The sequence below is a fragment of the Porites lutea genome, chromosome 3 (assembly GCF_958299795.1).
Source record: "Porites lutea chromosome 3, jaPorLute2.1, whole genome shotgun sequence".
In the NCBI taxonomy this organism is placed as follows: domain Eukaryota; kingdom Metazoa; phylum Cnidaria; class Anthozoa; order Scleractinia; family Poritidae; genus Porites; species Porites lutea.
In genome coordinates, this window is record NC_133203.1 from 28107346 (window position 1) to 28179434 (window position 72089).

General features: G+C 38.0%; 3 protein-coding genes across 3 annotated transcripts; all 3 read left to right on the forward strand.

The window, feature by feature from the left end:
* The first annotated feature begins 20910 nt into the window (after positions 1-20910).
* On the forward strand, positions 20911-21786 carry LOC140932086 (adenosine receptor A3-like). The gene has a single exon (XM_073381742.1). It carries the CDS (start codon positions 20911-20913, stop codon positions 21784-21786), a length of 876 nt encoding a protein of 291 aa, XP_073237843.1.
* Positions 21787-38922: 17136 nt separating this feature from the next.
* LOC140932087 (adenosine receptor A2a-like) lies at positions 38923-39798 on the forward strand. The gene has a single exon (XM_073381744.1). It carries the CDS (start codon positions 38923-38925, stop codon positions 39796-39798), a length of 876 nt encoding a protein of 291 aa, XP_073237845.1.
* Positions 39799-43380: 3582 nt separating this feature from the next.
* LOC140932088 (lysophosphatidic acid receptor 1-B-like) lies at positions 43381-44217 on the forward strand. The gene has a single exon (XM_073381745.1). The coding sequence runs from the start codon at positions 43381-43383 to the stop codon at positions 44215-44217; it is 837 nt and encodes a 278-aa protein (XP_073237846.1).
* Positions 44218-72089: the final 27872 nt, after the last annotated feature.

Genomic DNA, 72089 nt, shown 5'->3' on the forward strand with positions numbered 1-72089 from the left:
ATGCACTGAAAACTATCAAGTAAGGCCAGAATCGCTTCAGACTTTTCAACCCTCTTCCGCATCAAGCAATGTGAAAAACGAAAACGATGCCATCCGAAATCAGATTTCCGACTTTGACAAGCGACGTATTTCTCAACCAAAACCCCAATAAACAAACTAGCTGTGAATAGCAGAAGACTCTTGAAGCTTCTTCATAGCAGCAGAATTTCATTTTGTACATCCAGTGGAAAAAGACGGTTAAAAACATCACAAGCTGACACAAAACTGTCAGCTTCAGCTCTCAAAGTAAACAAGTTTCAGGATGCTGCATAAATTTTCCGCATGAACTCACCTGTCAAATTTTGACCAATCAGAGCATAAAAATTGGACGTAGAGCGTGACCAGCGCGTGACCTTGGAGAGAAAAGTCAAAGGCAACTGGCATGTCTTCCCTGCCTGTAAAAACTGGCTGAATTCTAGCTTCAGAGGTCAGTTTGAAATCAAAATTTTAATTGTGCGGCACATATAAAACACAACATATTTCATATGAATTAAAAAAAATTAAACTTGAGCCTGCGATCATTTGAAAACTAGTGACTTGTCAGCGGATAACTTCAACCTCGATGGGTCGACACCTGAGCCTGCGATATGGTCAGGTGATACTGATCAGCGGATACCCTGTTTTGACAGCTGTCAATTGATCACAACATTGATGTACAATGTGTGTGCAATATCAGTCTTCCTGTGCTCCCAAACTAGCTAGAAAGTAAGAGACTGAACATTGGTCACCCTGTGCTGCGGACGGACGGGCGGTGTACGGTCACGTGATTACCAAATTTTCTGGTATGGGTAGATTTACTTACCCATGGTGCTCCGTAGGCGCGCTTTGCGCGCCAGAGCTCCGCTATTATCAGACTATATCGAATCTTATGCATGATGTCCATAACAATATGGTACCTTCTGGCATTTTAAATCTATTTCAAACAAGTAACTGCCACTACTATAATACAAGAGCATCGGCTTCAGGAAATTTTTATGTTAACAGTTCCGATCTAGAATTATATAAACTGTCCTTCTCTTGCTTTGGGGCTACGCTGTGGAATGAGATACCCTGTAACATCCGACAATTTCCTAAGAATAAGTTCAAAAAAACACTCCGCAAATTACTTTTTGATATTCTGAATTCAGAAGATGACTATATTGAAACGCCCACCTTAATTAAAAAGGTAAATTTAGCCAAAAACGTCGAAAAATAAATTCTTGCTTATTAGTTTCTACTTTTACAATTTATTTGGTTAATTCTTTTTCCTTTAGTCTGTTACCTAGTCCTCATCCATATTACGATTTTTATTTCATTTATTTGTAACTAACTGTAAACTTTCCTTAGTTAATAGCCTTAGTCTTTATTTCTTATATTTTGCATGCAAATGTCCCGACTGGAATAGTCTTGATAGCTGCGGACAATACTTTTGTAATTTTATTTGTTTATTATTAAAGTTTTGTTTTTGTTGTTACGGCAAAACTATACCTTAAAACCTAAACGGTACCTAAGTTAAAACTATAACTACCTCAGATATAATGTCTATAACATAAAAAAATACATTCTTAAAAAGATTAACAGATGCAAACTTCAACAACTGAAGGTTCAGTAAAAGCTCACAAATTGTGATTACGAAGAATAAGAAAGATTGATATTCATAAATAATAATAAAGATAAAAATAATGTAATTACATATACAAGTTGACTTAAGTTTCCATTAGACCTTTGCCTTATAAGGACAATGCTAGGAAAAGGGTTATGCCCTGTAAGAAGCTGTATGTCCCGAATGACTGTCTGTGATGGCGAGAGCTTCAGCCAATCAGAAATCAGGATTTAAGATAAAATATTCCAAGATTTTTACTCGTCAGTTATTTTGGTATTTAACGACAGAAAACCATCAATCGTGGATGTATTAGTGCCACCAATCTGTGTCACAGCACAGGCTTTCGCATAACGAAGAATCTTCTTGCTCGATTCTTGCAATCAGGGTGCGGTTAAACAGTGCACGGAGCTAAAACGTCACTAAGTTAACGAAGACTTCAATCTACAGCAGCAGCAGTATACTAATGTCAGACCAAACAGCAACCATCGCTTCCCTTTGTGTTTCCACTCTCCAATCTCTCATCGTATTGGCTGCTAATTTTCTCACCATAGCTGTGTTTTGGATTCACCGAAACAAACTAAGACGAACTTACTTACTTCTTATCAATTTGGCCGTAGCCGATCTTCTCGTTGGATTCGCGTACATGACACCATATGTGACGGCGTTAGTACTTCCTAGTTACATTAAAAAATCTAAACTTAATGTCACGACTTATGACTATCTTGTAATCCAATTTCAAGTTACATTTTTAAGTACATCGATGTTCTTTCTGGTTCTTATTTCTCTCGAACGTGCATTTGCTTTGATTTGGCCGCTTCTTCACCGAACAACAAGCACGAAGACGTTCATCTACGGTGTCGTCGCCGCTTGGTTAGCAGGTGTTTCTTTGGGTTCATTAACCTGGCTGGTTAGCTACGGAATATTTGAGATTTCTCACTATACCCTCACATTTTAAATCGTAATCGTCTTATCACTAGCAACGATGTGCACATCATACCTAGCAATCCGAAAAAAACTTAATCGCAATGACCCTACGATGGAAACAACACATCAGCGACAAATATTTGAGCAAAACACAAGAAAACTTTCCAAAACTTTATTCCTTATGACAGGAGCATCTGCTGCCTTTTGGGTTCCAAGCCTTGTTTTATTTTCTTGTCTTTATTTCTCTCCAGGAATGTTTCCTGAATTTGTGAAATATGTTTTAACTATAATTCATATGTGTAATTCCGTCGCAAATCCACTGATTTACAGTATAAGAATGCCTATGTTCAGACAAAGTCTTAGACGATTTAGACTTGTAAAAATTCGAAAGCAGCGGAAAAAATACGTAGTAAATTGAGGATATTATTATGGGGCCGAAGATAACACCACAAACAAAGATTTGAACGTCTAATGTCTTTTTTAATTTTTCCTTTTTTGACAAAGAAGGACAGACGGTACTTTTCAATGTTTTCCTTTATTTAGATAAACAAGATATGTGTAATTAACATAAAAGTAATTAACTTTTTGATAGTTGAGTTCAAAGTTTTAATATACTTTTAACAGAGTCATCTGTGCGTAATCCTTGTAAACACATTGTATGCTTTCATCATTCTTAATTAAAGCCAAGACCTAATCTATTACCTTTCTTTCGGTTCAATTCATAGCACGGTTAACTTAATAATCCATCTTCTATTTATCATAGATATTACTAGCTGTTGGCCTTAGTAGTCCGTATACTTTGTATTTCTTTAATGAGAGGATCGCTATTGGCTTTGGCAAAACGCGGCTCAGCTACACCCAGTTAACAACTCAGCAGATTCTAGTTGTCTAGAGGGTCTGCAAAACGCTAACTTTTCTCTGCATTAAAACACCTCAAACTTCATTTTAATGTGTTTTGTCTGATACGATTAGTAAGGCGATTTTAAGTGTCGTTTTCAGTGTCTTATCGCTCTTCATATTTACTGCAAGTGCTTTCACTGTTTTTTCTTTGGGTTGGGGGGCGGGATCTATCGCCACAATGGTTTGGTTTGTTGGAATCCCTCTGGTTGCACTGAAATTACTACCGATTTACGAGATCATAGACTTGAAATATGACATTGTCGCCTACTCTGTCCTCATTGCTCTGTCTTTACTCTTGATTGCTTTTCGTATATCAAAACTCATAAAGACCCTTTTCATTGTAATAGGTGCATCTGTGACACTTTGGACCTTGAGCAGGCATTGTGCAAGGGCTAGCCTGCAATTCAGGCGTATTTTGGGTGGGCGAAACCTTGTTCGTGTTCGTAATATTGTTGTAGCCGCCATGTTTTATTTTATGACAGTGGAAGATTGGGGAGAGTAGAAATAGTAACCCTTAAGGTAGGTGCGAGGGCGAAAGAAGGAAAGGGGGGAAGGGGGAGGGGGAGGGGAGAAAAAAAATACGCCTGCCCGATATCATTATTCTTTTGGGAAACTCCGTACGCTGGCAAACGGAGCCCCTGATTGGTGCGGCATAAGGAAGTAGATTGATGCCTGTCATTTAACTGTAAGTCTATATTGTTTATTCCGTTTCCGTGAGTCTTTTGGAATTGGAGTGGCTGGGAATGTCGCGTATATTACGCAATGAGAAAGTCAAAGCGATTTCTACACTGGTCATCAGGACAAGATTTGCTCGCAGTACTAAAACCTACACCACTTTTACCTCATGCCAAAGTGCTGCTTGTTCCAATACGTTTTTTTTTTTTTTTTCTGGCGAGTAGATTATACTCTAGAGGCTTCTATGTTTTGACTGAGCAAATGTGATTTTAGCCGCTTGTTTCACACTGAGAGGTCATGACAAGCTTATTGATTTTCTGTGGTTTTTGAATTTCTGGTCTTCATGATTTGCCGTCTGATGCAAGAGCGTTTTCTTTGACCTCTTTTGAAGCGTAAAGCTCTTTTTGTCGCTAAATAAGGCTGTTAGGGTCTTTATTTTTGTCTCAAGTGTGTTGATCTGAATAACTGAGCGATTTTCTTTCTAGTCCGAGAATGTGATGTTCTCCCGCAATGTTGTATAACGCCGCGCCCAGCTCGTTAGTTTTTGAAATTGTTTAAAGAATGTTAAACTCGCACGGATAACGATTTACAGAGACGAATTTAGAAGAATCAATTGCAGCTTAAAAAGAAGCTTCATCAGCTATGGAGAATTGCATTGTGACTCAGTCAAGATAAAAACAATGATAAACTCCAGCTTGTTTTTCTTAAGACAATGCGAGTCTTTGGACTGGAGCGACTGATGGGTTTTTTTGTTATTGTCGGCTACTCACTTCCGGAAGAGCGGTCACGCGTGTCTAATTAGGTACCGTTTAATTAGGGGGTGTTTCTCATTTTCACAGTGTTTTAGGGCAGGCGTTTTCTCTTCTCTCTCCCCGCCCCCTCCCCGCTCCCTTTGACTCGCCCCATCTCTTCCCGTCTTCGGGAAGTTTCAACATGGGGCTTTCGCGAGCAAATTGCGCGCTCAAAGAAAACGTCTGCACTGCAGGCTATGCAAGGGCTTGTTCCCTGATCTTGCTGAATTACATTTTTTGTATGTTTTATTTAACCAGGTCTCTTATTAACGGCTCGTGAAATTACGTATAACAATTTCGAAATATCACTCGTGGTATTTATGCCAAAAATCAATACAAATCATGCTATTACCTATACTTTTTAAAGTGAGTATATTTCCCTCAAGTAGCGGTCTCCCACAAGTGTTAATCATGGCGTCAGGAATCTTATAGCGAACCTACGTGTTTTCCTTTTTTTTTCTCGCGATGCCGGGAGGCGAAGGCAGGGAAGCGGCCGGTGCATTGCAGAATTGGTCGACAGATACTGTGAGAGGTGCTTTGTTTGCTTTACCACCTCCTCAACCGTTTGATGTTCGTAATTCGAACGCAGCAGAAAAATGGAAGGAGTTTGAGCAAGCCTGGAAGAATTACTCGATTGCCATGAAGTTGCACCAGAAACCCGAAGCCGTACAATATTGGTAGCAACATTGCTTACGTAATCGGAGCTGAAGCGCGAAAAGTTTTTGCTACGTTTACGGATTAGGCGAGCGACACCGACCAGATTCAGCCAGTGTTACAAAAGTTTGCAGCGTACTGCCAGCCACTTAAAAAAGTGCCTTTTGAAAGATACAAGTTTTATTGTAGAATGCAAGAATCGGGAGAGTCTTACTATCATTGTCGGACAGCTCTTCGGCAGTTCGCAGAAAGGTGCGAATTTGAATCGATTACCCCGAATAATTTGAATTGTCCTTAGAGAAAACGGACGAGATTTGTCGCTCTCATGAGACCATGGTACAGCAGATGAAGGTTGTCGGTGATGTCGGTTTAAGCGTTGCAGATGCGCGAACTATGAATACTGTGTCTAGAGAGGCTAAAAGAGGGAGACGTAGGCGCGGTCGTGGCTCGAGAAATACTGGCGCGTGGGAAAATAATATAGTTGTGCATTTTGCGGACGTGAGCATGGTTTAGTGAAGCGTGAGAATTGTCCGGCTTATGGACAGAGCTGCAATAAGTGTGGCATGAAAAAACATTTCGCGAACGTGTGTTGTAGACACGCGCCTAAGCCCACGTCTCCCGCCAGATGATTCTCAACTGGTAACGCTGAAGTTGGAATAAGGATATTATCATTGGTTTCAGCCCGACACAGGAGCTCAATGCAATGTTGTCCCTTTGCATCTGTACAAGAAGGTGACCAAAGATTTTGATCTGCGCAATGTGACCGCTGTCAATACGGCGATTATTCCTATGGTGGTACTTCAATTCCTATCCTCGGGAAAGGTCCTTCGCGTGTATGGCGTGGAGATTTCAAATGCCTGCTTGTCTGCAATTTCGTAGAAAGCAAGAGAGTTAGGCCTATTCTGGTCATTAAAGCGTGCCTTGGAATGAACATTATTACGTATCTACACAACGACCAGTTGAACCGACCAGGTCTCCGCTTACCAGCTGTTTAAGAGGTTTCCTCGTGTCTTTACTGATGGTGTAGGTGCTCTTGCAGGCGAATATCACATGGTGCTGGATAAGTCGGCTAGGCCAGTTCAACATCCTCCTCGCCGAGTTCTGGCATGTTGTTCAGGATAGAGAGTGTTCGTTCTGTACTAAGTTTTACTCAGTCAAATGGTAAAGCCGAAAACGCTGTGCGGACAGTGAAGCGTCTGTTTGAGAAATGCAAAGAAACCGGTATGTCAGAATTTGAAGCTCCACTTGACTGGCGAATACGCCCCCTGAGGGGATGGATACCAGCTCGGCACAGCACTTGATGGGACGTCGATGCCGTTCGTTACTTCCGATGTCAGAGTCCCCTTTACAACCAAGTTACTGCGTGGTGATCTGCGTGCGTTGGCCGAAAGGAAAAATAACACCAAAAGGGCTACTACGATCGGCACGCGAATCAGCTTCGGTGACACTCTGCGTGTGAGGCGTCCAGTTGAGAAGGTGTGGTCACCTGCTACGTGCGTGAGGTTTACAGGTCCTCGCAATTTCCTTGTAAAGACTGATGATGCCCTTTGCCGTCATAATCGTCGTGACCTGTTGAGCACTAGGGAAACTCCGGTTACTGATCAACCTAATTAGCCTGCTACTCCTCAGTCCAGTCGCAGTAATGCGGAACTCCCTAGAGCACATTTTCCTGCGACCGATGCATCTGTGTCAAATGCGCACGAGTCTGTTCCTGAGCGAGTGCCAACACCCATTAAATTAGGTCAACAGGAAACTCCATTTTCTTTGCCATCTTATGTGCCGCCAACTGATCTTCGAAGACCGCAGAGAGAAAGAAGGTCCCCGAAAAGATTTCAAGACTTTGTTCTAAACCAACGTGCGTTTACGGTTTTTCACAATTTTGTTCTAATTCTACGTAGTTTTTTTCTTTAACCTAGCTTGCGATTACGTTTGTCTTGATTTCGTTCTAACTTAGGACTCTGTAGAGAAGGTTTGAGAACTCTGCCCAGAACTCTGAGTTTTGTAGTAAAAGTTAGGGATAAATTGAGCTGTTGGTTAATAAATGCTAATTCGTGTTGTTATCTCTTTTTTGTAAGAGGGAAGGTGTGACGAGTGTCAAGTAAAAATTGCCGTTTGTCATTAGGACTAGCGTTACGTACTGCTTCAATGACATATTTAATTAAGTAGGCTATATGTAAGGTTTCTTGATTTATTAAAGTGAGCATATTTCCCTCACGCAGCGGTCTCCCACAGGTGTTTCAATAAGTACCCCAAAATACAAGAACCTTTTTTGCCAGACTTAAAATAAGTAGGTTCTTATTCGCGGGTGTTTACTTAACTTATATCGGTTGACATGACTCCTGGGTTCAAACCATTCAACGCAGTGCTACAAAAATATGCTAATAAAACACTGTACCCTGCATATTCTAACATAGAGATTTACTAGTATGATTTATTGTGGTTCTTTTGAGGTTTAATTGCACTAGAACTCGTTAAACATTCTCCTCGAAGAGACGCCTTTTTTATGTCTTACAAATTCTCCTTTGAAATATCACCACATTTTATTGGGTAAGATTCAATATAATTAATACAACTTTTAATTGAATTTCGTTCAAGTGAAGAATGAAGGTTGATCGATGGTCTATTTCCCTCGTTTCCAATGAAATGTATACCATCGAATCGATGGTATGTTGCTCGCATCTTCCAAATACGGTAAGCATCAGTTGGCCTTTAAGTCAATCAGAAAAGGGCGCATAGATTTTGGATGAATATTAAATTAAGCGGTTGTAGTTCAAAATCAGTCTTGTCAAGCAGGAGTCTGTTGAGGGTAACTTTATGAGATATCTTTCCCCAGGAAAACTTTTCTGAATATCTAAAGATCATGGTCTCAAATATAGTATTATGAGGCGATTGACTTCGTTCCATTTACTAGATACAGAAAAAAAACTGCAATGCTTACTATACTCAAAGAAATTTACTTACAAACCAGATGTTTGGTTGGACCTTTATCAGTTTCAAATAAGGGAACACTTGATATTGATTGAAAAAATAATGAGCACGTCCAATCGAAAGCCATTATCTACGCTGGATCTCATGCACTAGCTTCAAATGTTTTGAATCTACCAATCACTGTATACATGTTAATATAAAATAAGTGTAAGCCATCAAGGGAACTCTGAGTTCACCGATTTCAAATAATTCTCAAGGTTTGTTTTCAAAAGTGTTATGTAATTGAAACTTAAACTAAAATTGCTCTTCGTTTTTTATTTTTCTTTAGTGGGTTATAAGGTTAAACGTTTGTGGTGCGGTTTTTATTCAGCGGGTGTTTACTATACTTATAAAATGACTCCTGGGCTGATACCATTCACTGTGCTACCAAAATATGCTACCAAAAACAATGTACCCCGCTTGTTTGGACCATTATCTTAAAATAAGGGCAACTTGATAGAGAACATGAAATAGATTGAAAAAATTATGAGTACTCCAGTCGAAAGCCTTCAATTTCATTATCCACCCTGGATCCCACTCAACAGTTTTAAATGATTCAAACGTTTTGAATCCACGAATCACTGTATACATGTTATACGAATAAGTGTTAACCATCAAGGGAACCCTGAGCTCACCAATTTCAAATTATTCTCAAGGTTTGTTTTTAAATGTGATATGTAAATGATCTTTGACTAAAATTGCTGTTCCTTTTTTTATATATCAGTGTGTTAGCTAAACATTGCGGTACTTTAGTAAAAATAAATATTACAATTCTTCCTATTATTCGATTCAACACTAAGTGTCAGGCAAATAAACATGATTTAATCTTGTCTTTCGAAAGATGAATTAATGTAAGGTATTTACCTATCCTGGTGATGGGTATGTTTGTTTTTAAATAGATCGACAATACTAGAAGGCGGATTTTGGAAAAAAATCCGAAGATTAACGAAGAATCTTCTCCTTCGATTCTCCCAATCAGGGTGCGGTTAAACAGTGCACGGAGCTAAAACGTCACAAAGTTAACGAAGGCTTCAACCTACAGTAGGAGTATACTAATGTCAGACCAAACAGCAACCATTGCTTCCCTTTGTGTTTCCACTCTCCAATCTCTCATCGTATTGGCTGCTAATTTTCTCACCATAGCTGTGTTTTGGATTCACCGAAACAAACTAAGACGAACTTACTTACTTCTTATCAATTTGGCCGTAGCCGATCTTCTCGTTGGATTCGCATACGTGGCACCACATTTGACGGTGTTAGCACTTCCTAGTTACATTAGAAAATCTAAACCTAATGTCACGACTTATTACTATCTTGTAATCCAATTTCAAGTTACATTTTTAAGTACATCGATGTTCTTTCTGGTTCTTATTTCTCTCGAATGGCATTTGCTTTGATTTGGCCGCTTCTTCATCGAACAACAAGCACGAAGACGTTCATCTACGGTGTCGTCGCCGCTTGGTTAGCAGGTGTTTCTTTGGGTTCATTAACCTGGCTGGTTAGCTACGGAATATTTGAGATTTCTCACTATACCCTCACATTTTAAATCGTAATCGTCTTATCACTGGCAACGATGTGCACATCATACCTAGCAATCCGAAAAAAACTTAAACGCAGTGACCCCACAATCAGTACAACACACCAGCTCAAAATGGTGGAGCAAAACACAAGGAAACTTTCCAAAACTTTGTTCCTTATGACAGGAGCATCTGCTGCCTTTTGGGTTCCAAGCCTTGTTTTATTTTGTTGTCTTAATTTCGCTCCAGGAATGTTTCCTGGATTTGTGAAATATTTGTTAATCATGATTCATATGTGCAATTCCGTCGTAAATCCAGTGATTTACAGTCTGAGAATGCCAATGTTCAGACAAAGTCTTAGACGATTTAGACTTGTAAAAATTCGAAAGCAGCGGAAAAAATACATAGTTAATTGAGGATATTTTTATAGAGCCTAAGATAAAAGAAATATACATTGTAGTGACCAAGATTTGTAATCTGAGCTCGACACTTGAAAAATGAAATCTGGGCCCCGGGTTCAGGTCGAACTTTTCATGAACCGAACCTATCCTATCCGAACCTAATACATTGAACTAAGTACATGATAAATTCGGAGTATGAATAATAGGAACAACTATTTCAATTTCACACGGTTCAGCCGTTCTTTTCGCCTTGCCCGGCCAGGAATTTCGCCTTTGGAGCGACTTTTGGAAAGGATTTAATTCAGAAAGTAGAACTTTTCATGTACCAAACCTGATGCATAAATTATTAAATCGTATTTTGTCTACTGTAGTTTTGCCTAGTTCAGCTGTAATTAAGATCGGCGCGTGAATCAGTTCAGCTAATCTAAATAATTTGGGTCGGCCTTATTTCGAGTTAGCTTTTGGCTCATGAAAAGTTCGGCGTAAAATGATGGCGACAGGATTTTCTTCATTTCATTTGTAATATAAAAGCAGGAGATGATGCTTAAAGCATCTTTTAAGTTTTCTCGAATTTTTTAAGTCCCATTGTTTTCTTTTCTTTTTATGAACCGCTTGAGATTGTTTGTCTAAAATTTGACTGTCAACATTTTGATCGGCAGTGCCGCCGCAGCATTTAGACTTCATAATATGTGGGGGTGTGTTCGAGCAACTCGCTCGCTACACGACGAGGTACCAGGAATCTGATTTACATCTTGCTTTTATTCTTCTTAATCTTCTTACAACTTCTGCTTACTCTACTTCTCCTACATCTCTATTAACACGTTGTTCAAGTATAGTAGCGGTTTTAATAGCCAAAGCTGGACGTGTTTGGGTTAGCTGACCGGAAGAGTTTCTATTGTATTTCTTATCGCTAACACTGCAACGGGTTTGCTATTGTCAGGGAATAGATTAGCTTACGCACAGCCGCAGCTGATAATTACCAAAGAACGAAGGTCAGCTCTAACACCACAAACACGACCACCTGCAACATTCCTAATATGGCAATAAGTAGATTCGCGAGCTAAGAATAACTTCAAGTACAAGTAAAAACAAAAGATTAAAACAGGAAAACAGTACGTGGACAAAAACAATACTTAATGAAACAAAAACTAAACTCAAAAGTTAAGATAGATCCGTCTTAAAAATAACTTTCAAAATACTTCACAACATTCCTCCCCCCTTAGAAAAAGCATCGTCCTCGATGCAAAAGGACGTAATACATATAAATGAGAAATAAGTGCGTAAAATATCAAAATAAAACTACCACACTACACAATGTTAATTTAAACAATGTCAACAGTTCAATGTCAATAGTTCAGTGTTCAATACATTGTCCTTGAATCTTGAGACTTGAAAACTTGAGCTAAATAAATTGATGACCGTGTTCTTGTGAACGACTTGACTAGAGAACCACTTGAAAACGTTGAGAATTGACAGCATATATCATCCTGTAGTAGAATTCAACTTGAATGTAGCGGAGAACGCATACTTGGAAGACAAGGCTATCTTGTTTGTAAATTACCGATATTTCTTGTTATGAAACACAGCTCCAAATGAAGCGAACTCATCTGATGAAGACACAAAGTACTAACCAGTGATAAGTATCAACAAGCACAGTTCTGCTTAACCGTAACAAAGAAGGGGTCAAACTCGACCAAACAGAGTAGCGCATGCCATGCGGAGTGATCAAAGTGTGTTTAGACTTCTTGGAGACAAACAATCGAGTAATGCTCAGATCCATTTCAGTAGTTCAAAAGCGACGAAAATTCACCGACAAGCCATCGAAGAACAACAGAAGAATCGGTGATTGAATATATGACGAAATACCAATGCAAGCAACTTTACAAAATAACTATTACAAAGCACGTTATATATCAAATTATCTAATTTCCGACGTCTAAGGTTATAATAACTATTTTACACAAACAAGTTAATCAAACTAGCCAGAGAAACTAAACATAAATATAGAAGCTAATAGATCAAAAGATTTTAAAAAAAGATAGATGCAATAATTTCTGTAATTTCACTTGCGCATAACTTGATACTGACCATTGAACAACTACTCAACTTGCTTAATTAAGAACTTAATAACTGTGTTTATAATAACACTTCAGACACTAATGCAAAACTGACTGATAACAGATGGTGAACTTCTGACTTCAAAAACTTATCAAATTCATGATATTGTAAACAACTCACAAAAAGATTATAGACAGACTAGAAAAACGGAGAGAAGGCGTTCATAAATTCATGGACAAGAATATCTTGGGTATCAATTCGTGGATAAGAGAAAATCAAAGAAATATAAGCCAAGCGACAAGGCAAAGTACAAAAACTAAAATTATTTTTGTGATTGAAGATAATTATCAATGAGACGTCTATCCAAAATATGGTGTTCCGGTTCCCACGTTGATCGATCCTTAGGAAAGGAAAGCCACTTGACCAAGTACTCGACCTTTCCATTTCTCTTTCGACGTTTTAGAATTTTTTCTGCACTAAACACAGTTTCATTGTCGATAACAATTGCTTCCGGAGTTGATTCTTTTGCATTTTGAAGTTGATTCTTTGTCTTTTCGCGGTATAATTCCTTGTTTGACTCTTTCTGTTTTTGTGGCGTCTCAATACAAACTGGATTTAAGTCAGTGTCTTTAGGATTCGGTTCAGCAGAAATTGGTTCAAAACAATCTTTTGGAATATCAGATTCAATAATGTACGGCTCGGCAGGGTCATCAAAAGGCGGAGGGTCAATTGGTCTCAAATTAGGATCAACAAATGGCTTCATACGATTTGCGTGACACGAAAAAGCAACTTTTTTATTGGTGATCGTGCGCAACTTAAAATGAACCGGTGACAATTTCTCAACAATTCTGTGTGGACCCAACCAATTATGCATTAACTTTTTGGATAACCCTTTTCTAGTCCTCGGGGTATAAACCCAAACACGCTGTCCAACTTCAAAAAGAGGTTCTTTTGTCTTTTGATCGTAATAATCCTTCATTTTTTGTTGTGCACGTTGTAAATTTTCTCTCGCTAAATTCTGAGCCAATTCGACTTTTTCGACAACACGTTTTCGATAGTCAAGGACCGAAGTACTCAAATCATCAGCCGCAGGAGGCAAATACTTAACGTCAATTGGCAAGCGTGGCTCTCGCCCATAAAGAACGTAAAAAGGAGAATCCCCAATTGCATCTAAAACAGAAGTCCTATGCGCAAACAAAATAAGCGGTATGAACTCGTCCCAATCTTTCTGGTTTTTGGAAACGTACATTGACAAAGACTGACACAAGGTAGAATTAAACCTTTCTACAAGACCATCGGTCTGTGGGTGATAACTAGAAGTATTGACCTTTTGAATTTGAAATATCTTACAAACTTCTGCAACGACCTTAGATAAAAAGTTAGTTCCCCTGTCAGAGAGCAACACACGTGGTGCCGCATGTCTAGAAATAATTTCATCGATCAAAAGACGTGCAATAACAGTTGCTTCGACACTAGGTACTGGGAATGCTTCGACCCAACGAGTTAAATAATCACTAAAAACTACAATATACCTACTGCCTTTACTAGAAGGTGGAAAAGGACCTAAAACATCAACAGCCACTCTGTCAAATGCACCCTCGACTGGAATCGGAAGTAAAGGTGCCTTTTTCGAATTTCGTGGAGACTTTCTCATTGAACACTCAACGCAAGACTTAACCCAATGTTCTTCATCTTTAAACATACCTTTCCACCAGTATCTTTGCTTAAGCTTACTAAAAGTTTTGTTCAAGCCAAAATGAGCACCAGCAATATGATCATGTACATTAGGGAGAATTTCAAAACGTAATGCAGCTGGGACAACAAGCTGAGAAAAAGATTCACGAGAATTACGCCTTCGATTAAAATCAATGTGGTAAAGCAAACCATCTTGACCAATATAAAAATTATCGCTTGTGAGTAAAATCTTGCGTGCATCTTTATCGTTAGTAGGTAGGATATCATTCTCTAGAAAATCAATCATTACAGCTAATTCAGGATCTCTTCTTTGCATTTCTTGAGTGTGAGGCGTTTGAGGGCCTTCTTTACTGAGCGAACTCATTGCACAAGAATCATACGGACGTCTAGACAAACAATCAGCATTACCATGGATTCTACCAGGGCGATGAACTATATTAAAGTCATATTGTTGCAAAAGTAAGGCCCATCTCGCAAGACGACCAGAAGCATCTTTAACATTCATTAACCAACGAAGAGAACTATGATCAGTAACAACAGTAAACTTATGATTGTGTAAATAAGGCTGAAATTTCTTAATACCCTCAACTAATGCGAGAGCTTCTCTTTCTGTGGTACTATAATTTTGCTCTGCCTGATTCAAACCACGACCATTGTACGCAATGACGACTACTTTTCCATTTTGAATTTGTGCCAAGGTAAAACCAATAACAGTGGAGCTAGCATCAACAAATAGCAAAAATGGTTGCCGAAAATTAGGATATGCCAAAATGGGTGCAGAAACTAAGGCACGCTTAAGCTTGTCAAAAGCCTCAGCACAAGCTACAGTCCAAACAAAAGGAACGTTCTTCTTTGTCAAAGCATTCAAAGGGTTGGCAATATGTGAAAAACCTCTTACAAAACGTCTGTAATAATTAGCAAGGCCTAAGAAACTCCTCAATTCCTTCAGATTTGTGGGGGTGGGGTATTCCTTAACCACCCTTACTTTGTCTGGACTGGGACTAATGCCTTCTGGCGTAACTACTTGACCAGGATACTCTACTCTTTGTTTACTGCATTTCTTTGGTTTCAACTTAACATTGGCGTCACGCAACCTTCTAAAAACTTCTTCCAAACGGACTAAATGCTCATCTTTAGACTTAGAGAAAATGATTATATCATCGATGTAAATCAAAGCAAAACGGTATTCTAAGCCTCTCAAAATATGACCCATAAGTCTTTGAAAACTGGCTCCTGAATACACTAATCCAAACGGCATTGTGAGAAATTCGTAAAGGCCATTGTGTGTAGAAAGGGCTGTCTTCTGTTGCGAATCCTTCTGCATTTGTATTTGCCAAAAACCACTTTTTAGATCCCACACGGAAAACACGCTTGCACCAGCTAAAGAATCTAGCGCATCAGCAACTAAAGGCATTGGAAAGCTATCTACTTTAGTGACTTTATCAACTTTACGAAAATCAATACAAAATCTAAATGACCCATCCTTCTTTTTTACCAAAACAACTGGAGAGCTCGAAGGAGAGACAGACTCTTGAATTATTCCTTTTTCAAGCATTTCGTCCACTTGACGGTCAATCTCTTTCTTAACATCAGGAGATACTCTATACGGCCTTTGCTTAATAGGCGTAGCATCGCCAGTATCAATGACATGCTGTACAAGGGATGTTCTACCCAACTGATCCCCAGGAAAAGCAAAAACATTACGATATTTATTAAACAAATTCTTAAATTTTACTTTCTCATCATCATTCAAAATACTATTCGACAAATCAGGAAACTCTGAATAATCTTTTGGTTGTTGCAGATCATCTGAAGAATTATGCTGAGCATCCGAAGAGGTGGAATTTTTGCCAATCTCAAATGTTGCTAAATCATTATCAACACGCCCAAAATCTGCCAATTTAGTCCTACGAAAAATTTTAACTGGTTGTGCGGAGGGGTTTACCATCGTAACAGGAATAGTTGCATCATTAGAAACCTTTACGAGCTCTGACGCTCCAAAAACTGAGTAACGGTGAGGCAAATCAGACTTAGGCGTGACCAATCCATAAATTTCACTGGCACTGGTGTTTACACCTTTCGGCATTGAACTTAATCTACCAATAACAACAACTTCTGATTGAGCGGGAATAGTAAATGAATTATCAGCATGCACTGACAAAATATAATTATCAAAAACTTCAGCATCCAAATCATCACTAAAACTATCAGCAAAGGGGAGGGGATCCTCGGGGTGGAAAAATTCAATGATGTTCTCCATAAAATCAATTCTCGAACAATATTTTTGAAGAAAATCCCTGCCCAAAACAACGTCATGAGTTAAATCTTTGATAACATAGGCTTCAAAAGGAAAAACATCAGACTTAATAACAAAATTGAGCCATACTTTACCAAGAACGTTAAGAGGAGAACCACTTACAGTCGTTACACAACTGGTCGACGAGGAATCTAAACAACAATTTTTGTGACTAAGATACTTGTCCCAAACTTGAGAACTAATTGCAGTTACCGCTGCTCCTGTGTCAAGGAGTGCACGATAACTATTTCCCTTTATTGTTACACTTACATTAAAATTGTCACTCTCGAAAGGCTGAATAGAATCAATTTTACTGGATGTGGCAGGCAAAGAAGCCCTGTCAGTCACATCAGTCACATATGCCCTTGTCTCTGGGCTACTTGCGACAGACAAGCCACGACATTCACCACAAATATTATTTTTAGCCCCAACGATATTTACCTCCAAATTTTCTTCATTTTTAGACTCAGGCGCCAACTGTGCTTCTTTCTTAATTTCATCTATACTGACTTTTCGAGATAAATTTTCACTTGAAGACTTCCCATAAATGACTTCACGTTTAGGAGAAAACATAGGTACACTTGGCGAGTGAACATTTTCGTTTTCATTTGGCGATGACCCGGCGATTACACCATCAAATTTTGTTATGACCTGAGAAAGACACTTAATAACTCCAAACAAATATTTTCATTAGGGACATCTCGAGGTTGGCAATCTTGAGAACACTCATGTTGACATGTGACGGAAACTTGAGGTTTAAACATTTCAGACTTTGGCGTAACAATAGGCTCACAGGGATTAGACACAACATGGCTAAACTCTTGAACATTCTTTTTAGTAACATTCTCGGCCGAATTTCCAGAGTTACTGAAAGCACATTTATCAGAACTAGATCCGACTGAAGAATGGTTATTACTTGTAGAATTTTCAAGCGCCCCCATCACGGGTTCACTACCACACACGATAGGGGCGCCAGCCAGTTTAACTGAGCGCCCATTTTTCCCTGGTGAAAAGCATTCTTCATATTGTTTTTCCGATACAGGCCACTAAAGTTGGGTTTCGAACTTCCATAACTACCCAATTTAGGATTCTTTCTGAAAATGCTGCCCCCATAACGAAAACGATTAAGTTTGCCCGATCGAAATTTACGATTAATACGACGATTTCCATTATTTTGGAAGTCTGTGCTCCAGACATTAAATTCGTCCCTGACAGATTGTTTGATTTCCTCTTCTGAGGGGTTAGACTGTAATTCTTTAAAATTCTCCACTTCTTGACCATTATTCGATTTACGGCTAAGAGTTACCAACTCTTTTAGTTTTGCAATGTTTAATGCAGACTCTAAATCAGGCGGTTGATGTAAAATAACATGTTCACGTATTTCAGGCCTTAAACCACGGACAAAACAATAAAGCCATTCACTTTTAGGTAAATTTAGACGACAGCAGAATGAAAGAATATCGTAATAATAATCGGCAACAGTCTCCCCTAACAACTGACGACGTTCTTCTAATTTTTGCCTCAACTGCCATAGGGTTACTTTTGATTCAAAATGGGAAATTAATTTTTGTGACAAAACTTGAAACGACTCATTTTCATCAGCCTCTGTTAAAGTTTTAAACCACACGCTAGCGTGTTTTTTTAGAAAAAGGGGAAGACCAAGAGCTAATTTTTCTTCGTCCCAACCATTTAACAAACCGGCGCGTCTATAATTGACAAGAAACTCACGAACATCTTCTCTCTCGTCGCCATAAAATAGTGGAAACTCAACAACGGGCCTATTCATTACTTAAAAACGAGACTCTGGCATTATTATTTTGTTTTAAATATAACTCTTATTCTACATATAACTAAACTTAGAAAATAGTTCTCAGTTGCTTGCAATGGTAAAGTTCCTAGCACTTACAGATTTCCAGGGGCTGATCTTGTACTCTTCACTAGTTCTCACCAAACCATGCTCAGCAAAATAAGAAAGTTCTCCTCCAAATTAGACTCTGGACTCTTCACCAAAATAACGAGTTCGCCGCCAAAATATCAGCTTCTTCACCAAAATATCGAGTTCTCCACCAAAATAACGGGTTCTCCACCAAAATATGTGGGGGTGTGTTCGAGCAACTCGCTCGCTACACGACGAGGTACCAGGAATCTGATTTACATCTTGCTTTTATTCTTCTTAATCTTCTTACAACTTCTGCTTACTCTACAACTACACTACTTCTCCTACATCTCTATTAACACGTTGTTCAAGTATAGTAGCGGTTTTAATAGCCAAAGCTGGACGTGTTTGGGTTAGCTGACCGGAAGAGTTTCTATTGTATTTCTTATCGCTAACACTGCAACGGGTTTGCTATTGTCAGGGAATAGATTAGCTTACGCACAGCCGCAGCTGATAATTACCAAAGAACGAAGGTCAGCTCTAACACCACAAACACGACCACCTGCAACATTCCTAATATGGCAATAAGTAGATTCGCGAGCTAAGAATAACTTCAAGTACAAGTAAAAACAAAAGATCAAAACAGGAAAACAGTACGTGGACAAAAACAATACTTAATGAAACAAAAACTAAACTCAAAAGTTAAGATAGATCCGTCTTAAAAATAACTTTCAAAATACTTCACAACAATATTTTAATATTATTTTGGGGGTGAGAGATTGACTCATACCTTTTTGAAAATAATAGCAGTAGGATTCAAGCCGAATTAAAAGGCTAACATTGTTTGAACGAAATTAAAAGGAAAATATCTACTTATATTAATAGCGTTTAACAAAATAACCAAGAATGATGCGCAATAAAAGAAAATCGCTTTTTAATTTCTTGTCTCACCCTTACTCATCTGTCCCCGATCTTTTTACAATGTAGTTTTAAAGTAAGCGTTTTATCCAGAAAGCAGGAAAAAGTTTAAAAAAATTCCCCTTTTCTATTAAAAATTAAGGAAATATTATGTGAACAAACGATTGTTAAAACCTAAAATAAAAGTGCGGATATGTCATGGTAAAATATATTATCAACACGGGTTCAAAAATACTGAGAAGATATTAAGGAGAAATCCATAAGGAAATTATGTTATATTAATTTTCAGTGGACAAAAGCCTTGCACCAGAAAAAAGAAAAATAAGCCATACCAAATTCTTTTTTACACTTGTCAAGGGCTATAGACGTAATTAGTTATCTGTAAAAACACCAAAGAGAATTTCTAACAGGAGCTTGAGAAAATGAATTTCAAATTTCATAGTAATTGAGAAAACACAGAACAGGTAAATTTCGTCATTGCTAACACCTCATTTTGTAAAATGTGAGGCTTTTGAAGTTTGTTTTACGTTTTCTCGGGCTCCAATATAAAGAACCTCTTCTTCGGAGTTTTATTATACAACTTATAGCTACATTAATAGCCCTTGAAAAGTATGAAAAAAAAGCAATATGCTTGAGATTATTGTGGTACAAGGTTTTTGACAACGGAAAATTAAAACTACTCATTTGACAATTTCCTAATGGATTTCATCTTAAATACAATGAAGTTCAATTATCCCCTAGCAGCAAGTTAATTTCATATCAGTCATGAAAACTTTTGAATCGATTAATGAGCAGAAAACAATACCTTTTTTTAGGAAAATAAAAGTTCACTATTTTCCTGATCATTTTAACATGATTTATCATTTTATGGGCAGATTTTTTCTTTTATGTTCAAAGGTGGATTTCTCTTGGAAACTATAGGTACGTTGGTGAAAAAGAAGAAAAAAATAAGGGTGATGTAGTAACACAATTGTGTCAACACACATTTAATTTAAAAATTTTTTTTTTTTCAAATTTCATTTCAAAATTGGGCTTGGATAGTGTAGGAGCTGCTTGGAAGGTCTCTCCTAATTGCTCGCAGAAAAAATGACATTCTTTCAATTGTTTTAGTATTGTTTGGGGCTGGGGTTAGGCACCCTTGGTGACTTCTCTTGAGAGCAGCTGCTACGTGACCCTTTGGCTTCGCCGTTTAAATTTTTAGTAGTCTCTGTTTTTTATTTATAATTTATAATTACATGGTTTCACAACTTTTAATTTCAGTAGAAATTATGTTACTTAGCATATTGATTGTAAACCTTAAAAGCCATGCTAGATTTTTCAAACATTGCAAACGCATTTAGGCAAAGCAAAATGCGTTCAAATTATCCCTTGGGCTTTTGTCTTGCTTTGAGATATGTCTTTCAGTCTTTCATATACAACTGAGTGGTTGTTAAATAATACATTTCCTGTGCTTATTGAAACTCTTTTTGGGTGAAGGTGTGCTTATATAAGGAACTATTTCACCCCAGGTAGCAGGGCACTGCAAAGAAAGCGATCATCAAAAACTATAAAATCAGACAACACTACTGGGCTATATACAGAATATTCTCCAGAAGGTCTGGAAGTTTGTATGTCGAAATGTCTGGTGATACTGCTTCCATTGCAGTCTTAATCCTTCTCGCTTTTCTGTCTATCATCGTTTGTATTTCTAACGCTCTCACCGTGTTTATTTTCTGGGTCCATAAAAGTAAATTGAAACGAACAAGCTTTCTTGTTATTAACTTGGCTGTGGCGGATCTCCTTATTGGACTCACAGATACTCTAGAGGTCGGAGCATTTGCTCTTCCAAGACATATCGGGTCAAACGAAACTATTACGGAGATGAAAGGTAGCATTGTAGCCCCTCTTGTAGCCTCTTTCTCGTGTGCATCTGTGTTTTTTCTCGTGCTGATTTCCCTGGAACGAGCCTTTGCTTTGATTTGGCCGCTTCGACATCGTGTAACAAGCAGAAAGGTCTACACCTATAGCGTTGTTATAGCGTGGCTAGCAGGGATAACTATAGGTGTATTCAGTTTCCTTGCTGTAGTTAGAAAATACCAAGTGAAGTATTTTGCAGTTGCTGCTACAATCATTATTGGTTTCTCCTTGATTACGATTTGTGTGTCTTACCTGTCCATCAGAAAAAAAATTAGCAACAGAACTCCTGCTATCGACACAGAGCATAGCAGAATAAGCATCGAACAAAATACAAAACTCTCCAAGACTCTTTCTGTCATGATCGGTGCATCTTCTGCTTTGTGGGTTCCTAGCGTTACATGGTACAATATCAGTCTATGGTTTCCAAGCCTGTTTCCTCATTTTGTTGCTCACCTTTCCACAATGGTACATTTGACTAATTCTCTTGTTAATCCAGTCATTTATAGTTTAAAAATGCCAATATTCAGGAAAAGCTATGAACAATTGAGAGACAAGATAAAACTTGTCAAGCGAGCGAAAAGGTACACAGTAAATTAATTAGTAAGAGCCAGAGGATTAGATTTAAAATATATATATAAGATTTGTTTATAGTGGAAAGTGCACTTAGCTTATCCAGCTAGTTTACAGGCACTCCACTCAAATAATTCTGAAACAAATGATGCAAATAGAACATAACAGGAATAGAGACCTTTAGATTCGAGGACGAGGACGGCTACGAGTACAAGATTTGACTTAAAGTTTTTTCTTGTATTCTCAAAATATAGACTTCCCGGAAAGCTTCCTTTTACCATTTTTCACTAGAAAAGTTAGCATTGTTATCTTTAGTGAAGGAGGTTACGCGCTCTCCCGATCGCAAAATGATAAAACTTTTAAAATTTGATATCTTGTTTTCGCCCCCACGACATTTGCGCGAAAACTCGTAGTAGAATGACGACGGCTACCACGTTTTCCCGCCGAAATGACACTGGCTCACGCGCGTACACTACTTAGCATTGAGAAAATCTCGTACTCGTAGTCGTACTCGTCTTAGAATGTAAAGCTCTCTATTAAAAACCCAAACTGGCGGGAGGCTGCACCAATTGGCTATTTACAAGTGTGACCGAGGATTTGAACTCGGAACGACCGAGATATCTTTGTTAGTTACGACTCAAACTTGGGAGCCATGAAAAGTCCAATCGCGTAACCCTAAGCCAGTCAGAATTGATAAGCATAGATTATTTAAAGAAAAAACCAGAGCGGTGCGTTTATAATATTTCTCTGTATTTCATTTTTTTTTTTACCATTACCTTAGGCCAGGTTAAGCAAAAGAGAAAATTATTTTCCTTTTCTTATAAATGACTGAAGAAATATTTTATGTAAACCGTCCATTGATAAAACCTGGGATTTGTTGATGTAGGATGGTAGAATGTTAGCCCATATTTATAAAAACAGAAAAGAAAAACAGTTCCAATTTTCCCTAATTATTATTTTGTGTTTTATTATGATTAGTCAGTAATTTATTGTTCTTGTTCTTTGTAGTGTTTTTTTTTTTCCTCTTCTACTTTTTTTTTTTTCGTGTTAAATAGTACTACACATCTCTTCTTTGACTTCTTTTAAAGACAAGAATTTTGCGGTGGTCCACGCACATTTAATGGAATCTTTAGAAACTGGATTCACATGTTAAGACGGAATCATCAGAAAATTAAGTAATTTCAACTTTGAGTGGACAAAAACCTTGTACCAGAATAATTTAAACAATATCGCATTCTTTTTTACTTCTTTCAAGGGATATACATATAATTCTTATCTATAATGACACCGACTATTTCTATAATGGGAGCCCGAGAAAATAAATGTCAAATTTCACAATAATTGTAAAAAAGAAAGGTAAAATTCTGAAAATTTCATGCGTAAGATGTCATTTTGGGAAATCTGACATTCGTTAAATTTTCTCGGGCTCCCATAGGAAATTTTCTTTGGTGTTATTACAGATAACTAATTACATTCTGTAGCCCTTGAAAAAGTGTAAACAATAATGCGATATCGTTTTAATTATTCTGGTACAAGGTTTTTGTCCACTGAAAATTAAAATTACTCAATTTTCTGATGGATTCCGTCTTAATAATTTATTATTTCAACCTTATTTTAGCTTCAGCTGTCCAGTATTGAAATGATGATTTACTTACATTTGATCTTTTCGTACTGTAAAAATTGTACATATCTGATGTTAATTAGCTGTTCTATTTTTTGTTTATTTTCTTCTATAGATAATAGATTACCTTAATTTAAACTCAACCCCAAAGGCTTGTTAGCTTTTATCATTCAAAATAAAGGCCTTCAGTTCTTCATCATCATCTTCTTCTTCTACCTTTTGTCTAGTAGTGAGATGTGTGAATCAGTCTCTCAAATTAAATTGACTTGGTGTTCAATAATTCATTATCATTCTTGAGGCTCTTTTGGTACAGTGCCGGTTGATATGACTAAGAACCTTTTCACGCCAAGGTAGTTCAGGTAACGTTCTCGGTAGGCTCTCGTACGGATTATTCCTCTTCGAAAAAAAAAACCGTTTTACTTTATCTCGGTCGTTATGACAAACGATACGGCAGCCATTGCAGTTTTGTGCCTTCTTGTTCTTCTGTCCGTTGTTGTTTTCATTTCTAACACTTTCACTGTGCTTGTTTTCTGGATTCATCGAAAGAAACTAACGCGAACAAAGCTTTCTCGTTATCAACCTGGCTGTGGCGGACCTCTTTGCTGGACTCACAGAAATAATAGAGGTCGCCGGTGGATGGACTTTGGCAGGACATATCGACACAAACAAAACAATCCAAGAAGTCAATGAAAGCGTTCCACCTTCTTTTCAAATCTTATCCTCGTCCGCATCTGTATTTTTTCTCGTTCTGATTTCTCTGGAGCGAGCCTTTGCCTTGATCTGGCCGCTTCGTCATCGTGTAACAAGCACTAAGGTTTACATTTACAGTGTGGTTATCGCATGGTTAGCTGGGATAGCTATGGGTGTAAGCAGTTTTATTGCTTTCCTTGGAATCTATAATTTAACGTATTTTGCGGTTGGTGCGGCGGTCATCATCGGTTTCTCCTTGATTACGATTTGTGTGTCTTACCTGTCCATCAGGAAACGAATTAACAGCAGAACTCCTGCTATCGACACAGAGCATAGCAGAATAAGTGTTGAACAAAATACAAAACTCTCCAAGACTCTTTTCATCGTGATAGGAGCATCTGTTGCTTTATGGGTTCCTAGCCTGACATGGTACAATATCAGTGTTTGCTATCCACGTCTGTTTCCTCATTTTGTGATTCACATTTTTGCAATGCCACATATCACCAATTCCCTTGTCAATCCAATTATTTATAGCTTAAGAATACCAGTATTCAAAAAAACCATACAACAAGTGAGAAATAAGCTTAAAGTTGTTAAGCGATCAAGGAGTTATACATTTAGTTAAAATGTTCGACACGTTTTAACAGGGAGCTTTTAGCTTTTACACCTCAACAACCTGTATTTTAGTTGATCAAGTCTCAGTAAAAAATCTTCTAATCCTCAATTTCATGCAAATTTAGGAAAAACACTCTGCCGATTTGCAGCAAGTTTACATTGGTATGAAACACATTTGTCGACTTCGAGCTGACTTTTAGCGCCAGCCCGAGGGCACAATATGGTATTTCCAACAAAATACTCTGAAATGTGTCTTATGCAGCTACTCTCTAATCATTTAATTTTTTTTTAGAATATGCCGCATGTACCGTAAAAGATATACTGAATGTTCAAAGACATTATGAAATCAAATATATATTAATCACACGTGGATTCATCAATCCGCTTTAATAAATATTCGATAACTCACCCACTGAACTGTACATCGAAAATCACTTACATTAGATTCAAATTGACGAATGTTACTATCCACAGCATAGTTATAGGAATATAGTCAAACAAAACAATCTGTTGTTGCAGCACTATGGATGTCCTCCCTCGACCCGGTATATTATCACAGTAATCATATTCGCTACAAATTCTCTACATGCAATATAAAGTTGTGTTAAGCAAACTAAAATGAACTTCTGACTACTTTTTAATTGGACCATACCCATCTATAACTCATTGGTGACGGAAAAGTGACATTATCACTTGCTGCCCTGCTTGCTTTGGCGACCGTAATTAATATCTATAGACAATCTACTGTCTTTCGTTCAATACGCAGCCATAGGGTTAGTTTTTTTCTTGTACTCGTTTCAGTGGAGAGAGCCTTCGCCTTGATTTGGCCGCTTCGACATCGAGTAACAAGCACCAAGGTTTATATCTACAGCGTGGCTATTATATGATTAGCTGGATTGAGTCTAGGTGCACTTAATTTCTCAACCACGAATGGTGTCATAGACGTTCGACAATATTTATTCGCCCACTCTATCATCACTTTTTTATCTTTATTTGTAATTTGCTCGTCGTATCTCTTAATCCGTAAAAGACTTTACGACAGAAATCCTGCTATCGATGAAGCAGACTGTAGAAAGCGTGTGGAACAAAGTGCAAAATACTCCAAGACTTTCTTTATTGTGATAGGCGCATCTGTTACTTTGTGGGCTCCAATCATGACATTGTACAACATCAATAACTTGTGGCTCGGTTTGCTTCTTGGGTTTATGGATTACCTTACCAATTTCCTACATGCTACAAATTCTCTCGTGAACTCAATAATTTACAGCTTTAGAATAGCAGTGTTTAAGAAGACTTTAACGCAACTCGCAAATAAGTTGAGGATTTGCAGGCCATCAAAAAGTTACACGATTAGGGAGAAAATCTAATTCGCTTAGTCAAATTAATTAGTTGAATAAATCTTAAGTTACCGAGACAAGTTTCTCTAAAAAGCTCCACATCCTCATCACAAAACTGGTTTTGAATTTTCCATAGTTGCCAGTTGTAACTAGATAAATAACGATCCTACGAATTCTATTTGTAAATAATAATTAACAAGCCTTTAAAAAATTAAAACCTGCTATTTTCCCCTGGTGTTATTGTACCCTTTGCTAGTGGCTCATTCACTTTACTTCCACAGATAACATACGACTGTGAATGAACACTACTGTTTCCTACTTGGTTGAAAGGTTTAGTAATTGCACTGGAGTCATGGTGGGACTAGGAGGATGTTTACGGTTCCAAGTTCGTCCAAGATGTGAAATTTTACTTGTTGATCGGCAAACAGGCGGTGTAATGGAAGAAAGATTTCGCTCGAAAATGCCGGTGAGGAGAGCTGCGATCGGTCAGAACAGCTAGCTCAGAAGTCTTGTGGTGTTTTAAGACACTGCATTGATGTCAAGGATATATAGTAGGTAGTAAGTAAGTAGGTAAGTAAGTAAGTAGGTATAAGAGCTTACAATCACGTGATATATGACAAACCTACCTTAAAACCTAAACGATACCTAAGTTAAAACTATTAACTACCTCAGATGTAATATCTATTTCATAAAAAAAATACATTCGTACAAAAAAGATTAAAAGATACAAAATTCAACAACTGAACGTTCAGTAAAAGCGCACAAATTGTGATTACGAAGAATAAAAAAGATTCACAAATAGCAATAAACATGAAAATAACGTAATTACATATACAAGTCGACTTAAGTTTCCATTAGACGTTTGCCTTATTAGGACGATGCTGGGAAAAGGGTTATGCCCTGTAAGAAACTGTATGTCCCGGATGACTGTCTGTGATGGCGAGAGCTTCAGCCAATCAGAAATCAGGATTTAAGACAAAATATTCCAGGATTTTTACTTGTCAGTTATTTTGGTATTTAACGACAGAAAACCATCAATCGTGGATGTATTAGTGCCACCAATCTGTATCACAGCAAATTAAGGCTTTCGCATAACGAACAATCTTCTCGCTCGATTCTCGCTATCAGGGTGCGGTTAAACAGTGCACGGAGCTAAAACGTCACTAAGTTAACGAAGGCTTCAATCTACAGAAGGAGTATACTAATGTCAGACCAAACAGCAACTATTGCTTCCCTTTGTGTTTCCACTCTTCAATCTCTCATCGTATTCGCTGCTAATTTTCTCACCATAGCTGTATTTTGGATTCACCGAAACAAACTAAGACGAACTTACTTACTTCTGATCAATTTGGCCGTAGCCGATCTTCTCGTTGGATTCGCATACATGACACCATATTTGAAGGCGTTAGCACTTCCTAGTTACATTAAAAAATCTAAACTTAATGTCATGACTTATGATTATCTTGTAATCCAATTTCAAGTTACATTTTTAAGTACATCGATGTTCTTTCTGGTTCTTATTTCTCTGGAACGTGCATTTGCTTTGATTTGGCCGCTTGTTCATCGAACAACAAGCACGAAGACGTTCATCTACGGTGTCGTCGCCGCTTGGTTAGCAGGTGTTTCTTTGGATTCATTAACCTGGCTGGTTAGCTACGGTATCTTTGAGATTTCTCACTATACCCTCACATTTTCAATCGTAATCGTCTTATCACTAGCAACGATGTGCACATCATACCTAGCAATCCGAAAAAAACTTAATCGCAGTGACCCTACAATCGAAACAACACATCAGCGACAAATCGTTGAGCAAAACACAAGAAACTTTCCAAAACTTTAGTCCTTATGACAGGAGCATCTGCTGCCTTTTGGGTTCCAAGTCTTGTTTTATTTTCTTGTCTTTATTTCTCTCCAGGAATGTTTCCTGAATTTGTGAAATATGTTTTAACTATAATTCATATGTGTAATTCCGTCGCAAATCCACTGATTTACAGTATAAGAATGCCTATGTTACGTAGTAAATTGAGGATATTATTATGGGGCCGAAGATAACACCACAAACAAAGATTTGAACGTCTAATGTTTTTTTTAATTTTTCCTTTTTTGACTGAGAAGGACAGAAGGTACTTTTTAACGTTTTCCTTTATTTAGTATAACAAGGCATGTGCAATTAACATAAACGTAATTAACTTTTTTTAACAGTTGAGTTCAAAGTTTTAATATACTTCTGACAGAGTCATCTGTGTGCAATCCTTGTAAACACATCGTGTGCTTTCATCATTCTTAATTAAAGCCAAGACCTAATCTATTACCTTTCTTTTGGCTCAATTCATAGCGGGTTAAAGTAATAATCCATCTTCTATTCATCATAGATATTACTAGCTGCAGGCCTTAGCAGTCCGTATACTTTGTATTTCTTTAATGAGAGGATCGCAATTGGCTTCTGCAAAACGCAGCTCAACAATACCCAGTTAACAATTCAGCAGATTCTAGTTTTCTAGAGGGTCTACAAAGCGCTAACTTTTCTCTGCAAGTAAAACACCTCAAACTTCATTTTAATGTGTTGTGTCTGATACGATTAGTAAGGCGATTTACGTGTCGTTTTCAGCGTCTTATCGCTCTTCATATTTACTGCAAATGCTTTCACTGTTTTTTCTTGGACGGGTTGGGGGGCATTTATCGCCACAATGGTTTGGTTGGTTGGAATCGCTCTAGGTGCACTGAAATTACTACCAATTTACGAGATCTTCGACTTCAATTGAAATATGACATTGTCGCCTACTCTGTCCTCATTGCTCTGTCTTTACTCTTCATTTGCTTTTCATTGTAATGGGTGCATCTGTGTCACTTTGGGCCTCGAGCAGGCATTGTGCAACTCACTTGAGTTGAATGAAAAGGACTGTGTCTGCGTCATGGCTAGTTCATTTTGTTTATAAAGCCAATAGGTTGGCAGATCAATAGAGGAGTGTCAAGAAACATCACTTTAGGGAGCTAAAGCAAAGACGTTTCTGAGCTACGAACGTCAACCGGAAGCGAGGCATTTACCACTTTTATATGCCTTGACGCTAACAACCTTGCAAACCCTGAAGGATTCTGGCAGTAGTAAAATGAGGCCACAATGGCCTCTTCTAAATGCCTCCTTATTCGCTTGGAAATTTTAGAAATTACTCGTGAATGACAAAATCCAAGCCACGTGTCAAGAAACTCCGTCTCACAAGCATTATATCGAACCTTACACAACTGCGAAAAACACTCCTGCTTTACTACTAACGCAGCACTTCGCAGCCAATAACACCAAGGCTTAACTGAAAGACGACCAATAACCTTGGCACCTCGAGTACTGACCAGATAAAACACTCTTTGATCCTGAAGATAGCTACAGCACAGGCTGACGAAACATCAGCCAATGTCAGAAACAGTCCTATTCTGGACTACGCTCACCCGGAAGATTACAGTACACACCGGCGAAAAAGAACTTAGAAGAATAATCAAGAGCCAAAAACTTACAAGAAACGGTTTAGCCAAGCAAGATAAAGCAGATTCTTATATGTGGGTTACAATTAAATTATGATAAACAAGGAATGTAACCTATCGGTTGTAAATTTAAGTACAACGAAAAACTACATGTCAGCAAACTGTTTATAAATTTGGTATTTGTTAGGGTTATGATAATACAATTAGGAACAAATACTGCATTTTTAAGGACAAAACCCAAGTTTATTTTTCGTTGACATTCATCAACTATTACACTCCTTCATAAAAATTAAGTCCAAATTGCCAATAAGTGTGACGAGTGCCAAGTGTAAATTGTTGTTTGTTATTAAGATTAGCGTGACATAATATGGCAATAACATGTGAATATCTAAGTAGGCTATATATAAGGTTTCTTGATTTATTAAAGTGAGTATATTTCCCTCGTGTAGCGTTCTCCCACAAGTGTTTCATGGTGTCAGGAATCTTGTAGCGAACCTACGTGTTTTCCTTTTTTTTCTTGCGATGCCGGGAGGCGAACGCAGCGAAGGGGCCGATGCGTTGTAGAATTGGTTGGCAGATACTGTCAGAAGTGCTTTGTTTGCGTTTCGAACGCAGCAATAAAGTGGAAGGAGTTTGAGCAAGCTTGGAAGAATTACTCGATTGCCATGAAGTTGCACCAGGAACCCGAAGCCGTACAAGTAGCAACATTGCCTACCGTAATCGGGGCTGAAGCGCGAAAAGTTTTTGCTACGTTTACGGATTTGGCGACCCACACCGACCCGATTTAGCCAGTGTTACAAATTTTGCAGCGTACTGCCAGCCACTTAAAACAGTGCCTTTCGAAAAATACAAGTTTTATTCTAGAATGCAAGAATCGGGAGAGTCTTACTATCATTGTCGGACAGCTCTTCGGCAGTTAGCAGAAAGGTGCGAATTTGAATCAATTACCCCGAATCAAATTTTAGGGAACAAGCTCGAGTTTGGAATTCTAGATTCAAAGGTTCGTGAGAGGCTTCTTCGTAAAAATAATTTGAATTGTCCTTAGAGAAAACGGACGAGATTTGTCGCTCTCATGAGACCATGGTACAGCAGATGAAGGTTGTCGGTGATGTCTGTTTAAGCGTTGCAGATGCGGGAACTATGAATACTGTGTCTAGAGAGGCTAAAAGAGGGAGACGTAGGCGCGGTCGTGGCTGGAGAAATACTGGCGCGTGGGAAAATAATATAGTTGTGCATTTTGCGGACGTGAGCATGGTTTAGTGAAGCGTGAGAATTGTCCGGCTTATGGACAGAGCTGCAATAAGTGTGGCATGAAAAAACATTTCGCGAACGTGTGTTGTAGACACGCGCCTAAGCCCACGTCTCGCGCCAGATGATTCTCAACTGGTAACGCTGAAGTTGGAATAAGGATATTATCATTGGTTTCAGCCCGACACAGGAGCTCAATGCAATGTTGTCCCTTTGCATCTGTACAAGAAGGCGACCAAAGATTTTGATTTGCGCAATGTGACCGCTGTCAATACGGCGATTATTCCTATGGTGGTACTTCAATTCCTATCCTCGGGAAAGGTTCTTCGCGTGTATGGCGTGGAGATTTCAGATGTCTGCTTGTCTGCAATTTGGTAGAAAGCAAGAGAGTTAGGCCTATTCTGGTCATTAAAGCGTGCCTTGGAATGAACATTATTACGTATTTACACAACGACCAGTTGAACCGACCAGGTCTCCGCTTACCAGCTGTTTAAGAGGTTTCCTCGTGTCTTTACTGATGGTGTAGGTGCTCTTGCAGGTGAATATCACATGGTGCTGGATAAGTCGGCTAGGCCAGTTCAACATCCTCCTCGCCGAGTTCTGGCATGTTTTTCAAGATGAAGAGTGTTCGTTCTGTACTAAGTTTTACTCAGTCAAATGGTAAAGCCGAAAACGCTGTGCGGACAGGGAAGCCTCTGTTTGAGAAATGCAAAGAAACCGGTATGTCAGAATTTGAAGCTCCACTTGACTGGCGAAATACGCCTCCTGAGGGGATGGATACCAGCCCGGCACAGCACTTGACGGGACGTCGATGCCGTGCGTTACTTCGTGGTGATCTGCGTGCGTTGGCCGAAAGGAAAAATAACACCAAAAGGGCTACTACGATCGGCACGCGAATCAGCTTTGGTGACACTCTGCGTGTGAGGCGTCCAGTTGAGAAGGTGTGGTCACCTGCTACGTGCGTGAGGTTTGCAGGTCCTCGCAGTTTCCTTGTAAAGACTGATGATGCCGTTTGCCGTCATAATCGTCGTGACCTGTTGAGCACTAGGGAAACTCCGGTTACTGATCAACCTGATTAGCCTGCTACTCCTCAGTCCAGTCGCAGTAATGCGGAAGTCCCTAGAGCACATTTTCCTGCGACCGATGCATCTGTGTCAAATGCGCCCGAGTCTGTTCCTGAGCGAGTGCCAACACCCATTAAATTAGGTCAACAGGAAACTCCATTTTCTTTGCCATCTTATGTGCCGCCAACTGATCTTCGAAGACCGCAGAGAGAAAGAAGGCCCCCGAAAAGATTTCAAGACTTTGTTCTAAACCAACGTGCGTTTACGGTTTTTCACAATTTTGTTCTAATTCTAAGTAGTTTTTTGCTTTAACCTAGCTTGCAATTACGTTTGTCTTGATTTCGTTCTAACTTAGGACTCTGTAGAGAAGGTTTGAGAACTCTGCCCAGAACTCTGAGTTTTGTAGTAAAAGTTAGGGATAAATTGAGCTGTTGGTTAATAAATGCTAATTCGTGTTGTTATCTCTTTTTTGTAAGAGGGAAGGTGTGACGAGTGTCAAGTACAAATTGCTGTTTGTTATTAGGACTAGCGTTGCGTACTGCTTCAATGACATATTTAAGTAGGCTATATGTAAGGTTTCTTGATTTATTAAAGTGAGCATATTTCCCTCACGCAGCGGTCTCCAACAGGTGTTTCAATAAGTACCCCAAAATACAAGAACCTATTTTGCCAGACTTAAGGTGTTTCGATACAGTTTTTCAAAGGCCATACCGATATTTTTCAATCGCCTTAAAAGTAGTTTTTTCCTTGTCCGATCGCTATAAAATTTTCACCAGTTATTGGCTATGGATTGAAATTTGTGAAAATGTAGTTTTAAGTAAAATCAATATTACTATGACAACAATAAACAAAAAACTTTGAAATTGATAAAAGCCGAATTTTGTGTGATCTAGACCTGCTACTGAAAATCCAACACTAGGAACTTAAAGTTTGGTGTTTAGCAAACAATCTCCGTAAGAAGTAAAAAATTCTGTATGTTTGAATTCGAATAAAACGAAAATATATTTCAAACCTTAAATTTTCAATAGCCGTGATAGGTTATGTAATAAAAACGTTATAAATGACTCAAATTATTCTTACGTAGCGTACGAATGATGCTTAATATCATGTTTTGATGCTAGGAAATTTTGGTGTACTTTCGTTGATGCGATATTGAAATCTAACCTGTTTTCTCACCATCTGTATAAGTGCAACTTCATTCAGAATTTGGACTTTTAGCGCTTTCTTGTATATCTCCGAAACGACTCGAACGAATTTTTTCAAAATCTCTTCACATAATCTTCATAATGTATATAAAAATGTCCGAAACTTTCATTAAGATTGACTCACTGTAACATCTTGAAATTTCAAGACAAACCTATCCGACGAACCGGTCAAAAATCTGCGCTCCAACATTCACGATTTTGACGTTATGGTAATTTTTCCAAATTAATGCGGACAATACATATATCCATGACTAGTACATGTCAGTGTGAGTATTGCCAATATTTTACATTCAAAAGATGCGATAAATTCAAACTAAGATGTACTAGTCATGGAGGTATGTATAGTGCGCATTATTCTGGAAAAATTAGCATAACGTCAAAACAGTGAATGTTGTAACGCAGATTTTTGACCGGTTGGTAGGACAGGTTTGTCTTGAAATTTCAAGGTGCTGTAGTGAATCAATCTTAATGAGACTTTCGGACATCTTTATATACATTATGAAGATTATGTGAATAGATTTGAAAAAAATTCGTTCGAGTCGTTTCGGAGATATACAAGAAAGCGCTAAAAGTCCAAATTCTGAATGAAGTTGCACTTATACAGATGGTGAGAAAATGGGTTAGTTTTCAAGATCGCATGAACTAAAGTACACCAAAATTTCCTAGTATTAAAACATGATATTAAGCATCATTCGTACGCTACGTAAGAATAATTTGAGTCATTTATAACGTTTTTATTACATAACCTATCACGGCTATTGAAAATTTAAGGTTTGAAATATATTTTCGTTTTATTCGAATTCAAACATACAGAATTTTTTACTTCTTACGGAGATTGTTTGCTAAACACCAAACTTTAATTTCCTAGAGTTGGACTTTCAGCAGCAGGTCCAGATCACACAAAATTCGGCTTTTATCAATTTCAAAGTTTTTTGTTTACTGTTGTCATAGTAATATCGATTTTACTTAAAACTACATTTTCACAAATTTCAATCCATAGCCAATTACTGGTGAAAATTTTATAGCGATCGGACAAGGTAAAAACTACTTTTAAGGCGATTGAAAAATATCGGTATGGCCTTTGAAAAACTGTATCGAAACACCTTAAAATAAGTAGGTTCTTATTCGCGGGTGTTTACTTAACTTATATCGATTGACATGACTCCTGGGTTCAAACCATTCAACCCAGTGCTACAAAAATATGCTAATAAAACACTGTACCCTGCATATTGTAACATAGAGATTTACTAGTTTGATTTATTGTGGTTCATTTGAGGTTTAATTGCACTAGAACTCGTTAAACATTCTCCTCGAAGGAAGCCTTTTTTATGTCTTACAAATTCTCCTTTGAAATATCACCACATATAATTGGGTAAGATTCAATATAATTAATACAACTTTTAATTGAATTTCGTTCAAGTGAAGAATGAAGGTTAATCGATGGTCTATTTCCCTCGTTTCCAATGAAATGTATACCATCGAATCGATGGTATGTTGCTCGCATCTTCCAAATACGGTAAGCATCAGTTGGCCTTTAAGCCAATCAGAAAAGGGCGCATATATTTTGGATGAATATTAAATTAAGCGGTTGTAGTTCAAAATCAGTCTTGTCGAGCAGGAGTCTGTTGAAGGTAACTTTATGAGATATCTTTCCCCAGGAAAACTTTTCTGAATATCTAAAGATCATGGTCTCAAATATAGTATTATGCGGCGATTGACTTCGTTCCATTTACTAGATACAGAAAAACACTGCAATGCTTACTATACTCAAAGAAATTTACTTACAAACCAGGTGTTTGCTTGGACCTTTATCAGTTTCAAATAAGGGAACACGTGATATTGATTAAAAAAATAATGAGCACTCCAATCGAAAGCCTTCGATTTCATTATCTACCCTGGATCTCATGCACTAGCTTCAAATATTGTGAATCCACCAATCACTGTATACATGTTAATATAAAATAAGTGTAAGCCATCAACAGAACTCTGAGTTCACCGATTTCAAATAATTCCCAAGGTTTGTTTTCAGAAGTGTTATGTAATTGCAACTTAATCTAAAAATGCTCTTGGTTTTTTTTTCTTTTCTTTTTTTAGTGGGCTGTAAGGTTAAACGTTTGTGGTGCGGTTCTTATTCAGCGGGTGTTTACTATACTTATAAAATGACTCCTGGGCTGATACCATTCACTGTGCTACCAAAATATGCTACCAAAAACAATGTACCCCGCTTGTTTGGACCATTATCTTAAAATAAGGGCAACTTGATAGAGAACATGAAATAGATTGAAAAAATTATGAGTACTCCAGTCGAAAGCCTTCAATTTCATTATCCACCCTGGATCTCACTCAACAGTTTTAAATGATTCAAACGTTTTGAATCCACGAATCACTGTATACATGTTATACGAATAAGTGTTAACCATCAAGGGAACCCTGAGCTCACCAATTTCAAATTATTCTCAAGGTTTGTTTTGAAATGTGATATGTAAATGATCTTTAACTAAAATTGCTGTTCCTTTTTTTATATCTCAGTGTGTTATCTAAACATTGCGGTACTTTAGTAAAAATAAATATTACAATTCTTCCTATTATTCGATTCAACACTAAGTGTCAGGCAAATAAACATGATTTAATCTTGTCTTTCGAAAGATGAATTAATGTAAGGTATTTACCTATCCTGGTGATGGGTATGTTTGTTTTCAAATAGATCGACAATACTAGAAGGCGGATTTTGGAAAAAAAAATCCGAAGATCAACGAAGAATCTTCTCCTTCGATTCTCCCAATCAGGGTGCGGTTAAACAGTGGACGGAGCTAAAACGTCACTAAGTTAACGAAGGCTTCAATCTACAGTAAGAGTATACTAATGTCAGACCAAACAGCAACCATTGCTTCCCTTTGTGTTTCCACTCTCCAATCTCTCATCGTATTCGCTGCTAATTTTCACACCATAGCTGTGTTTTGGATTCACCGAAACAAACTAAGACGAACTTATTTACTTCTTATCAATTTGGCCGTAGCCGATCTTCTCGTTGGATTCGCATACGTGGCACCACATTTGACGGTGTTAGCACTTCCTAGTTACATTAGAAAATCTAAACCTAATGTCACGACTTATTACTATCTTGTAATCCAATTTCAAGTTACATTTTTAAGTACATCGATGTTCTTTCTGGTTCTTATTTCTCTGGAACGTGCATTTGCTTAGATTTGCCCGCTTCTTCATCGAAGAACAAACACGAAGATGTTCATCTACGGTGTCGTCGCCGCTTGTTCTTGTCTTAATTTCGCTCAAGGAATGTTTCCTGGATTTGTGAAATATTTGTTAATCATGATTCATATGTGCAATTCCGTCGTAAATCCAGTGATTTACAGTCTGAGAATGCCAATGTTCAGACAAAGTCTTAGACGATTTAGACTTGTAAAAATTCGAAAGCAGAGGAAAAAATACATAGTTAATTGAGGATATTTTTATAGAGCCTAAGATAAAAGAAATATACATTGTAGTGACCAAGATTTTTAATCTGAGCTCGACACTTGAAAAATGAAATCTGGGCCCCGGGTTCAGGTCGAACTTTTCATGAACCGAACCTATCCTATCCGAACCTAATACATTGAACTAAGTACATGATAAGTTCGGAGTCTGAATAATAGGAACAACTATTTCAATTGCACACGGTTCAGCCGTTCTTTTCGCCTTGCCCGGCCAGGAATTTCGCCTTTGGAGCGACTTTTGGAAAGGATTTAATTCAGAAAGTAGAACTTTTCATGTACCAAACCTGATGCATAAATTATTAAATCGTATTTTGTCTACTGTAGTTTTGCCTTTTGCTGAACTCCCTAGTTCAGCTGTAATTAAGATCGGCGCGTGAATCAGTTCAGCTAATCTAAATAATTTGGGTCGGCCTTATTTCGAGTTAGCTTTTGGCTCATGAAAAGTTCGGCGTAAAATGATGGCGACAGGATTTTCTTCATTTCATTTGTAATATAAAAGCAGGAGATGATGCTTAAAGCATCTTTTAAGTTTTCTCAAATTTTTTAAGTCCCATTGTTTTCTTTTCTTTTTATGAACCGCTTGAGATTTTTTGTCTAAAATTTGACTGTCATCATTTTGATCGGCAGTGCCGCCGCAGCATTTAGACTTCATAATATTTTAATATTATTTTGGGGGTGAGAGATTGACTCATACCTTTTTGAAAATAATAGCAGTAGGATTCAAGCCGAATTAAAAGGCTAACATTGTTTGAACGAAATTAAAAGGGAAATATCTACTTATATTAATAGCGTTTAACAAAATAACCAAGAATGATGCGCAATAAAAGAAAATCGCTTTTTAATTTCTTGTCTCACCCTTACTCATCTGTCCCCGATCTTTTTACAATGTAGTTTTAAAGTAAGCGTTTTATCCAGAAAGCGGGAAAAAGTTTAAAAAAATTCCCCTTTTCTATTAAAAATTAAGGAAATATTATGTGAACAAACGATTGTTAAAACCTAAAATAAATAAAAGTTGCGGATATGTCATGGTAAAATATATTATCAACACGGGTTCAAAAATACTGAGAAGATATTAAGGAGAAATCCATAAGGAAATTATGTTATATTAATTTTCAGTGGACAAAAGCCTTGCACCAGAAAAAAGAAAAATAAGCCATACCAAATTCTTTTTTACACTTGTCAAGGGCTATAGATGTAATTAGTTATCTGTAAAAACACCAAAGATAATTTCTAACAGGAGCTTGAGAAAATGAATTTCAAATTTCATAGTAATTGAGAAAACACAGCACAGGTAAATTCGTCATTGCTAACACCTCATTTTGTAAAATGTGAGCCTTTTGAAGTTTGTTTTACGTTTTCTCGGGCTCCAATATAAAGAACCTCTTCTTCGGAGTTTTATTATACAACTTATAACTACATTAATAGCCCTTGAAAAGTGTGAAAAAAAAGCAATATGCTTGAGATTATTGTGGTACAAGGTTTTTGACAACGGAAAATTAAAACTACTCATTTGACAATTTCCTAATGGATTTCATCTTCAATACAATGAAGTTCAATTATCCCCTAGCAGCAAGTTAATTTCATATCAGTCATGAAAACTTTTGAATCGATTAATGAGCAGAAAACAATACCTTTTTTTAGGAAAATAAAAGTTCACTATTTTCCTGATCATTTTAACATGATTTATCATTTTATGGGCAGATTTTTTCTTTTATGTTCAAAGGTGGATTTCTCTTGGAAACTATAGGTACGTTGGTTAAAAAAAAGAATAAAATGTGTCAACACACATTTAATTTTAAAATTTTTTTTTTTCAAATTTCATTTCAAAATTGGGCTTGGATAGTGTAGGAGCTGCTTGGAAGGTCTCTCCTAATTGCTCGCAGAAAAAATGACATTCTTTCAATTGTTTTAGTATTGTTTGGGGCTGGGGTTAGGCACCCTTTGTGACTTCTCTTGAGAGCAGCTGCTACATGACCCTTTGGCTTCGCCGTTTAAATTTTTAGTAGTCTCTGTTTTTTATTTATAATTTATAATTACATGGTTTCACAACTTTTAATTTCAGTAGAAATTATGTTACTTAGCATATTGATTGTAAACCTTAAAAGCCATGCTAGATTTTTCAAACATTGTAAACGCATTCAGGCAAAGCAAAATGCGTTCAAATCATCCCTTGGGCTTTTGTCTTGCTTTGAGATATGTCATTCAGTCTTTCATATACAACTGAGTGGTTGTTAAATAATACATTTCCTGTGCTTCTTGAAACTCTTTTTGGGTGAAGGTGTGCTTATATAAGCAACTATTTCACCCCAGGTAGCAGGGCACTGCAAAGAAAGCGATCACCAAAATTATAAAATCAGACAACACTACTGGGCTATATACAGAATATTCTCCAGAAGGTCTGGAAGTTTGTATGTCGAAATGTCTGGTGATACTGCTTCCATTGCAGTCTTAATCCTTCTCGCTTCTCTCTCTATCATCGTTTGTATTTCTAACGCCTTCACCGTGTTTGTTTTCTGGGTCCATAAAAGTAAATTGAAACGAACAAGCTTTCTTGTTATTAACTTGGCTGTGGCGTATCTCCTTATTGGACTCACAGATACTGTAGAGGTCGGAGCATTTGCTCTTCCAAGACATATTGACTCAAACGAAACTATTACGGAGATGAACGGTAGCATTGTAGCCCCTTTTGTAGCCTCTTTCTCGTGTGCATCTGTGTTTTTTCTCGTGCTGATTTCCCTGGAAAGAGCCTTTGCTTTGATTTGGCCGCTTCGACATCGTGTAACAAGCAGAAAGGTCTACACCTATAGCGTAGTTATAGCGTGGCTAGCTGGGATAACTATAGGTGTATTCAGTTTCCTTGCTGTAGTTAGAAAATACCAAGTGAAGTATTTTGCAGTTGCTGCTACAATCATTATTGGTTTCTCCTTGATTACGATTTGTGTGTCTTACCTGTCCATCAGGAAAAGAATTAACAACAGAACTCCTGCTATCGACACAGAGCATAGCAGAATAAGCATCGAACAAAATACAAAACTCTCCAAGACTCTTTTTATCATGATCGGTGCATCTTCTGCTTTGTGGGTTCCTAGCGTTACATGGTACAATATCAGTGTATGGTTTCCAAGCCTGTTTCCTCATTTTGTTGCTCACCTTTCCACAATTGTACATCTGACTAATTCTCTTGTTAATCCAATCATTTATAGTTTTAAAATGCCAGTATTCAGGAGAAGCTATGAACAATTGCGAGACAAGCTAAAACTTGTCAAGCGAACGAAAAGGTACACAGTAAATTAATTAGAGCCAGAGGATTAGGGCCAAAAAAAAATTAAAGGTTTGTTTATAGTGGGAAGTGCACTTAGCTTATCCAGCTTATCCAGTTTACAGGAACTCCACTCAAATAATTCTGAAACAAATGATGCAAATAGAACATAACGGGATTAGGAACCTCAATTGGCTATTTACAAGCGTGGCTGAGGATTTGAACTGGGGACTACCGAGAAATCTTTATTTATTTTCTACTCAAACTTGGGAGCTATGAAAAGTCCAAACGCACAACCCTATGAAGCCAGTCAGAATTGATAAGCATAGATTATTTAAAGAAAAAACTAGTCTAAGAGCGGTGCGTTTATAATATTTCTCATCTTAGGCCAGGTTAAGCAAAAGAGGAAATTATTTTCCTCTTCTTATAAATGATTGAAGAGATATTTTATGTCAACCATCCATTGATAAAACCTGGGATTTGTGGATGTAGGATGGTAGAATGTTAGCCCATATTTATAAAAACAGAAAAGAAAAACAGTTTAAATTTTCCCTCGTTATTTTGTGTTTTATTGTGATTAGTCAGTAATTTTATTGTTCTTGTTCTTGCTTGTGTTTTTCTTTTCTTCTTTTTTTTTTTCGAGTTAAATTATAGTACCTCACATCTTTCCTTTGACTTCTTTTAAAGACAAGAATTTTGCGGTGGTCCAAGCAAATTTAATGGAATCTTTAGAAACTGGATTCACATGTTAAAACGGAATCCATGAGGAAATTGAGTAATTTCAACTTTGAGTGGACAAAAACCTTGAACCGGAATAATTTAAACAATATCGCATTCTTTTTTACTCAAGGGCTGTAGATATAATTCTTATCTATAATAACACCGACTATTTCTAATGGGAGCCCGAGAAAATAAATGTCAAATTTCACAAGAATTGTAAAAACACAGGTAAAATTCTGAAAATTTCATCTGTAAGATGTCACTTTGTGAAATCTGACATTCGTTAAATGTTCTCGGGCTCTCATTGGAAATTTTCTTCGGTGTTATTACAGAAACCATTCTGTAGCCCTTGAAAAGTGTAAAAAAGGATGCGTTATTGTTTTAATTATTCTGGTACAAGGTTTGTGTCCGCTGAAAATTTAAATTACTCAATTTCCTGATTGATTCCTTGTTAATAATTTATTATTTCAACCTTATTTCAGCTTCACATGTCAAGTATTGAAATGATAATTTACTTGCATTTGATCGTTTCGTACTGTAAACATTGTACATATCTGATGTTAGCTGTTTTATTTTTTGTTTATTTTCTTCTATAGATAATAGACTTCCTTAATTTACACTCAACCCCAAAGGCTTGTTAGCTTTTATCATTCGTGTCAAAATAAAGACATTCAGTTCTTCATCATCATCTTGTTCTTCTTCCTTTTGTGTTGAAGTGAGATATGTGAATCAGTCTCTCAAATTAAATTGACTTGGTGTTAAATAATTCATTATCTTTCATGAAGCTCTTTTGGTACATTGTGTAAATATGAAGGGCCTTTTCACCCCAAGGTAGTTCAGGTAACGTTATCACACCGGTAGGCTCTCATGCGAATTATAATCTTCTCCGAAAAAAGAAACTCAGACATGTAACTTTATCTCTGTTGTTATGACAAATGATACGGCAGCCATTGTAGTTTTGTGCCTTCTTGGTCTTCTATCCGTCTTTGTTTTTATTTCTAACACTTTCACTGTGTTTGTTTTCTGGGTTCATCGAAAGAAACTAACGCGAACAAGCTTTCTCGTTATCAACCTGGCTGTGGCGGACCTCTTTACTGGGCTCACCGAAATAATAGAGGTCGCTGGTGGTTGGACTTTAGCAGATCAAATCGACTCAAACAAAACAATCCAAGGAGTCAATGAAAGCGTTCCACCTTCTTTTCAAATCTTATCCTCGTCCGCATCTGTATTTTTTCTCGTTCTTATTTCTCTGGAACGAGCCTTTGCCTTGATCTGGCCGCTTCGTCATCGTGTAACAAGCAACACGGTTTACATTTACAGTGTGGTTATCGCATGGTTAGCTGGGATAGCTATGGGTGTAAGCAGTTTTATTGCTTTCCTTGGAATCTATAATTTAACGTATTTTGCGGTTGGTGCGGCGGTCATCATCGGTTTCTCCTTGATTACGATTTGTGTGTCTTACCTGTCCATCAGGAAACGAATAAACAGCAGAACTCCTGCTATCGACACAGAGCATAGCAGAATAAGTGTTGAACAAAATACAAAACTCTCTAAGACTCTTTTCATCGTAATAGGAGCATCTGTTGCTTTATGGGTTCCTAGCCTGACATGGTACAATATCAGTGTTTGGTTTCCACGTCTGTTTCCTCATTTTGTGATTCACATTTTCACAATGCCACTTATCACCAATTCCCTTGTCAATCCAATTATTTATAGTTTAAGAATACCAGTATTCAAAAAAACCATACAACAAGTGAGAAATAGGCTTAAAGTTGTTAAGCGATCAAAGAGTTATACATTTAGTTAAAATGTTCGACACGTTTTAACAGGGAGCTTTTACACCTCAACAACCTGTATTTTAGTTGATCAAGTCTCAGTAAAAAATCTTCTAATCCTCAATTTCATGCAAATTTGGAAAAAAGCCACTTTGCCGATTTGCAGCAAGTTTATATTGGTATAAAACACATTTGTCGAATTCGAGCTGACTTTTAGCGCCAGCCCGAGGGCACAGTACGGTATTTCCAACAAAATACTCTGAAAATGTGTCTTGTGCGGCTACTCTCTAATCATTTAATTTTTTTTTTGTACCGTAAAAGATATACTGAATGTTCAAAGGCATTATGAAATCAAATATATATTAATCACACGTGGATTCATCAATCCGCTTTAATAAATATTCGATAACTCACCCACTGAACTGTACATCGAAAATCACTTAGATTCACATTGACGAATGTTTCTATCCACAGCATCGTTATAGGAATATAGTCAAACAAAAGAATCTGTTATTGCAGCACTATGGATTTCCTCCCTCGATCCGGTATATTATCACAGTAATCATATTCGCTGCAAATTCTCTCCATGCAATATAAAGTTGTGTTAAGTAAACTAAAATGAACTTACTACTTTTTAATTGGACCATACCCATCTACCTCTCATTGGTGACAGAAAAGTGACATAATTTATCACTTGTTGCCCTGCTTGCTTTGGCGACCGTAATTAATATCTATAGACAATCTACTGTCTTTAGTTCAACACGCAACCATAGGGTTACTTTAAGTTTGTACTTTTTATTAAAATTCTATTTTCAATTGGTTTTATCCGTGAGATATTTTTTTTCTGTGAGATAATTAAATATCGGCCTTGGGAGGCACAAGGCTTTACTATTTAACTTCCCTTTGGCTGGTCAGGTGCGCTGTCGATACAAAAACATAATACAGTCATGTAATACAACGACTACTCCGCATTAATTTAATTACAGAAGGCAGACATCTTCAAACTCACAAGGGCCTAGCGTTTATAAAGATACTTGTGCTCATAACGGTGTGTAAGGCAAGCTGGAATCCTTTCACCTCTATAACGTCTACCACAACAAAATTAACATTATCTTTGTCATTATGTCTGATGCGACTCCGATTTCGATAGTGGTCGTTCTTCTTGTCCTGTCTGTTTTCATTATTATCGCTAATACTTTTACTGTATTTGTTTTCTGGATTCATCGCCACAAACTAAAGCGAACATTCCTTATTGTTATTAACTTGACTGTTGCTGACCTTTTTGTGGGACTTGTAGAAACAGTCGTCGCCGGACGTAGACTGAATAGCAGTAAATTTATGGAGGGAATTCCAGGATCCTTTCTAGCAATGGCTTCTGGTGCATCTGTGTTTTTTCTTGTACTCGTTTCACTGGAGGGAGCCTTCGCCTTGATTTGGCCGCTTCGACATCGAGTAACAAGCACCAAGGTTTATACCTACAGCGTGGCTATTATATGGTTAGCTGGATTGAGTCTGGGTGCACTTAATTTCTTAACCACGAATGGTATCATAGACGATCGACATTATTTATTCCCCTACTCTATCATCACTTTTTTCTCTTTATTTGTAATTTGCTGGTCGTATCTCTTAATCCGTAAAAGACTTTACAACAGAAATCCTGCTATCGATGAAGCAGATTGTAGAAAACGGGTGGGACAAAACGCAAAATTCTCCAAGACTGTCCTTGTTGTGATAGGTGCATCTGTTACTTTGTGGGCTCCAAGCATGACATTGTACAATATTAACTTGTGGCTCGGTTTGCTTCCTGGGTTTATGAATTACCTTACCAATTTCCTACATGTTACAAATTCTCTCGTGAACCCAGTAATTTACAGCTTTAGAACAGCAGTGTTCAAGAAGACTTTAAAGCAACTGGCAAACACTGAGGATTTGCAGGCCATCAAAAAGTTACACGATTAGGGAGAAAATCTAATTCGTTTATCGATAAGTTAAATTAATTAGTTGAATAAGTGTTAAGTTACCGAGGCAAGTTTCTCTAAAAAGCTCCACATCCTCATCACAAAACTGGCTTTGAATTTTCCATGGTTGCCAGTTGTAACTAGATAAATAATGATCCTACGAATTCTATTTGTAAATAATAATAAACAAGTCTTTAAAAAATTAAAACCTGTTATTTTTTCTTGGTGTTATTGTGCCCTTTGCTAGTGGCTCATTCGCTTTACTTCCACAGATAACATACGATGGTGAATGAACACTATTGAATTTCCAAATGGCTTACAGGAGATTCCGTGTCTGTTTTGTCATCTTTCCTACTTGGTTCAAAGGTTTAGTAATTAGAGGGTGGTTAAGGTTCCAGGATCGTCCAAGATGTGAATTTTTACTGGGTGATCGGCAAACAAGTGGTGTAATGGAAGAAAGATTTCGCTCGAAAATGCCGGTGAGGAGAGCTGCGATCGGTCAGAACAGATAGCTCAGAAGTCTTGTTGTGTTTTAAGACACTGCATTGATGCCAAGGATACATAGTAAGTAGTAAGTAAGTAGGTAAATAGTTTATTTAGACAGGTAACACCTAAGAGCTTACAATCACGTGATATACGGCAAACCTACCTTAAAAGCTAAACGGTACCCAAGTTAAAACTATAACTACCTCAGATATAATATCTATTTCATAAAAAAATACATTCTTACAAAAAAGATTAAAAGATCCAAAATTCAACAACTGAACGTTCAGTAAAAGCTCACAAATTGTGATTGCGAAGAATAAAAAAGATTCATAAATAGTAGCAACGATGAAAATAATGTAATTACATATAAAGTCGACTTAAGTTTCCATTAGACCTTTGCCTTATTAGCGCGATGTTAGGAAAAGAGTTATGCCCTGTAAGAAGCTGTATATCCCAGATGTCTGTCTGTGATGGCGAGAGCTTCAGCCAATCAGAAATCAGGATTTAAGATAAAATATTCCAAGATTTTTACTTGTCAGTTATTTTGGTATTTAACGACAGAAAACCATCAATCATGGATGTATTAGTGCCACCAATCTGTATCACAGCACAGGCTTTCGCATAACGAAGAATCTTTTCGCTCGATTCTCGCAATCAGGGTGTGGTGGAACAGTGTACGGAGCTAAAACGTCACTAAGTTAACGAAGACTTCAATCTACAGCTGTAGGAGTATACTAATGTCAGACCAAACAGCAACCATTCTTCCCTTTGTGTTTCCACACTCCAATCTCTCATCGTATTCGCTGCTAATTTTTTCACCATAGCTGTGTTTTGGATTCACCGAAACAAACTAAGACGAACTTACTTAATTCTTATCAATTTGGCTGTAGCCGATCTTCTCGTTGGATTCGCATACATGACACCATATTTGAAGGCGTTAGCACTTCCTAGTTACATTAGAAAATCTAAACTTAAAGTCACGACTTATGACTATCTTGTAATCCAATTTCAAGTTACATTTTTAAGTACATCGATGTTCTTTCTGGTTCTTATTTCTCTCGAACGTGCATTTGCTTTGATTTGGCCGCTTCTTCATCGAACAACAAGCACGAAGACGTTCATCTACGGTGTCGTTGCCGCTTGGTTAGCAGGTGTTTCTTTGGGTTCATTAACCTGGCTGGTTAGCTACGGAATATTTGAGATTTCTCACTATACCCTCACATTTTCAATCGTAATCGTCTTATCACTGGCAACGATGTGCACATCATACCTAGCAATCCGAAAAAAACTTAAACGCAGTGACCCTACAATCGAAACAGCACATCAGCGCAAAATGGTTGAGCAAAACACAAGAAAACTTTCCAAAACTTTGTTCCTTATGACAGGAGCATCTGCTGCCTTTTGGGTTCCAAGCCTTGTTTTATTTTCTTGTCTTACTTTCGCTCCAGGAATGTTTCCTGAATTTGTGAAATATGTTTTAACTATAATTCATATGTGCAATTCCGTCGCAAATCCACTGATTTACAGTCTAAGAATGCCTATGTTCAGAAAAAGTCTTAGGCGATTTAGACTTGTAAAAATTCCTAAGCAGCGGAAAAAATACGTAGTAAATTGAGGATATTATTATGGAGCCTAAGATAACACCACAAACAAAGATTTGAACGTCTAATAACAGTACTTTTTAATGTTTTCCTTTATTTAGTAAAACAAGATATGTGTAATTAACATAAACGTAATTAACTTTTTTTAACAGTTGAGTTCAAAGTTTTAATATACTTTTAACAGAGTCATCTGTGCGCAATCCTTGTAAACACATTGTATGCTTTCATCATTCTTAATTAAAGCCAAGACCTAATCTATTACCTTTCTTTTGGTTCAATTGATAGCACGGTTAAATTAATAATTAATCTTCTATTTATCATAAATATTACTAGCTGTAGGCCTTAGCAGTCCGTATACTTTATATTTCTTTAATGAGAGGATCGCTATTGGCTTCTGCAAAACGCGGCTCAGCAATACCCAGTTAACAACTCAGCAGATTCTAGTAGTCTAGAGGCTCTGCAAAACCCTACCTTTTCTCTGCATGTAAAACACCTCAAACTTCATTTTAGTGTGTTTTGTCTGATACGATTAGTAAGGCGATTTTATGTGTCGTTTTTAGTGTCTTATCGCTCTTCATATTTACTGCGAATGCTTTCACTGTTTTTTCTTTGGGGGGGGGATTTATCGCCACAATAGTTTGGTTGGTTGGAATCGCTCTGGGTGCACTGAAATTACTACCAATTTACGATATCTTCGACTAGAAATATGACATTGTCGCCTACTCTGTCCTCATTGCTCTGTCTTTACTCTTGATTTGCTTTTCGTATCTCAAAACTCATAAAGACCCTTTTCATTGTAACAGGTGCATCTGTGACACTTTGGCCCTCCTGCAGGCATTGTGCAACTGGCCAGTCTTTTGTGCAAGGGCTTGTTCCCTGATTTTGTGAATTACATTTTTTTCATGTTTTATTTAACCAGGTCTCTTATTAATCCAATAATGCATAGTTTAACAATGCCACTACACTGTATTTTGCAAGAACTTAAAAATAAATTGAAGGTTCCACACTGGAGATCGAAAAATGTCGTAGCGACAAAGATTGAATTAGCGCTCAACTCTTTTAAAAAGGGTTCATTGTGCACTGTTCAAAAAAAAGGGGCCATTTTATGGAAGTGTCACAACACACTGTCCTTTTGTCTTTGTAGCCTGCAGCGGATTATACATTCATAATTTCATTAAAAATTATGCTCATGCAGATTGATCGACTTACTTAACAGTCCTACATTTCTTACTCTGTTAGTTATAATATTCGTGAAATTAAATACTGCTTCGAACAATTGTGTTACATTCGTGTAGAGGACAATTCATTGTACCTACATGGACCTTAAATCGATCCAAAAACACAAATGAAGAGGAAGAAAAACAGTAGAAATGTAGTAGTGGTTGTGGAGCGAAGAACAATAGAAATGTGGTGGTGGTGGTGGAGGTGGAGGTGGTGGTAGTGGTGGTGGGAAAATAAAAGAAATGTGGTAGGGACGGGGGTGGTTTAGTGGTGAAGAGAAAACAATAAAAATGCAGTGGTGGTGGTGGGGTTGTGGTAGTGATGGAGAGAAGACAAAACAAATGTGGTGGTGGTCGGAGGTGTTAGTAGTGGTAGTGGCGAAGAGAAAACAATAGAAATGTTGTGGTGGTAATTTTGGGGGTGTTGGTGGTGGTGGTTGTAGTAAACGGAAAAATTTGAGGAAGAGCGAACTAACTGATTTGTTAAGAAAAGGAATTTTATTTATGAGATAACGAGAAACGGTTATGACGTCATCTACGTCATCACTTGAGTTGAATGAAAAGGACTGTGTCTGGGTCATGGCTAGGTCATTTTGTTTATAAAGCTAATAGGTTGGCAGATCAATACAGGAGTGTCAAGAAACATCACTTTAGGGAGCTAAAGGGAAGGCGTTTTTGAGCCACGAACGTCAAGGCATTTACCACTTTTATATGCCTTGGCACTAACAACCTTGTTTAAATACAAGAACCCTAATTTGCAAAAGAAAGCAAAACCCTGAAGGATTCTGACAGTAGTAAAATGAGACCACAATGGCCTCTTATGCCTCCTTATTCGCTATGAAATTTTAGAAATTACTTGTGAATTACAAAATCACAGCCACGTGTCAAGAGAATCCGTCTCACAAGCATTATATCGAACCTTACAAACAACTGCGAAAAACACTCCTACTATACTACTAACGCAGCACTTCGCAGCCAATAACATCAAGGCTTAACTGAGAGACGACCAATAACCTTGGCACCTCGAGTACTGACCAGATATCCTGAAGATAGCTACAGAACAGGTTGACGAAACATCAAGCAATGTCAGAAACAGTCCTATTCTGGACTACGCTCAACCGGAAGATTACAGTATACACCGGCGAAGAAGAACTTAGAGAAATAATCAAGAGCCAAAAACTTACAAGAAACGGTTTATCCAAGCAAGATAAAGCAGATTCTTATATGTGGGTTACAATTAAATTATGATAAACAAGGAATGTAACCTATAGGTTGTAAATTTAAGTACAATGAGAAACTACATGTCAGCAAACTGTTTATCAATTTGGTATTTGTTAGGGTTATGATAATACAATTAGGAACAAATTGTCGGACAGCTCTTCGGCAGTTCGCAGAAAGGTGCGAATTTGAATCGATTACCCCGAATCAGATTTTACGGGACAAGCTCGTGTTTGGAATTCTAGATTCAAAGGTTCGTGAGAGGCTTCTTCGTAAAAATAATTTGAATTGTCCTTAGACAAAACGGACGAGATTTGTCGCTCTCATGAGACCATAGTACAGCAGATGAAGGTTGTCAGTGATGTCGGTTTAAGCTTTGCAGATGCGGGAACTATGAATACTGTGTCTAGAGAGGCTAAAAGAGGGAGACGTAGGCGCGATCGTGGCTCGAGAAATACTGGCGCGCGGGAAAATAATGTAGCCGTGCATTTTGCGGACGTGAGCATTGTCCGACGTGAGCACTGTCCGGCTTATGGACAGAGCTGCAATAAGTGTGGCATGAAAAAAAACATTTCGCGAACGTGTGTTGTGGACACGCGCCTGAGCCCACGCCTCGCGCCAGATGATTCTCAACTGGCAACGCTGAAGTTGGAATCTGGATATTATCATTGGTTTCAGCCCGTCACAGGAGCTCAGTGCAATGTTGTCGCTTTGCATCTGTACAAGAAGGCGACCAAAGATTTTGATTTGCGCAGCGTGACCCCTACCAATACGGCGATTATTCCTATGGTGGTACTTCAATTCCTGTCCTCGGGAAAGTTCCTTCGCGTGTATGGCGTGGAGATTTCAGATGTCTGCTTAACTGCAATTTGGTTGAAAGCAAGCGAGTTCGGCCTATTCTGGTCATTAAAGCGTGCCTTGGAATGAACATTATTACGTATCAAGACAACGACCAGTTGAACCGACCACAGGCGTCCGAAGGTGGAATTTATACACATGATGTCCGGGCTACTTCCCCGGTCTCCGCTTACCAGCTGTTTAAGAGGTTTCCTCGTGTCTTTACTGATGGTGTAGGTGCTCTTGCAGGCGAATATCACATGGTGCTAGATAAGTCGGCTAGGCCAGTTCAACATCCTCCTCACCGAGTTCCATTCGCCATCCGCGAACGTCTTAGAGAGATACTGGAGGATTTAGAGAAGCGTGAAATTATTGCTCGAGTGACAACGCCCACCCCTTGAATCAGCTCGAACGTTGTCGTACCAAAGAAGAATGGCAAATTAGGCATATGTTTGGATCCGATGGGTCTAAATCGTGCTTTGCTGCGCGAAAACTATCCTTTGCCTACTACTGAAGAAGTGGCTTCCCGTCTTCACGGAAAAAACGTTTTCACATCCCTTGATGTTTCCAATGGCTTCTGGCATGTTGTTCAGGATAGAGAATGTTCGTTTTGTACTAAGTTCAATACGCCTTTTGGAAGAGACCACTAGAAAAGGATGCCGTTCGGGATCAGATCTGCACCTGAAGTGTTTCAGAGTAAAATTAATGAGTTGATTGAAGGGTTGAGGGGTGTTGATACGGTGAATCGTGGCATTCTGCAATAAAAGACCATGACGGGAATCTTCTTGCGTTTCTCGAGAGATGTGATGAACGCGAAGTCCATTTGAACGGCAACAAGTTGCAGCTTAGAATGAAAGAAGTCCCTGAGAGAAAGTCCCACGTTAGGGCCCGCGATTGGTTCTTTCGTCCTGTATACGCAAGGAACTTATGTCCGTGGCTCATGCGACCTATATTGGTATCGAAGGCTCTTTGCGGTGCGTTAGAGAATGTCTTTTTTGGCCTAGAATGGCGTCTGATGTCAAAGACTATGTTTCCAAATGTGACGTGTGTTTGGCTCATCTTACGTCCCAGACTAAGAAACCGCTCCTTCAACACGAAGTGATCGCAAGACCATGGGCCAAGCTAGCCGCTTACCTGTGTGAACTGCATGGACGGACCCTGTTGGTTGTTACTGATTATTTTAGCAACTACATCGAAGTGGCGCGTCTCTCCGCTACCTCAACTCAAACTGTTGTTCGCGAGTTGAAGACCATGTTTGCGCGTTTTGGTATTTCTGAGATCCTTGTGACGGATAATGGGCCACAGTTTTCGTCTAACGAGAGTCAAGTATTTGCTAGGGTATGGTCTTTTAATTATATCACTACATCGCCTCGCTACCCTCAGTCAAATGGTAAAGCCGAAAACGCTGTGCGGACAGTGAAGCGTCTATTTGAGAAATGCAAAGAAGCCGGTCTGGCAGAATTTGAAGCTCTTCTTGACTGGCGAATAAAGCCTCCTGAGGGGATGGATACCAGCCTGGCACAGCGCCTGATGGGACGTCGATGCCGTACGTTACTTCCGATGTCAGAGTCTCTTTTACAACCAAGTTACTCGTTGCGTGGTTATCTGCGAGCGTTGACCCAAATGAAAAATGGCGCCATATTGTAGCATGGAGATTTACCATGATTTATTGTGGTTCATTTGAAGTTCAATTGTACTAAAACTCATTAAATATTTTCCTCGAAAAGAAACCTTTTTTATGTCTTACAAACTCTCCTTTGAAATATCATCACATTTTATTGGGTAAGATTCAATATAATTAAAACGACTCTAAAACGTTTCATTGAATTTTCGGTCAAGTGAAGATATGAGGCGATTGACTTCGTTCCATTTACTAGATCAACAAAAAAACTGCAATGCTTACTATACTCAAGAAAATTACTTACAGACCAGGTGTTTGCCTGGACCTTTTATCTTTCAAGTAAAGGCAACTTGATAGGTAACATGAAATTAATTTAAAAAATAATGAGCACTCCAATCGAAAACCTTCAATTTCATTATCTACCCCGGATATCACGCCCAATCATGCCCTAGCTTCAAATGTTTTGAATCCACCAATCACTGTATACATGTTAGTATACAATAAGTGTAAGCCATCAACAGAACTCTAAGTTCACCGATTTCAATTATTCTCAAGGTTTGTTTTCAAAAGTGATATGTAACTGAATATTAAAAGAAAGTTGCTCTTCGTTTTTCTCAGTGGGCTATACGGCTAAACGTTTGCGGTACGGTTCTTATTCGCGTGTGTTTACTATACTTGGAAAACGACTCCTGGGTTGAAACCATTCACTGTGCTACCAAAATATACTAAAAAAAACACTGTACTCCGCTTGTCTGAACCATTATCTTAAAATAAGGGCAACTTGATAGGGAACATGAAATAGATTGAAAAAATGATGAGTACCCCAGTCGAAAGCCTCAATTTCATTATCCATCCTGGATCTCACTCAACAGTTTTAAATGATTCAAACGTTTTGAATCCATGCACCAATCACTGTATACATGTTGATCGGAAAAGGTGTTAGCCATCAAGGGAACCCTGAGTTCACCGATTTCAAATTATTCTCAAGGTTTGTTTTGAAACGTGATATGTAAATCAATCTTAAACTAAAATTGCTGTTCCTTTTTTTTTCTATCTCAGTGGGTTATCTAAACATTGCGGTACTTTATTAAAAACAAATATTACAATTCTTTCTATTATTCGATTCAACACTCGGTTTCAGGCAAATAAAATATGATTTAATCTTGTCTTTCGAAAGATGAGTTAATGTAATGTATTTTCCTATCCTGGTGATGGGTATGTTTGTTTTCAAATAGATCGACAATACTAGAAGGCGGATATTGAAAAAAAATCCATTGCGCAACCCGATTAAAAATTAATAACTACTTTCTTACTTCTCAACTATTAGCGCCATCGGAACTGAAGAATGAACGGAATCTAAGTTTCTCTCAGCCTGTTGGTAAAGAATCAAGTCTGACATTCAGTTCATTTTAAGTCATTCATTACTCTCAGTTATGTCTGATACAACTGACTTGGTGTTTTTGTGCATTCTCATTGTTCTGACTATCGTCATTCTCATTGCCAACATGTTTACTATATTTGCTTTCTGGATTCATCGCAAGAAACTAAAACGAACATTTTTACTTGTTATTAACTTGGCCTTTGCCGATTTTTTTGTTGGATTCACTGGAATACTGACCGTGATTGGAGCATTTGCTTTTCAGCGACATACTGGCTTCAACAAAATCAGTTACGATACTTTCTTTGGTTTATCACTAATACTTCACGCCACTTTTGCATGTATATCCGTGTATTTTCTGGTGCTCATTTCTCTAGAACGAGCCTTCGCTTTGATTTGGCCGCTTCGACATCGTCTAGCAAGCACCATGGTTTACATCAACAGTGTGGTTATTGTGTGGTTAGTTGGGACAGCTCAAGGCGCATTGATTTTTTTAGCGCTAAATGAAGATATCAAAATGGAGTATAGCGAAGTTTGTGGTGGATTTTTTATTTATTTCTCATTGGGGACGATCTGTGTTTCTTATCTCTCAATCCGGAAAAGACTCAACAACAGAAATCGCTACATCAACACAACCCAAAACAGACAAATTTTGGAACAAAATATTAAGCTTTCTAAGACCTTTTTTACTGTAATCTATGCGTCGATTGTTTGTTTGGCTCCAAGCGTTTCATTTTACATTGTCAGTTGTTTTCATCCAGCCCTTTTTGCTGGTTTTTTGAAATATATTTTCGTAATGTTAAATCAGTCTAATTCTCTTGTTAACCCAATAATTTATAGTTTTAGGATGGCGATATTTAGGAAAACTTTAAAACAACTGAAAAAAATAATTAAAATTCCGAAACCGTCCTCCAAGGATACACTTAGCGGAGAAACCTGAAAATATGTTCAACCTGAGAATTCACTCTAAATTTAACTCGTAAGTAGACGGCTTCAACTTTAAAGGTAATAGCACTAAATTCAAGGCTAATTTTGTACCCTGTTCATTCAATGCACTTATAAACCTTCAAACATCTGATCTGTTTCTAATATTTTTCATCCGATAATTTAGAAGGATTAAGAAAACGTTAAGGGCATTTAAAGTTGGTTAAAAATTCCAAATCAATCGGGAAATTGTTCAGTTAGTAGCAAAAACTGAAGCATAAAAATAGAAGCACATGTACAATATTCGTGAGGGGTGCTTTGTCCTCAAGGCACGCTTCCACAACAAGAGTACAGGCTTAGATTTCCTTTTACTAAAGTTAAAATTCTTTATAATTAAGAGGAATAATGAGTGAATAGTCTATCTCACAGCTAAGGCTTTTAGGCAAGGTAAACGAAAGGGGAAGATTTAAGTTCAGGTGAGACCACAGGCTGCCCAAACTCACGTTACGAGGGAACGGTTACATACCATAGGTGACGCGCCGGTGTCGCGTTACAGGCGACCGTTGAAGATAGAAATGAATAAAAAAGACTTACCTGCGATGTTTTCCACTGTGCTTTGGTGTCTGTTTGTCGTTTTACTGTTTTTTTTTTGTTTTGTTTTGTTTTGTTTTGTTTTTTTTGCTTTATTGCGTAACCACTGTTACTCCTTTCATAGAACGAACTGTGGCACTAGGGACTAGGCAAGGCCGGATAAGCCGGATACTCACCCCAAACGTCAGCGTTTTTTTTGCTAAGCCAAGAGAGTTTTTCCGTACCCGCGGATTGTGTGGGGGCTCCACCACCAATGTCCCGGATAAGTAGCCCATAACCCTACCCAGGAGTTCAATTAATGCCACGCTCTCGATCTGCTGTGACTCAAAAGAAAAATAAGAGACGGCTCGCTTTTTTTTCCGTCAGCTATGAATTTTAAAAGTTTGATTGACTGGTAGAGGAGCAGGAGAATGCCTTTATGGGCCATTGCCCCGCGAGGAGGTACTCTGGATTTCAAGTGACAAGGATGATAGAATGTGGGCAAAACTCAAAGCCCCCAAAAAACCCTGGACCAAAGTTTAGCCCCCACAAAATCCCATGCCGAATTTCCTAGCCATAAAAATTTATTCGCGGACTATGTACGCGGCCTGGATAGGTGACATTGTTGGGAACAATAACGAATCTTCAAATTGTTTTGAACAGACAAAGAAAACCCTACTTAATTTAAATCGAGCTACCCAAAAGTATACTTGCCAAAACTTTCCAAATCAAAAAAGTTATTCGTTCGTCCCTCTCATGCACTTGAATACAGAGAACCCTCTCACCTCCTCTCCCAACGCCCCCCCCCCCCCCTCGATTGCAGCCATAAGAAATAAATAGTGTTACTGACAGTTCTTACGGTTTTAAAGTTTGGCGCCACTGTTAACAGGTAAAGAGCCCTGAATAAAGGAGAGCTAATTTTAAAAAAAAAAGCAGTACTGATGTAATATAAAATTTGTTTCAAATAAAATCAGCGGGAACCGACCGTTAATCCTGGCATTATGTCTTGTCATAATATAAATCGATGATCGTTTTTAATTTGGCGCACCACACAAAATTTTCTAGGATTGATAATCTTTTAAAAACGAGGTTTCTTATTTCTGAATTGCCGTTATGAAAGTGCAATAGGTTGCATTATAACGGGAGGATGAATACTGCAATTTTGCAGAAATACATTTTCCTCCCCCCCTACCCTAAAAAAAACCCTTAATTCTGTTAATTTTCCTCGAAGACAAAGCCGGCTTGATTATAAGATCGAAGTCTTTGAAATGTCAGGATCGAATGACAGAATGAAATCAAATCTTTCTTTCTTTCTTATTTTAAAAAGAGGTAAAGCTTTTGGGAAAGGGATTAAAACTGATCCTAAATGATGGTAAAAAAAATAAAGATGGGCAACAAATGCATATAATCCTGTTCAGAGTAAGATGTTTCTTGCAAAACAATCATTCTCTCCGCTTGGTTAAATCATATTACCATTGTTTCTTAGGTCTAACATGTGCACGTGCACTGATCGCAATTCCGTTACACCAATAATAATAATAACAATAATAATAATAATAAAGAAATATGTAAATCAAGATAGTCCATTGGTATTTTTCAATACGTTCATTGATTTTTATAAAAAGAGCAATAATGAGTTAAGTTATTTCACACATGCGTAAATAAGTTCCAAGCTTGCTGGGCTTATGATGGCTTGATTGCGTTTAAAACCTGAAGAAAGGTAAAGGTTCATCTAATCAGTTCGTTCTATTGCAAAGGATGTTAGATTCATAACTGAACTAGAAACACAGGAGATTCGAAAATGTAAATCACCATCATCTCTTGTCTTTCTCGTGTACATGTCTATACGTAAACTAGTAGGTGCCAAAGATCTTGAAGAAGTAATCAAACTGTGATCTTCTTGAGGCACTTTTAACTTTTTTCCATGATCGAAACATATTTTTCCATTTTTCTGCAGGTTTGACTTGAAATCGCCTGAATCTGACGGCCTTAAAATCGGGCGGCAAGGATAAGTAAAAATAACGAAAAGATGCGGGCAGCTCTATAGCATAAACACAAAGCAAGATATTTCAAAGGGTAAGTGTAAGAACGTAAACAATTTTTTTATGCGCACAGTCTTAGAAGAAAAGTAAATAGAAACTCCTAAAATAAAACAAAAGAAAGAAAGAAAGAAATATGGTATTTACGGCGTAATAGAAAACTGCGGGTCTACGTAATTTATAGAACGTATGAAAAAAGGAGTTATGCGGCTATAAGTTATAGCATATAAGTAATCACCAGCATCAGTATGTTACCTAATTTTACAGCTTGAATGGAGAAGGGAACGTCAGGTAGTAAAAAGATGGGTTCACTGTGCGTGTTATCGCTTTCTAGATGCCTGCAAAATGTTCTGTTCTTGGACAGACGTAAAAAAATTCTTACCATAGAGTAAAAACTATGAATCTTACTAAAAGCATGTTTCTTCAGGGCAATAATTGTCTGCAAAGTGATGTCAAAATCCCCGCCAGTCTGGCACAACATTTTTTAATAAGGGACAGTTTTTAATTGACCGTTATCCCATGCTTCTCTGTGGCTTCGAATGCAGAGATTCACGTCATTCATATGTGAATAAATAAAAACTTAAGAGTAAAAAAATACTACTTAAAAAAGGTTGGGGGAGTGGGGCGAGGGGCGGGGTTGGGATGACAGGCTACCGTTCTCGTTTCTTCGCAAAATATTGCGCACGTCCGTGTAAACTCGCCCCCAGGGTCTTCTCTTATTTCAATATGGCGGAACCACAGTTTGCTAGCAAATAGAAAACCAGAGCCATGAATTTTGAGCTGAAAGCTTATGAGAGTATGTCACGATCGGCGTAGCCCGTGGCGCAGCCGGCCCGCGTATCGCATACAGTGTGCATATAGATTTAAAGTGTCTGCGCACAGGTTTCGATCGGCGTGGATTCTTCCGCAAATCAAAGAGTTAAGCAATGCAAAAGTGGGTAAGTAATGAACACTCTTGCCAATCTGTGCGGTGCTGTCGGTATATTTATTGAGTACCCTCGTCGGCTTCTTCGGCTTCCGTTAACCTTCCGTTAATCTTCGATAATTTCGTCGCTTCCCGAACCTACAGTTCGGCCTTCGACTGTGTCGTGCGTCTCTTAACCATCGCACTCTTGTACCTTATTGACTGCAAGAAACATCACTTTCGCATCGATTCCTAGTAACTCTTCCTGTTCTAAACGTCGTTATCTAAGATCCACAGGCGACTAATTAAAGAAATTAATTAAATAATCGTTCGTTTCCATCGATGAGTGTTTGCGAGCTTCTTCAAACCTCGCGTACTAAGAGTTCTTCAGTGTAATCTGTAAATCAAAGTAGCTTGGCCTCTAGCTATCTTTGTGTTAAGCCACAACTTTACATTTCATGTTAGTTGTTGTGTGCTAGGGCTATAACGCCATGTTATGAAAATTAGTTGCATTCTTACAATAAACTTCGCACGCTTTCGTAATCTTGTGACCTCGCATGAGCATCTTTAACTGTTGACCCACTCTCATCATCTTTCATTCTCTATTCTGAACTTTCGTCTTGGTTGCTTCACTTTGGCTGGAAAATTATCCCTTAAAAATCGTTTACACATTAGTGGCAATTACAGTAGCAAGAATAATAAATACAGGGTGTTTGAAAAGTTCGTTCCGATTGTAAAATGTATTTTGTGCAAAGCATTTAATGCTTCCTTAGGCAAATGTAAACTGATTCAGGTAGGAAATTTATCTAAATAACTGTTCAAAGCAATTTCAAACTAAAATTTGAAGAAATTATGAATTTTTTTTAAATTTTTCCCCAAATGTGCACGTACGCGAATTTTTTCCCGCCATATTTTTCCTGTCCACAGTTTTGTAGGTTTTCTATTTTCGTTTTTTTGGCGTTTTCTTTTGTTTTCTCTACTCTTTCACGAAAATGAAGGCGTACACTGTTTGTGCTAGAGCTCAGGCATCTATTTTTACGGTACTTTGTCCATTTAGTCAAAGAAATTGTCAAATTGTTGAAGAAGTCCAAACGATGAGAGAACAAGTGGTCAAAAGTAAAGACCTTACAAGACAAACCAAGGAGTAGATGGCCGGGTTTTTTTTACAAACTGTGTGAAAAATATTATCGAAAAAGCTGTAAGTATATGCGTAATAATTCAACAAGACTGAAAGGTAAAAAGAAAACTTCAACTTCACAATATCAAAGTTTCGAGCACAACGGTATGGAGATATGTGACCAACAAAGGTTGGGAAGCCTTGAGGAGAAAAAAGGCTGTGCATACTTCATGCAGGCATGGCATCAGAAGAATTTGCAAACTTTATACCAAAGGACGACCGGTCGGCAACCTCACGTGATGCGAACTCTCTAGTAACCATCTGGATTATCGCTGATGAGACACCAGTACATAGATCCAGCCCCCATAACACTGGACTAGCTAAGACAGCGACCACACTTCACCTGGAAAATTGTGAATTTAGACACGCTATGGGAGCTCGTACATTCTATACCTCACAGGAAGGCATTCTGGTTGCTAATATTTCAGTTAGTCAATGTTAAATGAATAATGAATAACATGCTTAGGTTTACAAAAGTTATCTTTTATAATCATTGAAGTTTAAGTGAAGAAAAAATCGGAACGAACTTTTGAAACACCCTGTAAACTCTTTTCTCAGTAACTAGAGTTATAGAAGCGATGATAACATTGTTTGTGCTCTTGAGGTGTAGAAAGCAATATGGACAATGTTTTTTGATTGACTCCATGTGTAGATGTCTGGTAGACTATTTGCGATTGTGTATCAAATCATAAAAATTTCTGCTTAAGGTTGAGATCAATAGTTTATGTTTAATGTTAATTAAAAAACGGTAATGTGCATAATATTATAACCAATATTAAAGCGCAATATTTAATGTCGAGGAAAATTTTTGTAAAAGCACTGCGGAAGTGGGGTACGCAAGCTGGTAACTCTGGTTCAGTGTCATATAAATATATATTCACCTTTAACTGTTGTCGAATAGATAAAGGATTAGTAATTTCTTGAAACAAACAGTGGTGATATATCGGTGGGAAAATACTCTCGTCATGATTAGTTGTGAAATTTCTTTGTTTGTTACAGCACCAAACCGGGAAGGCATTTAGCTCGCAACTTACGCGAGTTTGGCGTCGCTCGTTCGGAGGAACTGGAGGTGAATCAGTGAATAGTGCAGGATATTCAGGGATTGAGTAGCCAATCAGAGCGCGCGAAAAACACTATCCACTGTTTTAGTATATACTAAACACAGTTATACGCACCTTATAAATTCATCTGCGCTTAACGAGGGTCCATTACTTTCAAAACAACTGCTCCACAGAATTTCACTGATAACACTGACGTAACGCAAAAGAGTATCGAAGTATGATTGCACAATAAATGTCACAAAATCTACCTCAGCGGTCCCTTCAGGATTTTCTGTCTTTACGTCATCGTATCCATTTCGCACTTGCGGGCGCAAACAATGGAAACGTCATCATTACCTACCGATTCCTCGGGGCCCCTGTTCAATCAAATCGAGATTTTTTCTATATTGACCGCATGACTGTATATTTCAACTGTAAGTTCTTTCCTTAACATACGGGCCAGTTACTTGAGTGCCTCCTAGGAATTTCGCCTTCTGGGCGAAATCCCTGCGGAGGCAATAAGGGAGTACCCCCCCCCCCCCCCCATACGATAGTATCTAAGCTTTGTCAGAGTCCTGGATTCCTCTCGCTAGAAGAGCTGTCCCCTTCAAAGAAACCCTTAACACTGTCATCAATCTGTTATTTGTCTCAAAACAAAAGATTTTATTAACATAACTGCCAGATGTAAATAGCCTGAGGAAATTTTATGTATCATCACCTGCGTTCCGATCTTTATCTACTCCAGTCCACAAAAGAATATTCACTTCGATTTTTTTGTTTATTATGCGACAGGTAACACCGTTTTAAAAAATCATTTTCAAGGCTGTGATAAAATACCATTTCAAGGTTTTTACTTCTAGAAACTATTTCTGTATGTACTGTGCACGTGTGACTTTTCAATCCTCTGCGTGATCTAATTCAAATGAAACCTTTTTAACAGTGCTTCCAAAAGGTACAAAATTTACTGTAAAATCATAATTAAGACTTAATGGTAAAATCGAATGCCTTGCAAACTAGCTAAGGAGTGAAAGTAGAAAAAGAGGATATTACATGGCCGCGCGGAGATACGAAATTTCTCTTCGAAAGTTGAAAAATGTTTCACGAGTGAGCGCAGCGAACGAGTGAAATATTTTTTTTCAACACGAGAAGAGACATTTCGTATCTCCAACAAGCGACCATGTAATGATCTATTTATTATATAAATACCAGTGAAATGCCAAACCATTTTACTTAAATAGTTTTTTGGTCTAAAAGGTGTGGTTTATTATGAAGCCATAGCAGTGGTGACATTTTCACATGTGAAGATAACATGTTATTTTCGCATGTGAAGATATCAAGTTTTCGCGAGAAAGCTCACTTGGTATTTCATTGGTGTTTATATAACAAAAGATTATCTTCCTTTATTGTTCCTTTAATCTCATGTTAGCCAGTGGCTCAAGAACACCATAGTTAATTGAGTGGAATGGTTATGAAACCCGTCAGACTCCTTTGTTATATGTTTTTTTGTGGACCTGAAAGCGCACAACGTTCAAAAGAATTCCTATCATTTTGATTGTATTGACCAATAAAAACCTTGCATTAATTTATTCCGTAACAATTTGCCAACAGAAAACAAAGGATTGTGCACTTTCAGGGTGCTTCCAACATAAACTGCAGCACTGTTGTTTTTATCATTGATGTTTGCCGCTTTTCATAACCAGTCTCCTCTAATAACTATGACAACACTAAACTGATTAGTGAACTGTTTACAAGTGAATGGAGGTAGTAGCAAACATGCATGCCATTCCTCAGTATAAAGTGACCGAGAAATCAAAAATTAAACGAGACCTATCCGTAGTCGAAGTTCGAGTGGGATTCTGCCGAGTCATAAGTAGCACGAGAAGTCACGTGAGGAAGCACTTGCCGCCCGAGTGATCAGTCTTTAAAGCCTTGAGTGTGCTCATCAGGTACCCAGTATATAGCACAAGCCAGGGTGGCTGTATGATTGTACAGGACATGGGTGTGACTTTCTCGCGCTACTGTTGATTCGGCAGAATCCCAATCAAACTTTGACATCAGGTAAGTCTCTTTTAATTTTCGATTCAGCCTCTTCATCATACACACTTCGAAGTCACGTGACGGAGATTTCAAAGCAACTGATAGCACACGAATTATAACAAAGATAAACACCCTTTTATATTTACAACTCAAAAAACTTGCAACAAGGGATGGACCTGAGTCAATCTCTTTATCATAAAACCTTTCAAAGGGAGCAGCCAAGCTCCTAATGTTGTTTTTTCCTCTGCTTTTCTCATCATGAGGAGCACGTGGACATGCTGTTGTCCTTTTTCGGATCTTCCGTTATTTGTTATAAGAATCCATGTAATCTGAGATCACAATCCGTTTTTGGATTCTACCAACAAATGCACCCTTAATATTTTGCTCTCCCTGATCGTCCTACCTGCTAGCTGCGGGCAATGCTTCTGTAACATTATCAGTTAATTTTACTAAAGTTTGATGTTTGTCTTGTTTTGTTTGTTTTAGCGCGGCACCCCTTGCGTTTCAAGTCAACAATTCCCCCGCAGTTTTTATTTTTAGACCGCGTTCGAGAACATGGAGGGTCTAAGAATGAATACCCAGATCCGGGTGAGCCTATAAATAGATACCGTAAATTCTCTATTTAGCCCCCTTCTTCAAAGAAGCCCAACCTTTCGAATTATAGGGATCACTTTATGGCTTAAAATGTTACATAAGCACTCGGGAACTAACACCACGTCCACTGTTCTCTATTCTGAATATACGTTATATACAGTACGCTTATGTCGACTGACTATACATTAATGTATAGATTTAGAGCGAAGCTTAACAAAAAATTGAGTCATGTAATGCGAAACGGCCAAGGCAAGGAGAATGCCAAAAAATCAATAGGTCTACATGTAACTAACAAATATCATCAGCTGGATTTGTTCACGGTAGCTAGTTCCGAGTTCAAATACAACCCCATGGGACTGGCTGTACTACCAAATTTTTGCTCTTGATATACCACACCTGGCACGTCTTCACATTAACTCTATAGAAGTTTTGGCTCAGGTTTTTGCAGTGTTTAGATGGGCTCCTGGTAATTGGGCTTTGATCAGCATTTAATTATTCATTCAGATAATAATAATTCTGCTGTGTATATCATTAATAAAGCTACCACTCCCCACGCTTTTTATCATGGGTTATTATTTAAAACATCTATTTTGGTTGTATATTTTTTAAACAGATATAAGTTCAAATCCGGCTTTATCCGGATATGAAAGCAGATCAATGTTCAATGAACAACCTCAGCGCTTAAGTTTTTCATCTAAGAGCGAGTATTGGGCCCTTCGATGAAGAATAGACTTTGGCGTTTGTAAACAACTGGAAAATTTTATACCGGTAATCACCATAAAGTTTTCGATTTTGCGACTTTGTTTGCATCTGAGACGCGAAATGTTTGGTATAACCAGAAAGTTAACCTAAGTTAAAGGAACTATAATAATTGTTCATATTCGCGAAGAAATAAGATGAGCCAACAAACGATAATTGTCAAGGAAAAAAAGGATTTTGTCGCCTGACAAAAAAATCTCCTTAAATACTTGTTTCTTCAATGGATTTTGGTGGTCGGGCCATTCTCCATTCTTTTCTAAGAAAAATTCCAGCTGGTGAATAAAATAATGCTATATCGTTTGAAATTTGAAAGAGTACAAGAAGCACTTCAAGGGATTAAAAAGTCTCTTTGTCCTTTTTTTCCCGGCATGAAACTTAAACAATATTATTAAGTTTTTTTAAGAATTAGAAAAGTATCAATTTACAGTGTTAACCTGTGCCTATATAGATTTCATGAATTATATACAAGAGATATAATTTTTTAAAAAAGAAAAAGTTTCTTAGTGCTATAACTCAGCTGTTTTGTTTGAAATTCCTCACAATATTTGTCAAGCCAAAAAGCCGCGTCTTTTAGTTTTTGAAGACAGCTACCTTTCCATGGCGATCAGCATGAGAATAAAAAGACAGGGCAATGTGTCCCTCCACGGTCACCGTAATTCTAACAAGACCAAGTTTAGGTTCATTATAACGCAACAGAATTCTTCGCTCAAATTTTCCATCCACAGTGTTTATCTCCACTGTTATGATCTCATCCTCCTTATTGTAACCACCGATGACAACATGTTCACCTGCAGAGCGAGGTGAAAACCGCATATAGTCTAACTTTAATCCGAGGCCAGATTTGAATTTTGCAATTTCCTGTCCCTCCATTGTGAATACATGAACACAGTGGTAATCGCTGTAGCCTCCTTTATTGTGCATTATCAAGATGCGACCTTCGTAAGTAGCAGTGCAATCAGCTAATTCCTTGTCGCCTCCTCTCTTGAAAAACTCAAAACTACGATCCAACTCACCATTCTGATCGTACACACGAGCCTCCCACGATCCCAGTATAGCTAGTTTGCTGCCGCTAACTATCAGTCTGTGACCGATTTTCGCAGGAAACTTGTACCGTCTAAGTGGGTAAGGAGTTTTGTTAAAAACCTGCACTTCACAGTTGTCACCGTCCAGGTAAGATCGCGATTCACGGAACATTTCAACCAGCAAATAGATCTTCTCGCTAACGTCTTCAGTAACGAGATCAGCAATTTTAATCTGTGTTATATTATCACGACGAAAAGTTTGGGGATTAAAACTATACTGAAATATACCATTGTTATTATAAACATGCACGGTTTCCGTCTGGTGTTCTGCAATCAGAAACTGTCCCAGGGTGTTCGTAGCCATATGCCAGAACCCAGTACTGCATGCCACATTAAACGACCACCTCACTTGCGCTGTAATGCAGCAGTGCTCCATATTAACTCTCTCCAAAACTTGTAACACTCTTTCATCGCGCAGAGGGTCAACTTGATCTTCTCCGATGTCAACATATGGCCACACCAAGACATGTACTTCTTTGCCAACCGTTTGCATGGCATCGTAAATGACGCGATTTACCTGACATACAGTTGAAATTATCTGCATCCGTTCATCTTTACCAAATCGACCTCTGATGTTTAGCAAACCTTTACTAAGTTCGGGTTTAAAGCTGTTTTGAACAGCTGGTAACGAATTGAGTTTCTTCAGGCACTGTTCGCACTCTGGTAATGCCTTCTGCAAAGTACTTTTCAAGTCGCCAGTGGTTCTCGCTGTCTCAGCTGCTGACTGTAACATTGCCGCCATAACACGATATCGAATGGCCGTTATTCGGTCAAAAGTGCTGAGGGCTTCATTGTTGCAGGCGTGTGTCGCGTTTTCAACGGCTAACCTGAATTTCTTTTGTGCGTTAGAGAGCAGACTCTTCGTTGTTTCATCCAACTCGTTGAGTTGCATGTTTCTTATTCCATCCGCGAGGACTATTGCTTTTTCAGGGTCAGTGTCTGAGGGCAAAGTTATTTGTTTAAAGTAATCTTCTTCATTTCTTTCAGATACCTTCGCTGCTCCCAAACTAATATCAGCTCTGCGCATTGTATCGACTGCCTTATAAAGACATCCAAGTCCTGTTTCAAAGAAGTCTACAGCTGCATTAAGATCCTTTTGTGATAACGCATCCAACTTGTGGTGGATCTCTTTCAAATCACGCACGATAAGGCTGCGAAATTTCTGATCAGCCACGTCACCTTCTTTTAGCCTCTCCGCTGCTACGTCTCTTCCTTTATCCACAATCAAGCCGATGGTGGCTTTAAATACAGCTGATATAATTGCAGACATGCTTCTTATTACTTCAGAATGAATATTCTTAAATCAAATGTTCTGCCACTTCTCGTGTTTTTACCCAGTTTGTATTTAACAAAGATCGACTTTCAGATCACGAGATCTTACTTCAAATCAGTGTGTCAGCTGACGTAAGAAACGCTCGCAGGAAAAACAGTAAAAGTAATAGATAGTTTTCACGGTGACGTCATCAAATTGTAAAGTCAAAGCAACGAGGTTTTACGAATTCTTATAAACAAAAAATAAATCTTTGAACAAGTTTCCAGCCCCATAGCATGTTTCATTTCGGAAATACAGCAATCTGAATTTCCGAGTTTTCACAGTGCGTGACACCAAAATAGGAATGCCGTCTGGCTGAAATAAAATCTCTCTTTCTGATTGAGCAGTTTAACCTTTTCAAGTATTAGAAGGAGTGTTTATGTGCACGTATGCAAGCTCTCGAGTGAAAAGAAAGAGCTTTTATAGAAAAAGTGAACTCCGGATATTTTTGTTGATTTCCGGCGGCCATATTGGTGTACCAAAACTGTACATCAATGGCGTCTCCAAAATGTGCTTGAAACGTTTTGGCAAATAACTCAGGCACTATGGGCCACAAAGACCTGGGACTCGGAAAAAATTGATCACATATAAGTCTTTAATAACATTTCATTTTCTTGGCTTCTTCCATGGACGGTTTCCAATTTATTTTTTCCGTTGGTTTATTGTTTGTTAACGATTAACATTCAACGGTAACTATGTACTGTGATCAAGTTCTATGTTGTTAAGGAAGCTAGTGCTGTACTGTGTGCAAGACTTTTAGGTGAACTTTGATCGCGGATGACAATCATAGGAAGGACGTAATCCAATACCGTACTATTGTCAATTCAGTCTGGTGTCCGCTTGAGGTTTTAACAACAGAAATTAGTCAAATACAATTCATTTTAATAGTGTCCGCTAAACAGGTGTTCGTTATAAAGAGAAGTATAAGACGTTAATTTCGGTACGCGGCTTAGTGTCCTCTTAATAGAGGGTGTCCGCTAATTGGGAGTGCCCTTAATAGAGGTTTTACTGTACTGAGTCAAAAGCAGGACTCACAAACCGTGATTCATCGCCGGGGGAGTTCCCATGAGAGTAACGGGGAGGCTCTCATAGTGAGAAAAATTGCAGATTTTGGTCTCACTCAGCGTGTTCGGGACGGAAAGCCAATATTTTTATCCGTAAAGGTATCGCTTAAGAAAAGAGAAGATAAGTTGATCCTATATTGCTTACGGAGGTAAGCAAAGAATTATCTAAATTATAATATTTAGGAAATAAAAATACTCTCAGTTGGAGCATGGTCCCTATTTGGAGTCCATGTAATCCTGAGTCACGTTCAGAATGGTCTTCTTTAGGAATTCAATTCAACTTTTTAAGCGAAACATCCTTGACCAGATTTAAGGTCCGAGTCGCGGCATGGATTGGGGTGGTATTTGTGCTTATTACGGGACTGGTGGGTAAAATATAAGACTGTCGCTGACAATAAAAGGCGCAGTTTCAATGACTATTTTCAGCGACTTTTCTCGATAAACATTTAGTCTACTAACTTTTATTTTTATATCATTTCTAATTTTTAGATCCGACATCATTTAACGCATCAGGTTACCAGACTAAGCCTATCAGTTCCTTTTCGAAAATGGTCATTGCGATTTTAAGGGTCTTGCCACCATTGGTGACCAAGCCATCAGTTATGATAGATGTAATATATTCCCTCAGGTAAAAGGCAAATACGACGTTCAAGCTGAATTTACGTTAAAAGTTATGGAATGGCCCATGGTCACCTGTTATTAACTTTTAATTTATTCAATTACAGAGGACACTTTTTAATTGAATAATATGTACTTTAGGTGACTCGACCCAGTATATTTTGTAGGCACACCTTCCATCTGTGAATCTTTTCGACTTAAACAAATTTATCTTATTGTAAAACCATTGTAATAACCCCCCAGCTATATATAGTCCTGAACCTAGACGCTCGGGGCGTGTTACAACAATCGCTGATTTTGGTAGTTCTTATTATTCTAAAAGTTGTTGTTTTATTGAACACTAGTACTCCGATTTAACTGAAAAAAACCGTTCTGATTTTGAGCGCCTAGAGACATGAACACGAATAATGTTGTGAAAGTGAAGAATGATCATCGCACTAAATTTTCCAATTTAAGCAATTGGAAAGAAGAAGCCTGAAAAAAATCAGGGCTTCAACGGGATTCGAACCCATGACCTCCGCGTTATCGGTACGTTGCTCTACTAATAATGTTGTGATTGTCTTGTTTTAGCTAACACATCATACAACAGTTGCTGACGGGTACTTATATATAGTGAGGGTAATACACTGATCGGTTAAAAGAGATATCTCGCTTTTTCAGTAAGTGTCTTCTTCAAAAGATATTTCTATGAATCGACCACCACTTTGGGGGGTTTTCCCACTGGCCTTATCTTGAAGATTACACCGTTTGTTAACTGTCCTAAATTCTCTCCCAAAGGCGTTTGGTAATTACAAAATCTAAACCTTCTTATTTCAGAATGAAGGAATTGCCAATACTTGTAACAGTAAAAGTAAATCTTTATTGCGTTTAAACTGTTAAATTACAAAAACTGTTTAAGGCTATGAAGGTAGCCCGGCTATATTATTGTCATTAAATAATTCTTTCTTTTAAAAAATCAAGATCCTGCTAATTATAATTTTACAGATATTGCTGCTATCAGCTGTTAACAAATACGCCCTTTTTTGAGAGGATCATCAAAATTCATAAAGTTAAAATCAGTAATTCAAATGCCAGCAAACAGCATAGGGTGCAGAAGAGTTATTTATGACCTTGGTTGTAGTTAAATTTTAAGGGTGATAGTTCGAATCAACCTTCACGTACTATTTACCCACTAGTGGGGCAGGAACGCGAGAAGAACCCCTAAGAACGTCTGCGTAGGAGGCTTAGTTTACTGTGTAATCTGGTAAAATAAGTATTACACAATGATCGGTGAGAACGAACGTCGCCCGAGGGTGGGCCATTTGGAAAGCAAAGCTTTCCGAGCCGCTGTTACATCGTCCGCAGTCATTTCCTTCAACGGTTTTCCGGGTCATTGTATAATGTCTTGCCGGGTTTGTAACACGATCGCATGACGTTTTGCTCGATTCTTTAGTTAAAAAAAGGCGATTACGGTATCAACTGTAAAAATTTAACTACGACCAAGGTCAAAAATGCTGCGCCCTGTGCTGTTTGCTCGCATTTGAATCACTAATTTCAACTTTATGAATTTTGATGATCCTCAAAGAGCTCCAGTGCCAAGAGCTCTTGTTAGCTGGGCTGCCTGTGGCGAGCCCAGTAAAATGGGTTTCATTTTTTTCTCGGGGGGATATTTCTGGGAAGTGGTAGTTGGGGTGCACTGTCCGCCTCATCTTATCTGCAATATTTCAGAGAAATATTTATAAGGTTAATGCAAGATAGTTCCTCCCCCGGGATTTATGTCGTGAGAACGGACAACCTTTGACCTTATGATGGTTTAACATGAAGAACTTAGCCATGTTAAGCGAAGGCAGCCATTAAATGAAGAAGTCATGTATGAAGTTAGCATACTGCGCTTTTTCATCGTCTCCTTTAAAAGATTCTGCGATGAGTACCCTGTAGGTTTTTCTTCACTATTTGTTGAACTTTAAACCTTTGGATTTTTTTTTCCTTTCCAAAACCTGATTGCGAATCTCTGTGTGTTTGTGGCTGGAGTGTGTGTGTGTGTGTACACCAGTTGAATAAAGATTTCTCTCAAGCTGCAATTGGCACTTTTTATCAAGATCGTAGGATGGGTCGCTTTTAATTTTTTTTTCTTAATGTTGAAGTTTAAATCGGTTAAAATGTGACGGCCAATGTATCTTTTTATCTTATTGCGATTCTTGCTCAGCTAGTGAAAAGTCGTTCCTTACAGGAAAGGAATGTCCTGTGGAATGTGCTCATTGCAGATCACCACGACAAAAAAAAATTATAATTATATATATTCACTGGGACAGTTAGAAAGGCTTTGTAACGCAATATCAGACAAAAACAAAACCTAAAATTTAATTTGCTTTGTTAGTTTTAAGAATTCAAAGTAGACGAACCAGAATTAACAGCGTTTTCAGTGACCCATAACGACAGGTTAGGTCAAATTACTCACACCATATTTTGGGGAGCAGAGGGATAAGGGGAGGGGTGCGTGAAAATAACGCTTATTGTTTCCTGCTTAGAATGATGGCTCACTTGCTTATTTTTATTTACAATGGTGGAATTTGAAAAGGTACTAACAGCCCCGACTTAAAAATGGTACTCATTTTCTTGTTACGAAAGTCTTCCAAAAGAGTACAATGTTCAAATGAGTAACTGTTTAACTCTCGCATGAGGTGCTACGTCACGCAATGGTCAGCGACAAGTCTGGTGGCCCAAGTGTGCAGCCACCCCTCCCCCAGGAAAATTGGCAGCCCAGTTAAAATCGCCTTTTGACGATTCTTGTCTCAAATTAATCGTACCTTTTGTCGAAACACCAGGAGGTGTTATTTAACTTCAATCAAATTTATTGCATACACTAATATGAGCGTTTTCACATGACGTTACTACGGCCATTTTGGTGTTTCAAAACACTAAAACGGTGGCCATGTTGGTGTACCAAAACAACCCCGTGGGAATTGAACTCTTTGCTTATGTAAAACTTCCTTTTGTTCCAATAAATTATCATAGATGCTAGCCACGTGAGTGAAAACGCTCTACATATTTAATTCAGCACGTTCGTCTCGCCAGGGGAATCCAAGATAGTCTTGGATTCTGGATTCCACGCCATGGATTCGGGATTTCAATTACTGGATTCCAGTTTTTTTTTTCAGTTGAATTTGGATTCCGGATTCCAATTGTTTGTGGGATTCCGGATTCCTACAGCTGTATTCTGGGTTCCAAAGTACAGGATTCTGGTTTCCACCAGCAAAATTTCCAAGATTCCGGATTCAACAGGCAAAAATTTTCGGGTTTTTGAAATTCGGATTCCCTTACTTGAGGCGATTCCTCTACACGTAATCTACTGCTGCGCTGCTGTGTTGATACTTTCCACGATGTATATGAACTTTTTATTGTATATGTACTTTAAATTTCTTAAGAAAGAGAAGCACTTTGTACTGATTACCCATCAAATAATTGTGCAACTGATAGCAGAACGAAAAACCAACCTGAATTTTACTTGTCAATTCCTTCCGTCTTTGGACCTCTATAATATTGGGTTAATAATAATATTAAAAAAAGGCCAAATCAATGTAAACGCTCGTTCCAAAGAAATAAGAACCAGGCAGACCACAATTGCAAATTTAAAGTGGTCACGCATATAGCTTGAAATGCGCCTGATTCATTCCGTAGTATTCTTGGCCAAATCGCTGTGGTATTCCAACTGTTCCGATCGTTACTGGTTTTGCGCAGCCGATGAGCAGATCCGCTACAGCCAAGTTAATTAGAAAATACGAAGTGCGATTTAGCTTATTTCGATGAGACAAGTGGCTCGAATGCGGCACGACAGCTGTATTAGTCCTGGCCATCGCGGAGTTCTTTGTTTATATCCATGTTATAACTCAACCTTTCACTGATTTTCCCTACTTTATTGTTTGTTCATTCTTCCCAGGATTCATGAGGCTTTAGTGCTGCCCTTTTTTCCAATTTGATTGGTCCGTTATCCTTTCTTCACGTTCCAAATATGGTACTTGCGAAAATGAATATTTACCAACATCAATTACACGTTTCAACCTTTTAGAGTTAATTACTTTCTACTCTGATCATTGTTTCATAACGGTCTGTAAGGAGAGATTCTTTCAATACTGTCAGGTCAACAATATCTCCTTTACTAAACACTTTTATCTTGCCACGTCTGATGCGACAACGATAGCGCCTTGAACATTCTTCTTGTCCAGTCTGGATTCATTATCATTTCCAATACCTTTACTGTATTTGTTTTCTGGATTCATCGCATTAAAGTAAAGCGGACTTTTCTTCTTGTTATTAACTTGACCGTTGCTGACCTTCTTGTGGGGATTGCACAACAGTATTCCTCGGATTCATTATAAGTAAAAGTGATTATGTTTGGATTTCAACATCATTTTTGGCCGTGCTTTCGGGTTCATCTGTGTTTTTTCTCGTACTAATTTCTCTGGAACGAGCCTTCGCTTTGATCTGGCCGCTTCGACATCGTGTAACAAGCATTAAGGTTTACATTTACAGTGTTGCTATCGTTTGGTTCGTTGGGATAGCAATTGGTGCTTTCAGTTTGCTAACCGTGTATGGGATTTCTGTTGTAACCAATTTTGTAATCGCCTACTCGGTCGTCATTGTTTTGTCATTATTTATCATTTGCTTGTGTTATCTGTCAATCCGGAAAAAACTTTACAGCCCAAATCCTGCTATCGATAAAGCAGACTCCAGAAAACGCGTGGAACAAAACACAAAACTCTCCAAGACTATCTTTTTTGTGATAGGCGCGTCCATTGCTTTTTGGGCACCAAGCATGACATTGTGCATAATCAAAACTTTCGTACCAAATTTGTTTCCAAGGTTTGTTACTTTCATTTTATTTATGTTGCATGCGACAAATTCTCTTGTAAATCCAATGATTTATAGCTTTAGAATGGTGGTCTTCAAGAAGACTTTGAGACAACTCGGAAATAAATTGAAGATTCACAAGAGATCGAAAAAATACACATTGTAGTGATCACACTTTGTAATCTGAGTTCGAAACTTGCAAAATGGGCCCGGTTCAGATCGAACTTTTCAAGAGCCGATCCTAATACATTGAATTAACTACATGAAAAGTTCAGCGTCTGAATCAATTAGGAACGCCTATTTCAATATCTCTGAACACAGCTCAGCCGTTCTTTTCGCCAAGCCCGGCCGGGAATTTCGCCTTTGAAGCGACTTTGGAACGGCTTTGATTCAGAAGCCAAACTTTTCATGTACCGAACCTAATGCATCAATTATTATAACTTATTTTGTAAGCAGTTTGACCGAAATAAGCATTTTTCGCCTTTTGATGAACTTTTTTATAGTTCAGCCGTAATTAAGATCGGCGCCTGAATCAATATAGCCGGTGTAAATAAAATCTGGGTCG

Coding starts and splice junctions, on each gene's coding strand:
- LOC140932086 (XM_073381742.1), top strand. CDS start 20,911: ATGTCTGGTGATACTGCTTCCATTGCAGTCTTAATCCTTCTCGCTTTT.
- LOC140932087 (XM_073381744.1), top strand. CDS start 38,923: ATGTCTGGTGATACTGCTTCCATTGCAGTCTTAATCCTTCTCGCTTCT.
- LOC140932088 (XM_073381745.1), top strand. CDS start 43,381: ATGTCTGATGCGACTCCGATTTCGATAGTGGTCGTTCTTCTTGTCCTG.